This window comes from Panthera onca, chromosome F1 (genome assembly GCF_046562875.1).
Source record: "Panthera onca isolate mPanOnc1 chromosome F1, mPanOnc1 haplotype 2, whole genome shotgun sequence".
NCBI lineage: Eukaryota > Metazoa > Chordata > Mammalia > Carnivora > Felidae > Panthera > Panthera onca.
The window spans coordinates 65,683,178-65,751,231 of NC_138355.1; the positions used below are offsets into that span (position 1 = coordinate 65,683,178).

At 53.3% G+C, this 68,054-nt stretch overlaps 1 protein-coding gene across 3 annotated transcripts; it reads left to right on the forward strand.

Annotated features, from left to right (window-relative positions):
- The first annotated feature begins 22,934 nt into the window (after positions 1-22,934).
- OLFML2B (olfactomedin like 2B) lies at positions 22,935-60,607 on the forward strand. 3 transcript variants are annotated; one of them, XM_078441059.2, is made up of 8 exons: positions 22,935-23,379; positions 25,757-26,020; positions 28,258-28,365; positions 41,044-41,220; positions 46,380-46,605; positions 48,543-49,052; positions 58,646-58,822; positions 59,554-60,607. In XM_078441059.2, the coding sequence occupies exons 1-8, from the start codon at positions 23,203-23,205 to the stop codon at positions 60,153-60,155; spliced, it is 2,241 nt and encodes a 746-aa protein (XP_078297185.1). In that variant the 5' UTR covers positions 22,935-23,202; the 3' UTR covers positions 60,156-60,607. The 3 variants fall into 3 exon arrangements, with proteins under 3 accessions (XP_078297185.1, XP_078297186.1, XP_078297184.1); XM_078441058.2 differs by having other exon boundaries at positions 22,937-23,379; positions 48,540-49,052; XM_078441060.2 differs by lacking the exon at positions 28,258-28,365 and having other exon boundaries at positions 48,540-49,052.
- Positions 60,608-68,054: the final 7,447 nt, after the last annotated feature.

The window sequence follows — 68,054 nt, forward strand, 5'->3', positions numbered from 1 at the left end:
GGCAACAAGTCCACTCCCATGTCTATTCAATACCATACTGGAGGCCCTAGCAATAAGACATGAAAAAGAAATAAAAGGTATATGGATTGGGAAGGAAGAAATAAAAATTCCTTATTTCTCAGACAATATGATCATCTATGTATAAAGTCCTGAAGAATCTATAAAAACTAAACTAGAGGTAGAAAATGGGTGTAGCAAGCCACAGGACACAAAGTGAATGTACAGGGAGAACATAGGAGGAAACGATGTTATTGGGCAGCTCAGAAATCAAAGCAATAGCAGATAGTGTAGATAAAAAGGACCTAAGACCAGACAGTCATGGCACGTATCCCATACTCTAGTTTCACGAGAATGTGTGCACCTGATTTTGCACGTGGTATACTTTCATAGGCTTGTCTTGAAAGGAACAATTTAAGTTGGGTTTTTTGTTGTTGTTTTTTTTAAATTTTTTTTAATGTTTATTTATTTTTGAGACAGAGAGAGACAGCATGAACGGGGGAGGGTCAGAGAGAGGGGGACACAGAATCGGAAACAGGCTCCAGGCTCCATGCTGTCAGCACAGAGCCCGACGCGGGGCTCAAACTCACGGACCGTGAGATCATGACCTGAGCCAAAGTCGGCCGCTTAACCGACTGAGTCACCCAGGCGCCCCAAGTTGTTTTTTTTTTTAATGTTTATTTATTTTGAGAGAGAAAGAGAGTGTGAGCAGGGGAGGGGCAGAGAAAGAGAGAAAGAGAGATAGAGTGGGGGGAGGGAAGGATGCCCCAGCAGGCTCTGCGCTGTCCGCACAGACCCCAACGTGGGGCTTGACCTCATGAACCACAAGATCATGACCTGAACGGAAATCAAGAGTTGGTCTCCTAACCAAATGAGCTACCCAGGCACCCCCAAATTTACATTTTTTAAATGATCAAATATATCTGTGAGATAAGTTAGTCCTAATCATGCCTACTGTCTTACAGGGTGATGGGTTCCTTCTAGAAGTCCTGAAGCTCTTCTTGCAACTTGAAAAGACAAAAGAGGGCTTTTTCTTGTGACAGTTACTAACCTTCAGTATGAAATGAATATTGCTTATGATCACCACCTCTCCGAGAAAAGAAATCAAGAATTTGTTATAATGCAGATGAACATAGGAGAAGAGGAGGAAAAATAAGATAAAAATGGAGAGGAAGGCAAACCATAAGAGACCCTTTTTTCTTTTTAATGTTTTTATTTATTTTTGAGACAGAGAGAGACAGAGCATGATCAGGGGAGGGGCAGAGAGAGAGGGAGACACAGAATCTGAAGCAGGTTCCATGCTCTGAGCTGTCAGCACAGAGCCCGACGGGGGGCTTGAACTCAGGAACTGTGAGATCATGACCCGAGCCAAAGTCAGACACTCAATCAACTGAGCCACCCAGGCCCTCCCATAAGAGACTCTTAAATACAGAGAACAAACTGTGGGTTGCTGGAGGTGGGTGTGATGGGGGTTAAATGGGTGGTGGGCATTAAGGAGGGCACTTTTCGGGATGAGCCCTGGGTGTCATATGATAAGAGATGAGTCACCTGGGTTCTACTCCTGAAGCCAAGACTACACTGTATGGTTTTTTTTTAATTTTTTATTTATTTTTGAGAGAGAGACAGAGTACTAATGGGATAGGGACAGAGAGAGAGGGAGACACAGAATCTGGAGCAGGCTCCGGGCTCTGAGCCATCAGCACAGAGCCTGATGCGGGGCTTGAACCGTGAGATCGTGACCGAAGCTGAAGTTGGACGCTTAACCGACTGAGCCACCCAGGCGCCCCTACGCTGGACGTTGACTAACTTGAAGAAAAAAAAAGAATTTATTATAATGGGATTGACGTGACACTTTTAACGGATTTGTTAAATCTTCATGCAGTTCTCTAGTGGAAAAGACTTCCCTGTGGTTACAGCAGGAAGTAAATTTTTCTATTGCTATAATAGATTCTATATGAGAAATAAACCTTCTTATTACTCTTGCAAATAACTGGGAGTTTCTGGAACAGTCTTCGATATTTTGCCGAAAAGGATGCAAACACTCATTATATGAGAAGCCATATAAGTGATCTACGCCGTCTCTAACATCAGTAATTTTCTACAACAGAAGATCCAGTTACTGGAATTTGGCAACACCCACATACGTGCCAGAGCACGTCCTGTGTTTTAGGAGTTCTGACCAAGATTTTCATGGCACTCGCTACTTTAACCCCTGTCCCATGCAAAAGCCTGAGTCATCAAAGATTTGAAATATAATTCATTATACTTTCTAATAGGTGGTTAACTAAGACAACTGTTAAAATAAGAATGTCTTCCCACTTGTCACGTAAGGTTATCAGACATCTCACCAGCGGTGTGTACGCCAACTTGGGAAATACTCTTACAAGGGGGAGGAGCAATTAGAATTGGAGCCAACATACCTAACTTCAAATCATGGTTCTGATGCTTTGACCTTGAAACGCTATTTGACCTTGAAACGTTACTTAACATTTCTGAGCCTCTGTTTCACTTTCAGAAAGAAGATATGCAACAAAAAGTGTATTTGGGGGGCGCCTTGGTGGCTCGGTCGGTTAAGCGTCCGACTTTGGCTCAGGTCATGATCTCACGGTCCGTGGGTTCGAGCCCCGTGTCGGGCTCTGTGCTGACAGCTCAGAGCCTGGAGCCTGTTTCAGATTCTGTGTCTCCCTCTCTCTGTGACCCTCCCCCATTCATGCTCTGTCTCTCTCTGTCTCAAAAATAAATAAACGTTAAAAAAAAATTTTTTAAAAAGTGTATTTGGGGATCATCCAGAATGCCGTCGTAGATGACCAAATACCGCTACTTACTAGTAGTTCAAATAGAAATGCGGGAAGAATTGAGTCACAGGGCACAGGCATGCTGAACTCAAAATCGCTGCGTTTTAGGCATCAACACTATAATTCAGGAGGTTTATTTCTCTAAAAATATGAATAATGCTTCATGCCAATGGAAGACTATATGATGTTGCAGCGTGAATTATCCTTGCAGAAGAAAAGGTTTGTCCTTAAACCATTAGAACTCAGGGGTGCCTGGCTGACTCAGTCAGTAGAGCGTGCGTCTGTTGACCTTGGGGTCGTGAGTTTGAGCCCCATGTTGGGCATTGAGTACTTCAAAAAAAAAAAAAACTATTAGAAGAATTTGCCGTGGTAACAGTCATGGGTCACGTGGGACAAATAACAGTCATGGGCCAATTATCATTTGGACATTAGAACATATCAGACTTTATCTTAACACATTAAAAATCAAGCACTGTCACTTAGGGGATCACTGGGTGGCAAAGCAACCGTCAACAGAAATGTAACTATGAGCCCTGTTCTAGCATACTCTGACATCTGACTTCTAAAATACTTTCAAAATGAAAATATAAGATGAAAAAATTATGTTGGAAAGATAGACGTATCATCAGATTTTTCCTTATTGTGACATAGACAATCATAATGTCAGATTTACCCTCAACTGTTCTTAGGTCTACACAACATGTAGGATATTTTGACATTTATATATAGTGTATGTGGTTGATGAGATCACGAGTAGAGGGAAGAGGTAGGCTAACAATGTGACCAAGAAAAAGAAAACGTCCGTAGGAAATTACAATTAGATATCAGATTTCCAAGACAGTATCACTCACAAGTAGACAATCTTTGTCTTTATTTTCGTAGGAGTTGCTGATTCACTCCTGGCCCTGAAAAGATAGTACATGATTGTATCCCACGAATGGGAACCCTCTTCCATCCATCCGTCTCTGACTAATACAAATCTAGGCTTATTCGCCTAAGCCTTGTGCAGACCCATTCTGTGAGTTTGCAGCGGGCACAGAAAATCCACGTTCATTTTGGCTTCAACAAAAATGACTCGTATTTTTTCTCTGTCATAAGGTATTCAGATGTTGGGAAGTTCCACATAGGATTCACCAACCTCCAACTCCTCGTCTCTGTAATCCTGGTAGCAAGATGGCCGCAACAGTTCTAAATGTGGTACTCAAACACGATATTCGGAGAGAGGAAAAGCATTGTCTCTCCTGGTGTGTCCTCCTTGGGAATGAGAATAACTTCTCCCAGAAAGAGCTTAGTCATTGGCCAGAACCGTGTCACCTGCTCACCCCTAAATAAGCAACCATCGATAGAAATGAGACTAACCTGTGTGGCTTAAACCAGTTAAGACCTAACCCTGAGCAGGGCATAGCGTTACCTTCTGATGAGTCACGTGGGTAAGAGAGAGAACACTGTGAAGAAAAGGGAAGAAATGGGTACTAGGTGGGCATAAATACATAAACAAATAAACCACGTCTTCCATTCACCAAAATGCCTGAACCGGACATAAAAAGAAGAGTTGGCCAGGTTAGCTCTATAAAGACTTAGCTGGATTGTTTTTTACACCTGATGAGGCTGTCTACTTTCTAATAATCAAGTAATATTATTGACTATTTTCATAATTCCATTTAATCTCCACTTTGGGTTTATCAGCTGTACTGGATGTTTATCCAGTGTACTGTACGTTCACTGGAACACCACTGGAACAAGGAATGTGGCCTTATTTGGAAATAGGGTCTTTGCAGATACAGTTAAGATGCGGTCATACTGGACTAGAATGGACTGTAATCCCATGACTGGTATCCTGATAAGAAGAGAAAGCAGAGACATACAGACACAGAACACCACATGAGGGAGACAGGGATTGAGTGTGGCATCTATAAACCAAGAATGCCAACAATTGCCAGTAACCACCAGAAGCTAGAGAGGGGCAAGAAAGGATTTTCCCCTAAAGCTTTCAGTCACCTTGGCCCTGCTGACACCTTGATTTCAGACTTCTAGTCTTTACAACTGTGAGAGAATAAATTTTGGCTGTTTTAAGCTATTCAGTTGGTAATAGTTTGTTATAGTTGCCCCAGGAAACTAATACATTAGCTATATGCCTCTTAAACTTATTTTTTATGGGGTTGCTTTAGAGTTTATAATATTTAAAAAAATTTCAAGTTTGTTTATTTATTTATTTATTTATTTTGAAAGAGAGAAAGGGAGAAAGAGAGAAAGAGAGAGAGCATTAGCTGGGGAGGGGCAGAGAGAGGGAGAGAGAGAGAATTCCAAGCAGGCTCAGCACTGTCAGTGAAAAAGCCGGTGAGGGGCTCAGACTCACAAATTGTGAGATCATGACCTGAGCCGAAGTCAACATTCGGATACTCAACCGACTGAGCCACCCAGCTGCCTCGTCTTTTCTCAGCTTCTGATTCTCTAAAGAGGTCTTGATTTTCCCTTCATCTCTGAAGAATATGTTTGCTAGATATAGAATTCTAGGTTGATGGGTTTTTTAAAAAAAATAATTTCAGCACTTGAAGAAGTTCATTCCATCGTCTCCTGCCTTGCACTGTTTCTGATAAGGAGTCAAGAAATTCTTGTGTTTTGCATTGCTATATACTGTGTGTCTTTATTTTTTTTCTTTCTGGTTGCTTCTAAGATTTTTGTCCCTACAATTGGTTTCCAGAAATGTAATTATTACATTCCTTTGTGTGGTTTTTGTGGGGGGCAGTGTGTGTGTGTGTTTATTTCACTTGAGATTCATTTAGCTCCGGTTTGTAGGTTTTATCAAAATGGAAGTTTTTCAGTTCTTGCATTTTGAAATATTTTTCTTCCCCACCCTATGACTCCAATCTCACATATAGTAGACCCCCTGAAATTGTCCCACAGGTCACTTGGCTTCTAGTGTTTTTTTCCAGCTTTCCCCACTCTGAGGTTCAATTTAGATTGTTTCTATTGCTGTCTTCAAGTTTACAAATCTCTTTTCTATAGCCTCTAATATTCTAAGTCCACTCGGTGAATATATTTTCCAGCTCTAGAGAGACCATTTGATTCTTTTATGTCTTTCATTTTTCTTCTTATACTTATATTTTATATTAAGCCTTTTTTTAAGGTTTTATTTTTAAGTAATCTCTACATTCAACATGGGGCTCAAACTCACAATGCCAAGACCAAGAGTCTCATGCTTTACTGACTGAACCAGGCAGGCACCCCCTACATTAAACTTTTTTAAGGGTTGCTTTGTTTATTTTTTGTTGTATGGGATAATCTATATATTTTTCCCATTAAATCTTAAACATATTTTATTTATTTTCATTATTAAAAAAAAAATTTTAATGTTTATTTTTGAGAGAGTGAAAGTGCGAGTGGGGCAGGGGCAGAGAGAGGGAGACACAGAATCAGAAGCAGGCTCTAGGCTCTGAGCTGTCAGCACAGAGCCTGATGCGGGGTCAAACGCACAAACCACAAGATCATGACCTGAGCTGAAGTTGGACACTTAACTGACTGAGCCACCAAGGCGTCCCAATTTTCATTATTTTTTAAGTAATCTCTACACCCAATGTGGGGCTTGAACTTACAGCCCTGAGATCAAGAGTTGCATGCTCTACTGACTGAGCCAGCCAGGTGCCCCTTGAACATACTTCAAATATATGTTTTAAAATTTTGTGTACTAATTCCATCTGGGTCCGTTTTTTTAATATAATTTTTTATGTTTATTTATTTGTGAGAGACAGGGAGACCATGAGTGTTGGGCGGGTGGAGCAGTCAGAGAGAAGGAGACACAGAATCCGAAGCAGGCTCCAGGCTCTGAGCTGTCAGCACAGAGCCTGATGCAGGGCTCAAACTCATGGACTGGCCCGTGAGGTCGTGAGCTGAGCTGAAGGTGGACGCTTAACTGACTGAGCCCCCCAGGAGCCCCACTCTGGGTCTGTTTCTATTGACTTATTTTTCTCTTGGGGATGGATCACATTTACTTCTTTGTGTGTTCAGTAGTATTTTTTTTTTCATTAGATGCTGGACATTGTTGATTATATTTTATGCTTTTTTAAAGATTAAAAAAAAATTTTAAGTCATCTCTACACCCAACGTAGGGCTCAAACTCAGAACCCCAGGACTCATGGGCTCCACTAACTGAGCCAGCTGGGTACCTTTTTGCCTTTTTTTTTAAAAAGAAAGTTTAGAGTTTATCTATTTATTTTGAGAGAGCGTGGGGAAGGGCAGAGAGAGAGGAAGACAGAGGATCCAAAGCAGGTTCTGTGCTGACAGCAGATGGGGCTCAAACCCATGAACTGTGAGATCATAACCCGAGCCAAGTCAGACTCTCAACCTATGGAGTCACCCAGGCATCCCCAAAAATGAAAGCTTAATTTTGTGTTCAGATGTGGTTATTTTTAGACTACCTTGAATCTTTTAAGAATTTTTTTAAAGGCTTTCTTAGGGTAGACTGTGTACAGTCTTTACTCGGTGGTATTGAGAAGTTTTTTTCCTCTGACGCCAACCAATTCTGACACCAACTGGGTGTCTTATAGTGCTATTCAGTTCTGTCACTAACAACCTGGAGACAATGTCAGACTCCACAGGTTTCAGGGCTCAGTCCCACCAGAATGTCAGCAACAAGTATTGGGTCCCGAGGTTATCCACTCTTCTGTTCAACGTGGCTCCAAAGTTAGAGGTTCCCGCAACCCCTCCCCACCTTCAGGTTCCATAATTTGCTAGAATGACACAAAACTCAGGAAAGCACCTCACTCACTATTACTGGTTTATTACGAAGATACAACAACTCAGGAACACCCAAATGGTAGAGATAGAGAGGGAAAGGTATGGGGGAGCAGTGTGGGGCCAATCACACCACCCTCCCAGCACATCGATATGTTCACCAACCCAGAAGCTCTTCAAACCCCATCGTTTGGGGGTCTTTATGGAAGCTTCATTATGTAGGTACAAATGATTAAATCAGTGGCCATTGATGATTCACTCAATCTCCAGTCTATTTCCCATCCCCAGGGGTTGGGCAGGGGGGCTAAGAATTCTAAGCTTCTTTTTTTTTTTTTTTTAAGTTTACTTATTTACTTTGAGAAAGAGGGAGAGAGAGAATCCCCAGAAGGCTCTGCACCATCAGTGCAGATGCCTGACATGGGGCTGGAACCCACCAACCATGAGACCGTGACCTGAGCTGAGATCAAGAGTCGGATGCTTAACCGACTGAGCCACCCAGGTGCCCAAGAGTTCTAAGCTTCTAATCAAGCCTTGGTCTTCCTGGCAACCATCCCTCATACTGAGGCTATCTAGGGGCCTGTCAATAGTCACCTCATCAGAACAAAAGACGCTCCTATTACCCTTGTAACTCAGGAAATTCCAAGGGTTTTAGGAGCTCTGGGCTAGGAACCCGGGGCAAAGACTAAGTATCTTTCTATGATACCAAAGGCATGCTGGTAATCCTATGTGAATTCTGAGATTTGCTCATCAAATATCTCTCCAGCCATTGCTCCTTCTCTCGGATTTTTACTCGCCTGGCCTTCACGGGGTTTTATTCACACGTACGGCTCAGCATCCAGGCAAGGCTTCACCTTATGCAGGTTGCTGAATCCGTTCTCTTTTTACCTCCCTTCTTCCTGGCACTCTGCTTCGTGCACCCGCACCACCTTCACCTGCCTGAACGCTCTCTCCTCACCTCAGTGAAATTGCCGTGGGCTTCTTGGGTTTCCCACCTCTGTACCACATTCTAGAAAGGGCTTCCAGGCCGGAAACTGTTCGTCGTAGCACTTACTGTGTTTTCTCCCTTTCTCTCCGGGACCACGGTTCTATGTGGTCTTACCGGCCACCGTCTACCACAGGTGTTTCTCACATTTCGTCCAGTTTTCTAGTTGTTGCCAACAGGAGTGCAAATCTGCTGTCCATTACTCCAGTGCAGCCAGAAGAGGGAGTCATCTTCCTGTTCCCACTTAAGCAAAGAGGATTCCTTTCCTATAGGGAGATACCACATTTCGGGTTTCATATTTTCCTGTTACAGAAAAGGAGCTTACTTTAGTTCTGTCTCCCCAGAAACCATCAGCTTGCTATTCTTGCTTTAGTGGATGGATTGCCCTCACACTCTGGAATAAGTCTTGCCAAGCCAGCATTCTGGAAGGGGCACATTTCATCCGGGTTATCCAACCAGAGCACTGCAATCTGGGGAACAGACAGAGATGGCTATACTCAGGTACCACTGAGACCAGCATCATCCGTCACGATACCGGGAGGACGTCTTTACCTCAGGAGATTGTGAAAATAGCACGAGGACTGATTGAAAGTAACTGAATTCACATCGCAAACAAGAATAAAGGACTACGTGTTACAATTAGTCAAGCATAAAATAACAATCGCTCAACATTTGAGTTTTGTTTATATTAACTTCAAAATTTTCCTTATGAGGCAGGTGGAAAAATCTTTAGCCAAGTGTGCCTAAAAGGCTTGTGCCTGTTCTGGAACAATGTCGACTTCCCTTTTTCAGCAGCATTGTCTGGCTTGGCCGATCCCCTTCTGAGCGTCCCATGCTGTTTCTGCCTCATGGAAGGGTGGGCTGGACGTCTATCCATCAGTGCCTTTCCTGCCAGAGGCACAACTGATGTTTAGCCTCGGTCTAAAATTGCTCATTTCTACTTTGAATGTCAGGGTCTTTCACAACCAAATCAGGAGTGATATTTTTCTTTCTTCCAATAATAATGTTCTTCGTGCTCCACTTCTGCAAAAATGCCCCCCGCACCCCCACCACCAGTGGTTACTTATCGTCAAGGGAATGGCTTGTCTTTTTTCACCGGTGTCTCGTATTAGTCTCCTATGGCTGCTGTAACAAATCGCGACACATTTGGCGGCTTAGCACGACAGAAAAGCAGGCTCTCACAGTTCTGGAGACCAGATGGCCGAAATCGGCTCCCCTGGACCCACATCAAGGTGTGCAGAAGGCTGCATTCCCTCCAGAGGCTCTAACAAAGAATCTGTTCCTTGTCTCTTTCAACTTTCAGTGGATGCTGGCCTTCCTTGCCTTGGGGCTGCCTTGCTCCAATTTCCAAAGCCAGCTAAAACTTTAAATCTCTCTCTACTCCTTCGTTACCTCTCTTTCTCCTCCGTGTGTAGCAACTCTTCCTCTGCCTCTCACCTATAAGGACATTTGAGATGGCGTTTAGGGCCCACCTGGAGATTCCAGGTAACCTCCTCATCTCAAGATCCTTGAAAACATCTCAAAGCCTCTCTTTCCAAATAAGGTAACATGTACAGGTTCCCCGGATTGAGACGTAAAGGGGGAGGGGCATTTTCAGTCTCCCGGGTAGGGAGTTGGTGTCTGTGTGTATTTCCTTCAGTTACTGCTGAATTCTGTGAGCATCGTCTTCTGGTTGTGGCACTTTGAGGACAACATCTAAAGAAAGAAAACCCTAGAAGAATTGAACTGAGTAGGAATACGATGCCATGGGCCCCTGTGGACCGTCGTTGAATGAAATACCCTTTCTGTCTGCAGCAACTAAAGATTTTTCTTTGGTCCATTTTGGACTCACTCTAGCCAAGGTTACCCTGTCTCTGTAAGAAGCCTGGTGACCTATCTCAGAGAGTGTTCAGGGGACATTACTATCTCTATTACACCACCTTCATTTATTCTAGAACTGCACAGTCTCCTAGCCTCAAGAGAACCTAGATCAGCAAGGCAATGCTCCCGGCCACCCTCAGTCACCTGAGAGTTTACATGGGGAGGAAAAACTAGAAAATGCAAAAAGAGGGGTGCCCAGGCGGCTCAGTTGGTTGAGCATCCAACTTCGGCTCAGGTCATGATCTCACGGTTCATTAGTTTGAGCCCCACGTCGGGCTCTGTGCTGACAGCTCAGAGCCTGGAACCTGCTTCAGATTCTGGGTCTCCCTCTCTCTCTGCCCTTCTCCCACTCGCCTTCTGTCTCTCTCCCTCTCAAAAATAAATAAACATTAAAAAAATTTAAAAAAAAGAAAATGCAAAAAGAAACATCCTGGGTCAAGACAGATTGAAGGAGAAGAAAGAATAATAAAGAAGTGAAAATAAAGGAAAAAGTAGCCTCATCACAAGGAAAAGAGTCAACCAACAATTTAAGAAGCGTTTAACGAGCAATCATAATGCAGCGGAATGTGCTAGGCTCTGTTAAGGGAAAGAAAACAAGTATGACATCATCCTTGTCATCAGAGGACCTCCAATCTAGGAAGACAGAGATGAACTTATGAGTCCCAAAGAGGCAGTGACAAGAAGGGGCAAGGCACACAAACTCAACGTAAGTCCAACTGACAGACCGTGGCAACAGAGGGGTCTCGGGAGAGGAGGGAGGACAAAGCATCGTCAATGGCCCTGACGTGTTCAGCCCAGTACCGGGCTGCAGGCAGCGGAACAGGGGAGTGGGGGGAGGAAGAGCAGCCGGTGCGGGGATGGAGACGGGGAACCGCTGGGTTGGAAGCCCGACACCAGACAGCAGGTGTCACTCTGCTCCCAGTCTGAAAAATCACGAAGCAGCCACTGAGCTCCCAAAGGATCATAAAAAGCTGTGACCTTTTATAGCCACCTCCTGGTCCTGACTGCTGTCCTGACTTTGTCTCCAGCAGGACTGGTACAGAAGCTTTAGAGACTCACACCGTGTTAGTGACATCCACGCTGCTGGTGGCTCCTGGGAGCTCTGGGCTCTGAAGTCGCCCTACTGAGGATTTTGATCTCGGGGAAGATAAGGCCTTAAACCAGGGGTCACAGGCTCATATGCCTTCAGGGGCCCGGGGTTACCTACCTCACGTGGAGGTGAGGTCTGTGCAAACCAGATTGGGTGCCGTCCCTGAAGACATTCAAACTCAGAAATCGACAACAATCACTGCGTTGGCCTAACTAAATACATCTTCGGCCAACCACCTTGCAACCTATGACTTCAGCCCTTCTCTAAGGGATATGTTGACAGATACCTGACAGCAAAGTCTTGGATGCATAGGAGACGTGGCGGGGGGGGGGGGGGGGCTGGGGGAGTAGATATGAGAGTATCCAGACCAAGTAAGTCTTCCGGATACACAGTTTGTTTCTTTTCCCCCCTTCATTTTTCTTTTTCTTTTTTTTTTTTTTTAATGTTTTTTAAGTTTATTTATTTTTGAGAGAGACAGAGACAGAATCCGAGTGGGTTGGGACAGAGAGAGAGGGAGACGAATCCGAAACAGGCTCCAGGCTCCGAGCTGTCAGCACAGAGCCCAACGCGGGGCTCAAACTCACGGACCGCGAGACCATGACCTGAGCTGAAGTCGGACGCTTAACAGACTGAGCCACCCAGGCGCCCCTCTTTTCCCCCCTTCAAAGGGCTCCAAATGCCCAAGAGCTGGAGACACAGTACCAGGTGCTCAGGAAGAGGCCGTGGTCCTGCTCTGTCTTCATGGAACCAATGAACATCGGAATATATTTATCTGATTCAGCGGTCCCCAAACCTCAGGCATTTGTAAAAGTCCCCACCTTTGCGATTTTTGTCCTATCACTTAGACGGACTTAACCCTTTTCTTTAAATAGATATTAAATTAATTCACGCTTTGCATTTAGACTCTTCCTTTAGACGTTTCTTAAGAAAGCCTGGATGTAGTTGGGTGTTTCAGAGTACTGGCTTTGAATAAATAAGACCGAGTTCCAATCCAGACGCTGTGACCTTGCTCTAATCACTTCTACTTTCTGAGTGTCGGTTTGTCTCCTCTATACGATGGAGAAAACTGCACCTGCTTTGAGAATCAGTAGCGACGTTCAAGCCAACTGTGTTTCAGAACGGTACACAACGGAAGGATCAATAAATCAAGTCGCTTGGACTGAGGAATCCAGAATGTTTGGGCTGAAAGGCACCGCCCTGGGAATCACTCAGTCCAACCGATTCTCTTGGCAAAGAGGCAAAACTGAGGCCCGTGACTTCCCAGAGAGGCCAAGGACTTCCCGAGTTCGCATCCACAGCTGGAGTGGCAGCGTTGTGACGGGGAGCGGGGTCTCCCGACGGGACATCTCCCGGCCCGCTTGTGGCTGCAGCCAGTTGTGTTCCCAGAGGTGTGCCACTTTGCACGCCAGTGGCCAGAGAACCTGAAATACGGGCTTCTAGAAGAAGAGGTTGCGTGTAGGTGAGACGCCGAAGTTGAGTTTTAAAAGTTAAATGTGGGAGGACATGTGCTGGGTGTGATTCACAGCATGAGCTTGGAGGCAGACAGACCTGAGGTCAATGCTGGTGGACCCCTCACTAGTTGTGCAGTCTTGTCCCTGGGCAGGTCAACCTCCCTGCTTCTGTTTCGTCCACCCAAGCGCAGGACGGTGGTGAGGATGACGTAAGATTTCTGCACCCGGCTTTACTTAGGGGCGCAGACCATCCTGAACCCCAGAGGACAGACGTTACACTGCCGGGCGCGCCCTGGAGTTTCGCAAAGGCAACAGGTCACTGGACGTGCGAGTCTAGGTCAAGAAGAATCGACCCTCAGACGCTGAAAATCTCCAGTGAAGGAAGGAAACCACACCCGTCACTGAGATAATGGTTCTGAGTGGCTTTTTCCTTGCAAGCAGAACGGGAGGGAAGCAGGGTGTCATCGATGGGGTGAAGGACGGTCGGGAACGATGGGTGGAAGAGGGGGACGGGGGAGCCCCAAGGTTAATCGGAACAAGCTTGAGTTGCGTTTTCAAATGGGAGAAAGTAATTTCTTAGAGGAAGGGGGAGAAAGTCGGGGGAGATGGAAACCCGTGGCGCTGCCTCTCCGTCCAAGCGTGTTGCTGCTATTTTAGGTGTCTTCTCCTTGGACGGGAGGGTTGGCTCTCAGAGCACGGAGCTGGCTTTCCTCCTGTCTGGAGTGAGGGGTCCCTTGGGTTTTCACTCGGGACTCCGTGTCAGGCCAGGGATGCCTCGCTCTGCTCACTGCCTAGCTCCAGGCTATGCTGCTGGTTCCCCCTGAGGACCCCCCGCCCCCGACCTGGGCCACCGCAGCCTCCAGATGTGCCTGGGCTGTCCGGCCAACAAAAGCAAGGGGCGGGCAGCTGCCTCCAGAGGCCGGTTGCTGAAGACACTTCAGGAATCGTTCAACTTTCAGAAAGTGACCTGGTTGAACTTTAGTCCCTGGAACAAACCAAACCCCCAAAAGGGAAAAACTTCAGTTTGTCTAAACCATTATCCCCAGGTGGAAGGAACAGAGAATCAAAAATGATGGTTTCCTGGGGCGCCTGCGTGGCGCAGTCGGTTGAGCGTCCTACTTTGGCTCAGGTCATGATCTCGTTGTTCAAGAGTTCGAGCCCCGCGCGGGGCTCTGTGCTGACAGCTCGGAGCCCGGAGCCTGCTTCGGATTCTGCGTCTCCGTCTCCCCTGCTCCCTCTCTCGCTCTCTCTCAAAAATAAATATTTGAAAAAAAATGACGGTTTCCTTTTTCAGATAAAGAAATCGAGGCACAGAGTTCCTGCTAAGGTCACATAGTAAATCAGAAACAGGCATAATAATATCGTAGCATTTAATCAATGATTCCTATGTTAGCAGCCACTCACCATTCAGCAAATATCTGTGCACGTGGCAAGCCACGGGCTAGGCCTTTTTATGTATCTCTAATCGCAGCAACAACCTAGTAATATTAGAAAAGTGAGGTTTAGGAGAGAAAACTCGCCCAGGATCACCCACTGGATAGGTGGCAGGATTAATATCAACCCAGGTCTGTGCTTCTGAAGCCCCTCCAAAGCTCAGGCTACAATCACTTCTCTTGCTCCCAAGTAAACCTTCACCTTCGTATCAGTGTCTGGGTTTCCTCTCGATGCTCAACACGAGAACTTTATTAATCCACCTGCGATTTTTTTTTCTTTTTAAAAAAAATTTTTTTTTAACGTTTATTTATTTTTGAGACAGAGAGACACAGAGCATGAACAGGGGAGGAGCAGAGAGAGAGGGAGACACAGCATCGGAAACAGGCTCCAGGCCCTGAGCTGTCAGCACAGAGCCCGACGCGGGGCTCGAACTCACGGACCGCGAGATCGTGACCTGAGCCGAAGTCGGCCGCTTAACCGACCGAGCCACCCAGGCGCCCCGATCCACCTGCGATTTTTATATTTCTCATTATTTTTAGCATTGGAATTGGGGGGTGGGGTTCATTCCTCAAGGGGCAGAGAAAGCAACGTTGCTGAGCACATAGTAAGCACTGGATGGTAGCTGCATGATTCCCATGTTGGAATGAAGAGACCAAGGCTCACGGAGGGGAAGTGACTCGTCCACTTACTTACTTACTTACTTGCTAGGTCACTAGTAAGTTTGGAAAGGCCAGATTCCATAGCCCATCTGTCTGAGCCCGGAGCCCGGGCTCCCCACGGCCCCTGGCTGCCTGATGAGGCTAGGACTGGAAGCTGTTCAAGTGCCCCAGTGAAGGAAAGGGAGCATCCTGAAGAGAACGTGTGTGGATTAAATATTTTCGGGGGCTCTTCTGCCAAGTGAAGTGTCTATAACGAGCTGAGAGCTATTGGCTATGGTTGAACCTAGTGAGAAGTCACATCTGGACAAGTTTCACGCCAAGCTGGAAAAGATATCTCCTGGAGATGTGGACACACAGAAGAGTTGCCTTTGACATTCCTAGATACTAATTTGGATTCTCTCTCTTTTTTTATGCAGGATGATTTGGATTGTCTCTTATAGAGAGATATTTCTGCTTTCCTATAAGATGATTACTTTATGTTAAGTAAGTGCGTCTTTGGAGGTCGAGGGGACACACGGAGAGAGCCAGCCAGCCACGGGCAAGAGTGCAATGGATCCCCTTTGACTTGTCTGGTCCTTCCTGGGGCCTGCGCCTCTCCCCACTTTCTTTCTACAAAGTTACCTGACCCCCTCGGCACCTACCTTATGTGATTCATTCAGGATTAGGTACCTGACCATGTGAGATAGGACTCCCTTCTTTGGGCATTTGGAATTGGCCCCGAGAAGGAGAAAGCCTTACTCTTCTCTTCACGTAACTGTGGCCTGGACATTTCGGTCTCTTGTATGGACCCTACTGACCTTAGAGACCTCGGGTTCTGTGAGACACTCCTGTATCTTTATAATAAGTCTCCTTCTTTGCTTTGTTACTGACCACTAAGGATTCTTACCAATATCCCCAGCCTTCTGTCAACCCTCCCCTGCCGTGCACATGCACATGCTCTCTTCTAGAGACAGTTTTTCTGTCTCCCTCTCTCCCCATAGCCTTTGACTTCAATTCCAAACTGCCGGCATAGTGTAAAGGCCTCGTGTGATCTGGCCCCTGTTCTCACCTCTCTCTGTTTCCCCTTCTCTTCCTTCCCTGTAACCCCCGTGCCTGCATTTCCCAATCTGGCACGTTCCTCTCCCATCTCTGTTGAACAAGCTTCTATTCATTCCTAATGCTAAGCAACAAACGTGAGTCCTTTAGACCTCATGTCAAAGTCCAAGACCTCTGGGATTGTCCCATAATGAGTCTTTTTTTTTTTTTTCCGAAGATTTTTAAAAAATTTTATTTATTTATTTTGAGAGAGAGAGAAAGAGCACGTGCAAACAGTGGGGGAGGAGGGAGGGCAGAGAGAGAGGATCCCAAGCAGGCTCCGCATTGTCGGTGCACAGCCTGATGTGGGGCTTGAACTCAGGAACCGAGAGATCAAGACCTGAGCTGAAATTAAGTGTGGGAGGCTTCACCGACTGAGCCGCCCAGGCCTCCCCCTGTAATGAGTCTTTTTAACTTCCCAGTGTCTTCCCTCTGTTACTTCCCTAGCAAAACCTGTTACCAATTATTTATTTCCTGGTATAGGTTTAAGGCAATGAGTTACCTCTACCGGGAGTATTTGCCTGTAAAGGCTCCCCACTGAGGCAGAATTATTAAAGCCACATTAGGCATGTGTGAGAAGGCAGGGGAGCCACACAGCCTGACGCACATTATCATTATCGGCATCAGAACTGCTCTGTTTGTGATCACGGAAGACGGGGCACCGGGAGAAGAGGGAGGGAGAGGGCTGGGGTGGGGGTGAGAGAGGGCAGGGATACGATGGTGGGCAGGAAGGAGCGGGCTGTCTGCAGTGTTCCTGACCTGGCCTGGTTGGGGGCTGTGCCTGCCTGATTCTTGGGGGGCGGGGGGTCCATTCACATGGACTGTGGTGTGACTGCTCTCTCCCGGAGCTGTGCCACAGAGCAGAGCTGGGAAATCCCACGGGACGGCAGAGGGCCTCTGTCCACCCGGCCGTGCCTAGGTCACCACAAGGCAAGGGCGCTCCTCTCTGAGCCAGAGCAATGACCCATCCAGCATAGGACTCGGGCTCAGGCAGGGCCACCCTGGGAGGCCAGGTGGTCTGCAAACAGAAAACTGTGTTTGCCGTCTTGCCTCTCCCTCTGCGCTCTGCTCTCCGCCGCCCTGATCAACCCATCTGGTCTGCCCAGCTGACCACGGCACCCTCTTCCCGGGCCCAAACCCTTTCACGGCTCCTCCCTGCCTACCAGACACGCTCCCATCCCTCCCGCAGGGAAGAAAAACGTTTTGCTTTGCTAAAATACCTCGAGGGGAGTGAAAGCTCTTTTGTGTGCTTCCCCAGAGTTACGTATCTATAAGCTTTAGCATAGGAGCTCCTGAAAGCAGGGGTCTGGCCGTCTTTATCTTTGTGTGTTCAGCAGGCCACAGAGCACCTGGCTCCTAACGTATGTTCAAAAAGTGAGCTAAACTGAATTAAAGAAGAGAGAAAACGTGGAAGATCAAAGACGAACTAAGAAGCCGAGAAAGCAGGAAAGCGAGGTGAACGGGGGTCGGGGTGGGGGGGGGGGGCGGTGGTGGAGAACTCTTTTTCAGCCAAGCATTCCATCACCCCTTTCCAACTTTTTATGGCAGTTCCCTGGCAGGGCTCCCACGCTGCAGCAAGCCAGGAGAGGGGGGGGCGGCAGAATGATGTTGCTCGTGGGATTTTGTCCCGTTCTTTGATTCTGCTGCTGTGGGGCAGGTGCATATGCTAAATTACCCACTTAGGTGGCAGGTCATTTATAGCCACCCCAGCCCCACCTGGCAAATGGAGCCTTGGTTTTCTGCAGGCAGACATTTCAGAGCGAGGCCAAGAGGCTCCCAGATAAACTGGAAAACAGATACTCTTGCCAGCAGCAGACTTGGCTGGGGAGGCCTGGTGGATGCAGCCGCTGACCAGGGATTCCTGGGACCCGGCAACCTGCGGGATAAGGGTCCTGGGTCCCAGGTGGCTGAAGTGGCACGTTCGGGCCTTTCTAAGACCCTCTGAACATTTCCATCTTTGAGCCTGCTTTCTCATTTGTAAAAGGGGATGACACTACCTACCTCAGGAGTACTCTGAATACCAAATAATGTCCGCACATGGGAAGCACTCTGGGCAGAGTAGCTACAATACATCTCATTGTCTTTTTTAAAAAAGTTTATTTAAAATTTTTTTGATGTTTATTTATTTTTGAGAGAGAGAGAGACAAAGTGCAAGCAGGGGAGGGGCCGAGAGAGGGAGGCAGAGAATCTGAAGCAGGCTCCGGGCTCTGAGCTGTCAGCACAGAGCCCGAGGCGGGGCTCGAACTCATGAACTGTGAGATCATGATCTGAGCCAAAGTCGGACACTTAAGTGACTGAGTCACCCAGGTGCCCCTAAAGTTTTTTTTAAGTTTATTTATTTATTTTTGAGAGGGACAGAGACAGCACAACTGGGGGAGGGACAGAGAGAGAGAATCCCAAGCAGGCTCCTCACTGCTAGCACAGAGCCCAATGGGGGGCTTAAACCTACGAAGGAGCCATGAGATCATGACCAGAGCCGAAACCAAGAGTCGGACGCTTAACCAACTGAGCCACCCAGGCGCCCCTAAAGCTTATTTATTTATTTTTGAGGGGGGAGGGGGGCATAGAGAGAGGGAGAGAATCCCAAGCAGGTTCCGTGCTTACCAGCACAGAGCCCGATGTGGGGCTCGATCCCACAAACCACAAGGTCATGACCTGAGCCGAAATCAAGAGCCAGACACTTAACCAACCGCACCACGCAGGTGTCCCCACCTCATTATCTTAATGCCTCAATGTTTCCACCTGTCAAACAGGGAGCGTAATACCTATTTGATGCTCATCTGCTAAGGATCGAGTGAGGTCGAATCTGTAGGTGTTTAGCAAAGGATCCTAAGGAATTTCCAGTACACCGGCTTGGATGTTCAAAAGCCAAAGCGAGCTCACTTCAGGATCTTCAAATCAGGCTATCAGACCGGCAGGTGGAAGGAACACCATGGGCAGTGTCTTGATTTCTGAAAGGCAGGTGCTTAAAGTCTCTCAAGAAACGCTTATAGATGTGAGGAAGCCCTGAGGTCTAGGCACCAACACCTCTGACTACCCAAGCAATCACACACCAAAGGACGTAATATCAATAAGGAAATACTTTTTCTATGGGTGTAGGGCTCTAGAATCTAGCTGTATTCGAATGACTATGACTTAATAAATTAATGATTTGAATTAAGACAGAAATCATGCTTATTTAATCTGGAAAACTTAGACAGGATTTCAACAGGGTGAAAAGATGGGCCAAAAGCATGATAATCAGTGGGAAAAAATGTAAATGTCTGTACTTGGATTAAAAAAAAAAAAAAAAGAACATAGCTGGAAAGTACAGGATGGAGGAAACCAGTATAAACTTCATGTTAAAAACAAAAAGAAAAGGAAAAAAAACTATATTAAAAAAATAAATTAATGTGAATCATTGGTGCAATGTAATGCCAAAAAGGCAAAGTCAATCTTGGGTTACAGTAATAAAATAACAGTGCTTGGAAAAAGAAAAAATGGTTTCAATATGCTGTAACATCTACTCAAACCTCTCTAGAGAAAAAAAAACTGGAATAATAGGGGGTCCAAAAGACCATGTGGTCTGAGAAACAGGTGAATAAAATGGGTATATAAGGTGAGTTAGTTATCTGGTTAGTTAGCTTGAGAAAGAAGGAGATCCAGAAGGTACTTAGCTTCTATATTTAAGTGAAAGAAAAACTCTCTCGTGGGAAAGGTCTGTGTATGACCACGGGACTGAACTTCATTTTAATTAAAAATTAAAAATAATTTTTTTTTAGAGCTGGTGGGGTGGGGAAGAGAAGGAGAGAGGGAGAGGAGGAGAAGGGGAGAGGGGCAGAGGGAGAGAGAGAATCTCAAGCAGGCTCCTCACTCAGCACACAGCCTGACCTGGGACTTAACCCCTTGACCTTGGGATCATGACCTGGGCAGAAATCAAGAGTCAGATGTTCAACCGACCAAGCCACCCAGACAGCTTGAGCTTTATTTTATTTTTGAGTAGGCTCCATACCCAGCATGGGGCCCCACATGGGGCCCAATGCGTGGCTTGAACTCATGACCCCAAGCTCAAGACCTGAGCTGAGATCAAGAGGTGGACACTTAACCGACTGAGCCACCCGGGTGCCCCAGGACTGAACTGAAAAAGAAACTTTCAAAGGAGATCTATTTCAGCTCAATAGGAGAAAGGCCTCATGGTCGTGAAATGGCTGCCACAGCTCCAGGCATCATGACTACAATCTAACACAAGAAACGGGGGCACCAGAAAGCTCCTCTCTCTAATTTGTTTCTTTTATCAGGAGGCCACATATCTTTTCTAGTCTCTGTAGGTTTATTTTATTCTATTGACCAGAAGTGAATCACGTGGCTGCCCCTAGCTGCAAGAAAGATTGGGGAATTGAGTATCTGGCCAAAGAGAATGGCAGAGGGGTATCGAGGACTGGCCTCCACCACGCGTGATTAAGTACAAAAGCCAATACCCTAAGAATAATAGTTGGGAAAACAGAAAGAGCGTGGGTCCTTGATGACCTCATCGAGCTGCTGAACTAAATTTAAAATGGCCAACTTCCAGTCTTCTTAGAATGACAGAAAAATAAATGCATATGTGATTAAGCCACCGTTGATTTTCTGTGACTCTCGGTCAAATGCACACTAATCGATACAAAGGCCGTCTTTGTGAAAGTACCTGGGATGTGTCCACCCGGACTGTTTGTAGACCCCATTCATCCAACCAGTTTTGCGAAGTGTCTACTTTGTTCCGGGCACTTGGCTAACCTCTGGGGCTGTAATGCTGAACAAACCCGGACAGAAGCCCTGCCCTCATGGAGGTTACATTCCAGTGGAGAAGAGAGGCGTCACTGAAGCAATCCACGAAGGAGTAGAAAAATGTAATTCCCATAATGCTGCGGGGCAAAGGTACAGGTGCTATGGGAGAATACAATGTAGGAATGGCCCCGGTGGTGGAGTCAGGAAGGTCTCCCTGAGAAGCGAGCAGTCTGAGATCTGAATATCCGCTTCAGGCTTGTGTCTCTGCCCACAATGCCCTCTCTTTCTTGCCTATATCTCGTTGGCTTATCTTCTCCCTTGAAGCCTTTTCACACACCCAGACACCTCCAGCGTCACTCTTCCACGAAGGCCTGACCTTTCAACGACACGTGGCCTATACCTCCTTGAACGCCCTCGGCCAATGCTCTCACCCTGCCTTACAACTCGAGCCCTTATTCTGCTTACCCCCTCACTTCCACCCCACTCCTTCTGGAAAACACGGACATTCTTATCTTCCCATTAAAGATCTAGCAACCTAGTTTGTTGTCTTGCGCTTAGCCAACATTCAACACTTATTCGAACTGAATTTGAAAACTATGTTTTATGGATGTTTACTACCGTCTAGTTTCAGAAAACATTTGCTAGCTCACACAGAGTACTTTGCATGTGTATGTGTGTGTGTGTGTGTGTGAGAGAGAGGTTTCCACAGGCCCAGACACCCAGAACCTTGGACTTTTGTCCACAAACTGAGATTACAAAAAACAAAAACAAAAACAAAACCCTATTTAAACATTAATAAAGACAATCATATGTCTGTCAACTATCATCACTTACATGAGCTGAAGCTCCTTAGTTCATGACTTTGACTATTGCAACTTATTCCTTAGTGTGAAAGGCAAGGTGTTTGTACTTCCCAAGATGCGTACTGACACCTTTCACATCTTTGAAGGGGTCTGGCTCTGTTCAATATTTTCAGGATGACAGTTGTCCCGGAAGGCACTGTGCCTTTCCTTGAATTCACGCAGTATTAATCTTTACAGTAGGTTCACAAAAGGGACACTAAATTTTTTAAATGTTTATTTTTGAGAGGGGGGATGAGCGGGGGGGGGGGTGGGGAGCAGAGAGAGAGGACAGAGGATCCAAAGTGTTGGTGGAGGGGGGGAACAGAGGATCCAAAACCCGCTCTGCTCTGCCAGCAGCGAGCCCTGAGGGGCGCCAAGCGGGGCTCGAACTCACGGTGAGATCATGGCCTGAGCTGAAGTCCCCCGCTCAACCGACTGGGCCACCCAGGCGCCCCCCAAAGGGACACTAATTAAGGGACACTGTAACATAATCGCACGCTGTTGAAAGTGGACGCCCTCTTGGGGATCACGTAGCGACAGACTCTGACACCTGTCCCAAAGCAGGAAGCTAGCTAAGAGCTGTTCCCTTGGACAATCATCGGCTTCTCGGGCAGCCGCTTCCCCCACCCCCACCCCCCCCCCCCCCCCGGGGACCCGGAGAGCGTCCGCGATTGACAGTCGCGGTCTTCGTATTCGACATTCGCAAAACCAGGACCCACTCCGGCAGGGAGTTCAACGGCCATCCTCCGGGTGGAGGTATTGCCAGGGTGTGACGCGGCGGCGGGCAGGCAGGCTCCCAGTGGCGCTAAGTTCAAAGCTGCCGGAGCTCGCGCTGCGAGCCGAGTCCGGGAAGAGAGACGCCGAGAGCAAGGCTCCTTCTCCCCGGGGGGCGATAAAAGGAGCGCGCGGAGGACAGGGGCTCGGGCTCGCAGCGAGCGCCCGCTGCCTGTCTGCCTCCCCCTGGGGGGGGGGGCGGGGGGGCGCGCGGCCGCGGGCCGGAACCGCACGGGGGACCCCAGACTTCACCGGGGCGGGGGTGCGGGGAGCGTGATGGGGGGGGGCGCGCGCGGCGGCCACGGGGGCGCCGAGCGGGGCCGGGAGGGGCGGGCCGCGCGCACAATGGAGGCCCCGCCCCCGCCCTCTCCCCCTCCCTCCCTCCCTCCGCGCCGCCCCGCCCCCCGGCGCCCCGCGCGCCCGGCGCCCCGCCTGCCACCTGAGCCCCCGGGCGGACGCCGCGCTCGCTCCCGGCGCCGCCGCCCCCCCGCCCCCTCTCCCCCCCCCCCCACCGCCCCGCGCCGCCCCGCGCCCCCGCCCCGCGCCCCGCTCTCGGCCGGGGCCGCACAGTCGCGGCCGCTCGCGCCGGGGAGGACATGCGCCGGGGCTCGGGGGCGCACCCTCCCGCCGCGCTCAGCCGCGCCCAGCGTCAGCAGGCGCTCTGAGCGGCCACTCCCGGGCCGCGGCCGCGCCGCCCTCCGCCTCAGTGCCAGCCCGCAGCCCGAGCCCGCCGCTCTCCCACGGGCGCAGCCCCTCTGCCCGCGTCCCTCATGGCCAAGCCCCTGCTGCTGGTCGTCTGCGGCGCTCTGGTGGTGGCCCGGGCCCAGTGGGGGGCCAGCGTGACCCCCGCCGGCACGAGCGAGCCGCCGGACGCGCCGACGGTGGCGCCCACGGAGGACGAGACCCTGCAGAACGAGGCGGACAACCAGGAGAACGTTTTGTCGCAGGTAGGCGGCGGGCCCTGGCCACCCCCGGGCCGGGGCGCTGGGTGGGGGGGACCGGAGGTGGCCGTCGTCGCTGGCGTGCGGCCGGCCGCTGCGCCCCGTTCCCGGAGGGAGGGGCGTGCGCGGTGCCCTCCTCGCTGCGTTTCTCGGGGGACGGGACGGGTACTTCAAGGTCACCGGATCGGGAGAAAGGAGAGAAGGAAGGGAAGACTCCGTGGAGCTCCCTGGAAAGAGGGACGTAACGGATAATAATAATCCAGACCTAGTTTCTAGCTCAAGGGTTGCGAAAGTGTGGTCGTGTCTTGCCTGTGTGGCTGTTCGTGGGAATTGGAATGTGACAACAGGCGGGCACGCTGGACTGGGGCGGGCGGACGGCTGCCCCAGAGGGAAGGCACTTGACGGGCCCGGAGTGAGACACCCACCAGGGAGAAGCGGGTCGAGACCCAGCAGCAGCTGCAGGTGTGTTGCGTGGCAGGTGGCCCCGCGCAGAGGGGCTGGCGGACGAGACCCCGTGTGTTGGTGAAGGCAGGGTGGAAATGCAGACCCACTCACCTCTGGGCCGTGGTCAGTGGGGGGTGAGTGACAGCTGATAGGGACCGGCTTCGTCAAGTGCCCCTTTACAAAGTACTTGGCTCGCTTTATCTGACTCGATGGTCACACACGCCCTGGTTCCCCGGCTGTAGCTCCAGGTGGGTAGAGCCAGGTCTTCTGACAATCTGCAGCCCAGGTGACTGGAAGGGACAGTTCTCTAGAGTGTTCCGTTCAGCATGATGACGTGTGGTGGGAGTTGCCGTCATCCTAAAGAAGAGGGATGGCTGCATCTGGTGCCTTCAGTGCTGCCTGCATCTGGAGAAGCCTTTGCTCTGGGTCCTGTCTCCTTCCCGGGGGAAGAACAATCAGTTCCCCTTCCTCGGGAAGTTAGGCTACTATCTATCCCTAGAGCCACCCATAACCTCTCATTGTCCCCTAAACCGAAAGGACATGAAAACCCTTCATGCTGGGGCTCTGGAGGACCATCCACAAGTGTCCTTGAAACCGGAGTCTGAAAAGAAGGTATCCACCCGGGGCCTCAGCGCGGGCTCCGGCAGGAATCTAGGCAGAGTCTCAGAGAGCAGACAGCCACAATTTACTGTCAGCCCCTGAGGACCGGCCGCTTCAGTCACCCTGCACTGCTACCCCTTAGCCCGCTGCACCATTCTGTATTTGACAACAGCTCTAAAGCAAATATTAGTGTTAGAAGAAACCCAGCCTTTGCAAGAAAAACATTACAAGCCTTCTACCCCCCCTCCCCCCACCCCCGACAGCATCCCAGGAACATTTCCACTCCAGCTAGGTCTGTGCCTGCCTGCCGAGGTCATTAGGCAAGTGAAGGGAACCCTTCCCGGTGCTTAGAAAGGCTTTGGGGATGCGGGATCTGTGCAGAGGAGGAAGGAGGCTCCCCCCCCCCCCCCCCCCGAGCAAGTGCCCAGAGTGGTGGCTCCAGAAAGCCTGCTGCTGCTGCTGTGTGATTTCCAGCCTGGGGAGGCTGGCAGGGGCCAGGGCTCAGAAGGAAATGTTTAGCATCGTAGAAGCAGCAACTGCTGCCAGTTTGCTCTCCTGGCTTTGGCCTAGGGTTTGGGTTCAGAAGCTGTTCAAGGAGCCAAGTGAATCCCTAGGCTGCGTAAACCTTACTCAGCCTGTCTTTTTCCAAACTGAAGCCGTCTTTCGAGGGCCAGATGAAATACCACTTCCTCCAGGAAGTCTCCTCTGATGCTTGGCCGGAGCCCCTCTCTCCAGGTTGAGCGCCCCCTTCCCCCGACTGCCCTGCATCATCACGTCAGGGCACTTACCACCCTTTACCTGGCATGGCTGTGATCTGTGTGCCTCCTGCACGGAGAGCTCCCACGCGGGTGGGCTCTCTGGCCCGTCTGTTTACCTGGCACAGCCCCGAATGGGCATTCAGTATGTGGTCACTGAGTGAACAAGGATCAAAGCAAGTAGCCTTCAGACTGGAATATCAGCTTTCCAATCCTCCCTTTAGCCCCTTCTCCTTTTTCTTTTTTAATCTAAATCTGGATGTCCGCTAAGGCAAGGGCCGTTGGAAGAATGATGGGGCTCATTTGTTTTTTTCCTTGAAATGATGAAAGGCTAAGGCCCCCTGAGAAGCACACAGCTTTCCAAGACAAATGAAGAGAGCTGAACTCCTCGTGCCTTCAAGGAAATTTCAGAGTCAGCAAATTGTGTTCTGATGACCTCTTCTCTCCGCAGTTCAGAGTTGTCTGAGGTCTTGGGCTAGTGCAGGACATTCAACAGGGTGAATGGAGAGCCTTCCTAGGTGCTGGGCTGAGAGGCACCTGTATTTGCACACCCAGCCCTTTCTTGCTTTATCTCTGTTGTCTAGTTGCTGGGAGACTATGACAAGGTCAAGGCTGTGTCTGAGGGCTCAGACTGTCAGTGCAAGTGCGTGGTGAGACCCCTGGGCCGAGACGCCTGCCAGAGGGTCAACGAGGGGACCTCCAGGAAGGAAGACTTCTACACCGTGGAAACCATCACCTCGGGCTCGTCCTGCAAATGTGCCTGTGTCGCACCCCCGTCGGCCCTCAATCCCTGTGAGGGAGACTTTCGGCTCCAGAAGCTGCGGGCGGCAGACAGCCGGGACCTGAAGGTAGGACCTGGTGTGGGGGTGAGGCCCGGGGTGGGAGGACGCCTTCGGGACCCAGGCCTCTGGCAGAAGCTGTTGCAGGGATTGTAAGGCCTTTGAGTAAATGGGACGTGTCTTAGCCTGTAAAGGTCAGGCCCTGGCATCTGGAGTACTGTGTGTGTCCAAGGCTGGTCATGTGACAAAGCGGTCGTTCGCAATCCGGACGTCTAAAGGGGATGCTGACAGCTAAGTGTGCCTGCCTCTCCCTGTGGAGCCAGGAAGGCTGGGCCTGGGAGCCACTGCCAGGCCCGGGGGCCAGAAGAACTCAGTGTTCTTCTCCCGGAGAGCTGTTGCCACGATTTACTGTCAGCCCAGCACGCACCCTAAAGAGGCGAGAGACATGGAGGGGCGAGCCCGTCAGTCCTCAGCCCACGGGCCGGGGTGACCCAGGGTAGGAGGGGCCTGGGGCCAGCTGTGGGTCGGCATCAGACCGTGATCCTGGTCCAGGGCGGCGGGTGGGGGGAAGCTCAGGCCTGCCTGAGGCTGCTGCAGGGGTGGGCTGAGGACTTTGTCCGATCTCTGCCCTCCCCGCTTCATTGCAGTGGGGGGCGGCAGGGGGGAGTGGTGGCCTGGGCCTGGTTTTGCAGTCACACAGACTTGGGTTCAGATTGTTGCTCCGCTATTCTTTGCCGTGTAATCCTACTCAAGGTGCCTAACTGCCTTGCCCGACCTTGGTCTCCTTGAGTAGCAAGTGGGGATAACAACGCCTGCTTTGGGGGGTTGCTTTGGGAACCGATGGGTGACCCTACGGAGTACTTGGCACGGTGCCTGATACGCAGTCAGGGTCAGTAGACACGCGTCCTGTTCGTGAATGACCAACGTGAAGAGCTGCCTCTGTGCCCGTGCCTGGTACGCGCTCGGTAGCTGGCGGTCACGGATGCCCTTCTCGCAGAGCGGGGGTTAGCAGGTCGGTGCTTTAACATCCTGCCCCGGGATCCAGTGTGCCTCAGAGCCCCACCATCAAGCCGCTTTCTGAACCACCCAGTTACAGGATTGGACTCCTGGGGGCTTCTGGAACAGCAGCAGGCAAAATTTTCTATTGGGAGCCACTCAGAAAATCATCCCAGTGCATGCCAACAAGATGCCTTTTGCGGCTCTCGCCCACGGTTCAGCTACTTTCCTCTGGTGGGGAGGAAGGAGGGCTTCTGAACACAAGTGTCTCATGACATGGAATTCTTCATCTACCAGCAAGGCTGGGAGAAGGGTGGGGAACAGAAATCGCAGAAGGGTGTCCAGCAGATTCTTCCAGGGACTGGTCCTCCGCAGGGAGGCCCAGTTCAAGCAGCTCTCACCTGCCCCTTTGCCTGCACTCTGGGTGACCTGGATACCACCAGATATTCGGCCACCGTCCTCCCAGAGTACTGGCGGGAGAGACAGCATTAAAAGCACTGAGAAGGCTCGCGCCCTACGATGGCATGCTATCGCAGAGATGGGTCATGGGGCCTCTTTTACCCCGTGGTTAGTTTAGTTGTAGTGCTGAGGGAAAACTGTTGGTATCTTCCAGGGTAGACAACGAGGTTGGGTATTTCAGGAGCACATCCTCAAGGCATCGAAGTTTATGAGCCACTTTGTTGAGTATTTACAGATCACCTCTTGTGGGCCAGGTGCTGTGCTAGAGATCTTGGGGAAACAAAGATGGGGCACCACTTTCAAGGAGCTCAGCGTCTAAGAGGAAAGACAAGCAGGCATACACCTAACAGAAGAAGAGGGGTCTAAGCGATTGGGTGAAGATGTGTAGACTTCAGTTTCACTTGTTCTTCTAGAATTCTTTTTTTTTTTTTTTTAATTTTTTTAAATGTTTTTATTTATTTTTGAGACAGAGTGAAACAGAGCATGAGCAGGGGAGGGGCAGAGAGAGAGGGAGGCACAGAATCCGAAGCAGGCCCCAGGGTCTGAGCTGTCAGCGCAGAGCCCAACGCGGGGCTCGAACTCCCAAACCCCAAGATCATGACCTGATCTGCAGTCGGACGCTTAACCGACTGAGCCACCCAGGCGCCCCTGGATTCTTCCATTTTCTTATCTGAGTATTCCAGGGGGCACAATACTTCCCACCTACAAAACGCCAGTTTCCAAGAGCCCCCCTCTCCGTTCCTGGCCAGTGGCCTCTCTGTTGAGCCTCCAGCTTGGGGCTCTGACAGGAGAAGTCTCATCTTGGGTGTCACACCCCAGCCCTCGACTAACCTGCTACTCATGTTCCATAGCTTTCCACCATCATAGACATGCTGGAAGGAGCCTTCTATGGTCTGGATCTCCTGAAGCTGCATTCTGTCACTACCAAACTGGTTGGACGGATGGATAAACTGGAGGAGGTAAGGAAGATTCTGGGTTTCCGTATCTTTCTCTCCATCAGGCCCGAAAGCATATCCAACTTCCCACAATATTTTTTCAGAAAGCGTGTATCCTGACTAGACTTCACCTATCCTGTGCTTTGGGAAGAAAACATATACATAAAACACCCATTCAAACTCATGCCAAATCGTGGGCGACAAAGAATTGATGAAATATAAATGTAAATACCTTCTTTTTTCACACACAAGAACCATATAATCAATGTATTTCTTTTTTTTTTTTTTTAAGTTTGTTTATTTTGAGAGAGTGTGTGTGTGTGTATGTGTGCTCAAGAGGGGGAGGGGCAGAGAGAGAAAGAATCCCAAGCAGGCCCCATGCTGTGAGTGCAGAGTCCCACACAGGGCTCGAACTCATGAACCGTGAGATCATGACCTGAGCGCACATCAAGAGCCAGATGCTTAACCCATGGAGCCATCCAGGTGTCTCCAACGTATTTCTGTTTTTACCTTGACTTGCAGGGAACTCAGAGCTAAATGAAACGTAAAAGTACAGTAAGCCTCTCCCTTCCGGTTTTAAGATGGCGGCATCTCCCTTCTGGGTGCATGCTTGTTCATTTCTTCTTCCGGTTTTGCTTTGTCATTTTAGCCGTTCTGCTTTCTGTCTCTGTACGTGTGCGTGCATTTGTGTGGTAACGCATCTCCGGTTCACGTGAGAGGAAAAAGACGTGAAAACGGTTGCTGATGCATAATATTCCCCGCTGGAAAACATTCAGGCTCTTCACCCCCTGGGAGAACGGACTGATAGTGTCATTTCCACAGACAGGCATCACATGGTTATGACCGGGCTCCAGGGAGATGTGTGGCTGGCACCGTGGTTTCCAGGGGGTGGTGTGTGGGTCGGGGTGCGAGAGAGAAATCGTCACACGCCACAGTAACCTGGACACCATTCCATTGCTGTAATGCTCTAACACGTAGATAAGTCATTTAATCACCAGAAAAGGGACATTCCCCACTCACCCTTCTTGGTCGGGAGCTTACATAGGTGTCATTGACTGGCATCCACGTCTTGAACCGATACCCGAAACGGTGACTCAAAAAATTAGGTCTGTTCAATCTTTAGAATGTTACCGTAAATGGCAAGTTTAATAACGGAATGATTAATAGACCAATATTCCTCATGAAAAAGTGGGCTTTGGGGGTGGGCTCTCATGGAGGAGCTGGGGTTCCATGATGGCTGAAGAGCAGCCGCAGCACGTGAGAAAGGTAAGACTCTGCAGTTTGGCAGAAAGAGCGCTCGCTGGGCTGGGAGTCAGGACGGAGCGGACGCCTGTCTGTTGGCTGCTCCCAAGCGGCCGTGTCTCACCTTCCCCATCTGTAAAGCGGGAGAGGTGCCCTACATACCTTGCATGATTGCTCAGGGGATAAAAAAGTGAGCTGATCATCTTGGAAACACTTTGAAACGGTTAAACAAAACAAGGCGCTCGGGGGATGGCCAGGGAGTGAGTGGGGGCAGCATCTCTCTGCTGCTGTGTCCGAGTCGCTGGGATGCGGGTGATGAAACGTTGCCCTTGCGAAGGTTGGTTTCAGCCCCTTCCTTACACCCCAGTGTTCCCGGAAAGCGAACGCCGCTTCCTTGTCCGCCCGTCTTTAGGCTTGACTCCCCCTGTGCTGTGAGGAGCGTTTTCTGACCATGGCCACCGGCCCTGGGAGGCTTGGTGGGTCCCCAGCCTTTCAGTTACCAGGTCTGATGAGAAGCGTCGGGGCCCTGGAGCCTGAGCTTCACAGACAGTTCGAGGCGGCCAACGGGACCACATCAACCCACTCTTGCTGAGGGCACTTCCCAAGAGAAGCTGGCCTCACCTTCACTCTCTCTGTCCCCAGCATTGGCGGCTGGCATGGAGAGACTGGGAATGGTCAACGCCACCCTTCTATCGAAGGGCTTCGTGCGGGCTTGGGATTCTTTCTCCTGATTCTTTCAAATGGGCTCAAAAGAAGTTAAACCAGGACCCAAGTCGTCCTTGGAAATTGGAAAGTTCTTTAACCCTTGGCATCTAGCACCATCCAAATGTGCAATGCCCTTTCTAAAAGAGGGTTGCCTTTTTTTTTTTTTTTTTTTTTTTTTTTTTAATAGAACAGGGCCGGCAGCCGCTTCCGCTTTCACCCGGTTTTCATTCTGTCTGCAGAACAGCCTGGAGCCTGGGAAAGACAGCTCCGGGGGGAGAGCACAGTGCTCGTGAGGCCAGAGTCAGGCGCTGGGCCTCCGAGAGCTTGGTTCAAGGGCTGTGGTCTGTTTGCAGCCTGTTAGCAGCTGAGCCCTTACTGCCGGCACAGGAGAGGAGTGGATTTAGTGGGTGAATTTGGTGCAGTCCACAATAACTGGAGTTTTGCCAAAATTGATCCTAGTTCTTTCAGCGAGACTGATCTCTTTTCCTTTTTCTTTTCTTTCTTTCTTTTTTTTTTTTGAGAGTGATCTCTTTTCCTTTTTCTTTTCTTTTTTTTTTTTGAGAGTGATCTCTTTTCCTTTTTCTTTTCTTTCCTTTTTTTTTGAGAGTGATCTCTTTTCCTTTTCCTTTTTCTTTTCTTTCTTTCTTTTTTTTTTTGAGAGTGATCTCTTTTCCTTTTTTTTTTCTTTCTTTCTTTTTTTTTGAGAGTGATCTCTTTTCCTTTTTCTTTTCTTTCTTTTTTTTTTTGAGAGTGATCTCTTTTCCTTTTTCTTTTCTTTCTTTCTTTTTTTTTTTGAGAGTGATCTCTTTTCCTTTTTCTTTTCTTTCTTTTTTTTTGAGAGTGATCTCTTTTCCTTTTTCTTTTCTTTCTTTCTTTTTTTTTGAGAGTGATCTCTTTTCCTTTTTCTTTTCTTTCTTTCTTTTTTTTTTTGAGAGTGATCTCTTTTTTAAAACCATGGTATGTTTAGTAGCAAAAACTGGCCCTTCGTATTAATAATAATAATCCCCTATATTTGTATAGCAATTATGGTTTTTAAACCACCCCGTATACATTCCGTACATTTGTCCCTGTGAGCTGGGCAGAATGTGAGGCCTGTGGAAAGTGCTAGGGAAATGTAGGCAGGAGCTCAGGCCTTCTGGCTCCTGGGCTGGGGCTCTTTCTAATCAGCCCTGTAAGTTGCTTTGAATCATTGCTATCTGCCCTGGAAGCATCAGTTTTTCCTAACCGGAGCTGAAAACAATAGCTCTTCCAAGGGAACTTCTAGGCAGAACTGTGGCTGTGTCCCAGAATTCCTGTTAAATAGGATTAGCAGGAGTGAGGGGTTCCGCACAGCAGGCAGTCCAAGGCCGCAGGGTGCTGTGGCGTGGCAGTCGTCACAGATGGGTCCGGGCCCTGGGCCCACGGAGCAGAGCACCGTCTCCCGGCATGACATCCAGCCTCTCATCTCCCGGCCGGCGCTGGCTGACTGTCTGTCTGCAGTCGGTGGAGAGGCACGGTGTTGGGTAAATGGGGAAAACACTCCTTCTGCAGCCGGGCTCTGCGGGAGGAATGGAAGTACAATCCTGCCCTGGTCTTTGGATATCCTGGAAGCCCAAGGGGAGTGCTTCGGAGGTCAGACCGGACAAAGGGGGCAGATTGAAGGGGCGTCTTGCCCAGAGTAGGATCAGGGCCTGGCAGTGGCAGTGGGAGCGGGCACACGTGTGCATCCCCGCCCCTGGGATGTAGGAGGACGCAGGAATGGAAACTCCATTTGCAGATGAAAGAGGAAGGAGAGAGAAGTCGAATCTAAACCGTTCGAGTCTCACCTTTTGGTAAAATCAACTCCGAGAGCTCTGCTTCCTGGAGCGATTTTGGTGAAGCTGTTGTTCTGAATTGTGAAAATAACACACGCATAGAAAAGTACATACATGGTGAGGGTACGGCTTAAATTATTACAAAGCCGGGCATCTGGGGGCTCAGTCGGTTAAGCGTCTGACTCTTGATTTCGGCTCAGGTCATGATCTCATGGTTTGTGAGTTAGAGCCCTGCACTGTCTGTGCGGAACCTGCTTGGGATCCTCTCTCTCTCTCTCTCTTTCTCTCTCTGCTCCTCCCCTGCTTGCATTCCTCTCTGTCTCTCTGTCTCTCTCTGTCAAAATAAATAAACTTAAGAAATAAACTTAAAAAAAGATTATAAAGCAAATGCCCATGTAACTACCACCCAGCTCAGGAAGGCTCAGCGCCCCCCACATGGCCTCTCCTCACACCCCCTCCCTGAAGTGAACCTCTGTCCTGACTTTTATGTTAATCATCTTCCTTGCTTGTTTTTTTTTAAACATTTTCATTACCTAAGGATGCATCCCTAAATATACTAGTTTTGTCTGTTTTTGAACTCTAAATAAAGAGCCCTACAGAATTGTGTGTGTCGGTGTGTGCACACACGTGTGTGTTAGGCTTCTTTCACTCATTTGTGTGTTTTTTTAAGATTTTATTTTACTGTTTTTTTTAAACATTTATTTTTTAAATATATTTGTTTATTTTCGAGAGAGAGGGAGAATGTGAGTGGGGGAGGGGCAAGGAGAGAGGGGGACAGAGGATCTGAAGCAGGTTCTATCTACGCCGACAGCAGAGAGCCCTGGACGTGGGGCTCGAAGTCACAAACCATGAGATCATGACCTGAACCGAAGTCGGACGCCTAGCCGACTAAGCCAGCCAGGCGCCCCTCAATTTTGTTTTCAGTAGTTTTTAAGTAAATTCCACGCCACGCGTGGGGCTCGAACTCATGACCCAGATAGCAAGAGTTACATGCTCTACCCACTGAGCGAGCCAGGCACCCCTTGTTTTTAATAGTTACCTACGTGGTTTTGTGTCCTGTAGTTCATTTACTTTTATCGTCGTGTAGTAGTCTATTGTGTGAATGCACCACGGTTGATCACTCCGTTGTGCTGATGATGGATACGGGGTGTGTTTTCAGTTTTATAATTCACAGTAGCCCAGGAGTCTCCCTGTACATGCACGTCCCTGTCTGTGTCCCTGGCCCACACGCGTGTGCATTTCTCTGTGGTGTGTAAGTAGGAAGGGAGCTTCTGGGACGTTAGTTACGCTCATCTTCATCTGTAGGGCAGGGGGTTGCCAAGCTGTGTTCCCAAGTGGTAGTTCAAGTTTACGTTCCCTCCAGCGGGGACTGAAAGTGCCACACACGTCCCCGCCAGCACCTGCTGTGGTCAGACTTTCTAGCTTTCGTCAGTTTGGAGAGTGTAGCAGAGCAGGGCCATTTCACTGTATTCCGGAAACCTAACCCCCCACACATCTTTTCTGTTCGCCTGGTGGAGGCCCGAAACCCCGCGGGCGTTCCTCGAGAACTGGTCCAGGGAGAAGTAACATCCAAGGTGGTCAGCGGTCCAGGACCTTGGATGTGGCAGAGTAAGGCTGACCCTCTCCTGGCAGTGGCTGGGAAGGGGAAGGAGATTCAGGAGTATGAGTTACATTAGAGTCAGGGGTGGGTGGGCACAGAGAATAGGTGCCAGCAGAGGTGGGAATCGGAAGTCTAGAAGGACAATCTGTGGCTTCCAAAGGCAAACCCTGTTCATTGCGTATAGGCCCGGCAGTGACAGTGATTCCGCTGAGAAGACTTTTACCCTGAGCTCTGAGTGCACCCGGAGACCCGAAACCTCGTAGGCTGCCCAGGCCCGGGGATGGATTCTGAAGGCAGCAGGACAGAGTCATGGGGTCCTATGCCCAGTGCCAAATACTGCTTCCAGGAGCAGATTGATTATCAAAGTGGAGAAAAGGACAGAGGGACAGGTCATTAAAATAATCTCTTCTAGCATCAGGGTTTTAGTATGATTAAGTCATTCCTACACAACTTGCAGGTCTTTGTGAAGAAGTGCCCCACCCCCGCGTGGCAGCAGGACACCTGTCAGTGCTCCCAAGTACTTGGATATGCGTGTGACTGTGGATACGTATGTCCACGTGTATGTGTGGGTACACAGCCCCTGCTCTTAACACAGCTGCGTGCCTGCAAGCTGCCCGGAGTGTGCTTTCTGTTGCGGAAGCCCTGCACCTTCTGGGAGGGTGACTCGACTCTTCTTCTCCTCACACGCGTCTGCCGGGGTTTGTAAAACTTGTCCGTGAGCACAGATGGTCACCGTGGAACCTTGTGTGTTCTCCGAAGCCTTTTCCCCTGACAGCTTTGTGTCCGAGTAAGATTTAAAATCTGTGATGCAAAAAATAAATAATAAAAATGGGGCGCCTGGGTGGCTCAGTCGGTTGAGCATCTGGCTTTGGCTCAGGTCATGATCTCGCGGTCTGTGGGTTCGAGCCCCTCGTCGGGCTCTGTGCTGACAGCTCAGAGCCTGGACCCTGCTTCGGATTCTGTGTCTCCCTCTCTCTCTGTTCCTCCCCTGCTCATGCTCTATCTCTCAAAAGTAAACATTAAAAAAATTTAAAACTCTGTGATGTAGTTACCAGACTCAGAACTGGCCTGCTCCCCAGAATGTGCCAGCACAGGCTTTGCTGAGGCTTCTTCTTCAAACCAAAGGATTCGGTGGCCTTTGTGTTTCTGGTCTGAAAGGCAAGATCACAGGAGCATTCCTGACTCGAGGGGATGTATCTTTTCATCAACTAATAGGAAAATGTAATTTTCGTCTGTGCAGGCCTGGCCGTGAGTTAGGGGAACTGTCTCTTTCCAGGCCTTCCCTCTGTGCCTGCCTTCCATGCCCTTCTAGACACCCCCAGGATTCACTGTTTTTCCTGAGCAAATCTGCTTTTGCAGTTGGTCACGTCCTGCCTCTCCTACTCTTGGAGAGAAGTGTCCCCCACCCTGTCCGACCACTGTGTTGTCATCTGTGAAAGGGGAAAGGGTTGGAGATAATATTTCTAAGATAAATTTCGGCTTTAATGTTATTTAATTCAATTACATCTGAATATGGGTTCGAGTGAATATACTCTGTCTCCTGGGCTTGTATGTACTTCAAATCGAATTTGTCTCTGTGGAAAGAAAGGTTTTCTTTCGGCTAACCAGACTAAAGGTGTGAGAGCCCGCCCTCCGTCTGCTGGCCTGGGAGCAGCTCGTAGGTGCCAGGACGTGAAGGAGCCCGTGGCTGTTTTAAAGGGGTGAGGTTGCCCCTAAAGCAAATTCACCAGCAGAGGCCTGGGACTTCTTGTTCTTTGCTTGGTTGGCTGTCCTTCCAGGCTCTGGACTTTTGAGGGCAACCTGGGCCTGAGCCATCTCTGTTTCCGGGTCTTGGCCCCACAGCTGATGCGGGCTAGACGCGCAGCAGCTGTCTGGGGCTGGGCGGGGGGAGTGATTGGAGGCGACAGCAGGTGGCCCCTGCACCCAGGCGGCCTGCCCAGCTCCGTCATCCGTGCTCCAGGATCGCTCCGGGTCCTGTCAGCTGGAGCACCGGCTGTTTCTAGCTGCTCTCCCCCACCAGCTCTTTCACCAGGGGCTGGAGACAGCTGTCGGCTGGGGCGGCTGTCCCAGGCCACCTGGTCCTCGCTGTGTCCTGGACGGCTCAGAGGGGGAAGGGCAGGCGAGTGACCAGGAGCCGTGAGTGGGCCCCCCCACCCAGGATCCGGCCACCCCCACACCTTCACCCCCTCAAGGAAGGCCAGTGTCTGGGCCCTCAGGCTTGCCATCTGTATCGGGCCCTGTGTACTCCCAGCCATCGAGCGATGGGGTCAGGTGGCCTCTTGGGATGTGGGGACACGTGCCTGCTGCATGACCTGGGGCCCAGGCTTGGCCCAGCCGCAGTCCAGCTCTGTCTCCTCCTGCAGGTGTCTGGTGCGTCTCTTTAAGACCCAGCAGCCTCGGGGCCGTCCCCTTCCCTCCTGCCCAGCCCACCGAACCTTAGCTCACTTGCCCTTTCCCACCTGCCTGTCTGCTGCTGGGGTCGCAGGGGTCCCACTCCAGCTTCGCTGGGCGCACCAAGTCCTACTCCGTGCCTGGCACCGTGCAGGCAGCCCCTGGTTCATTCTCCACACCAGGCCTGCTTGGGTGGGGGTGGGGGGGGTGGGCAGCGTCATTATTCCCAGAGCGGTCCCATCACCTGCCTTCTGGTGGCAATGGCGGTGTGGGCTGGTCCTCGGAGCGAGCACCTCCCCTCACGGCAGCGCCGTCCAGGGCTCCAGGCAGGGGGAGTGGGGCCACAGCGAGCGGCCAGAGCCCTGCGCCGTGGTGTCTCTTCCTCAGGTCCCAGCAGGTCCCAGCACCGCCGGCTCACGCTCTTGCTCAGTCTCCCCCTCGGCCCTGGCCCCTGCCCCCATCCCACCCACCTGCACCAGACCCTCCATGGCTCTGGCCAACCGCGTGCCAGCTGTGCCCCCGACTTCGCCTACACCCAGCCCCTCTCCTGGTTCCTTCCTCTGGTATCTGCGCATCTGGCTGTAGTCAGCACGGGACGCTGGTCCCCTTCGCGCCCTGGGCTCGCACCCTCCCGTGCCCGGTGCCCGACCGCGTGTCCCTCCAGCACGAGCCGCCTGCTCTGTGAGCGCCTCTCAGGTCCTTGGCTCTGCTCGGGTCTTTAAGTGCTGCGCCTGGCTGTGCCCGGCCTCTGGTGCCAGCCTTCTGTCCACTGGCTGTTCCGCCCTCCTCCCCGCCCTCCTCCTCATAGCACCGGGATCCTTGGCGGCCACCGTGCGGTGTGCCGGCCCCTGCCAGGTAGACCCCCTGCCTGCCTCCTCAGCCACATTGCCAGCGCTGCCCGTGAGCCAAGCAGCACTCGCCACGGACGTCATGGTTGCAGCTGTCCCGGGGGAAGAGCCCAAGCATGAGGTCATGGGGTTCACTCTTCTGCCAGGGCTGAGTCTAGAGGGCCCTGTGTGGGCAGCCTCCCCCGTACTTCCTGAGAAGTGCCCCACGGGGAAGCCAGACTCTCAGGGGGCCGTGGGGAGCCCTGCAGGGCCAGCACCCCCGGGGAGGGGGGAGGTGGCCGGGTCAGCGGGCGGTTGAGGAGGAAGAGCCGCTGTGCCATCCTGGGGGACACCGCCTGGCTCGGCCTGGCTGGCCGGTGGGGTGATGTCACCGCCAGCCGGGTGTTGATTCAGGAGAGTAAACTCTGTTGTTCCCGTGGGCGCTCAAGGCCGTGCCATGTCAACCCTCCCGTGCTGAAACCCAAAATAATGCTTCCTCACTGAAATCAGAAAGGGCACTGGGGACTCATACATCAGTGAGAAGAAAGCCCCTCCAGGGTCCTAGAACCCCCGGGGTCCAGGGAGCAGGTGAATCTGGGGGGCCGCCCCTTTTTCTCCCAGTGAGCGCACAGGCCGATGCGGACTCTTGCAGGGTGTTCGGGAATCAGGCGGAATCTTGTTTTGGCCGTAAGGCTATGCGGGCCCTGCCACGGGATCCACCCAGAGTGGAGTCCGAGGGCCTCAGCCCCCACCTTAGAGACAGAGTCATTGACCTCGATGAGGAGTCAGAAGCTACCTCTGTCGCCTCGCCCTGCCTTCCACTTGTCACTAGTTGGTGCTTTCCTGTTTATTGCTTTCTTCCCCTCGGTGGAGGGTGTGGTCTTTATCAGAGCAGGATCCTGGGCTTTGTGGCTTCTGCTGGACCCCTTGGTGCCCAGCACTGAGCACATTAATGCATTAATGAAGAAGTAACACTGAACCGCTGAGCCTGCTGGGCCGTGTTGCCTCAGGATGTGGAGAATTCATGGGGGAGATGCCTGGACGCTGCTCTTAGCAGGTGCTCGTGGAGGTACAGAAAGGCGTGAATCCCGGGGTGCCTGGCTGGCTCCGCGGTAGAACAGGAGACTCTTAATCTCGGGGTTGTGAGTTGAAGCCCCACATTGGGTGTAGAGATTACTTACAGGTAAAATGTTTCGGGGTGCTTGGGTGTCTCAGTCGGTTAAGTGTCCAACTTAGGCTCAGGTCATGATCTCACAATTCGTGGGTTTGAGCCCTGAGTCACGTTCTGTGCCGACAGCTCAGAGCCTGGAGCCTGCTTCAGATTCTGTGTCTCCCTCTGTCTCTGCCCCTTCCCCGCCCATGCTCTCTGTCTCTGGCTCTGAAAAATAAATAAACATGTAAAAGAAATTTTTAAAAAATGAAATCTTTAAAAACAAAAAAGAAATGTGTGAATCCTAATATTTGGCTCCGGTAAAACAGCCCCTTTCATACGTTTTGGCCCTGTTTCCAGCAGATGTACCCCAAGCTTCCAACATTTAAGACAACCCTTCTCAAACTTTGATGTGTATGCACATCGCCTGGGGGTCTTGTTAAAACGTAGATTCTGATTCCGCGGGTGCCCGGGAGGGGCCCCAGACTGCGCTGCTAACAGGTTCCTGAGACGTGCTTTGTGTAGCAAGGACTTAGGGGAATCCGCCATTTCTGCATTTCTCTGCATATGCGTATCCTGTCATATACCCTGAGACCACACTGCGACATTCACAGGCCCCTCCGATGGGCTCCCCACTGCTCAGAGAACTGGCTGAGCTCCAGGACCCTCCCCCCAGCCGTCTTAGTGGTTCCACAAGTGAACTGCGGAAGCAAGGGCCAGGAGGCTGGGTGCTGGGCCCAGCTCTGCCACGTTTGTGTCTGTCATCTGAGGAAAACGACATCGTTCCTCTGGGCCTCAGTTTCCCCATCTGAGAAGGGCTTGAATTCTGGGATCCCGCAGGGGCCTAGAGCACCCAGCTGTAACATCCTGTCAAGAATAATCACCACGTCCCATGCGCTTCCATATATATGCACTTATTTACTCCTAATAATCCGTAGGGAAAATCCTAGTATTACTCCATTTTACCCCTGGGGACACTGCAGCTCAGGGACTTTGATTTGTCTAGGATCAAAGAAGTAGGACTAACATTGACATGTAAGCCAGACTGTTCCCTCCAGAACCCCTGCTCTTAACCATCGCACTTGACCGCCCCTGACAACACCTATCGGGAATGACTGCCCACCCGGTAAGACTGCTCATTCCGGGTATTCCTTAAAGAAGACTTCTTTCTCAGGGGCTTTCCCTCTCACAGTTAACTGCCATTTAGAGACACGAGCTTAGCCTGCGCCCCACAGAACACATCAAGCCCTTCCAGTGCTCGAAATCTGCCGTGAAATGAAATGCCAGGAGAATGGCGTGGCCGGTGGTTCTGGGGCCTAGTAGACTGGTCAGGGGAGCCCCCGTGGGAGCCATGGGAGCCACAATGCCGGGGGGTTACTGCCGGCCTGGATACTTCTACACCCCACTCGGAGCTACCGCGGCTTTCCTCTAGGACTTAGTACCCTGCCAGGCTGCAGGGCTGTGCCTGTCAACGTCTGTGCTTTTACGGTCCCCAAGACAGAAAGCAAATGCATCTTCTGTTTTACATGGTGGCTTCCTCTACCCACGTCATAAACACGGCCCAAGGAGAACATCACATCTGAAAACTCACGGGGCACCTGTCTGTGCCGACAGCTCAGAGCCTGGAGCCTGCTTCGGATTCTGTGTCTTCCTCTCTCTCTGCCCCTCCCCGGCTCGCACCCTGTCTCTCTCTGTCTCTCAAAGATGAATAAACGTTAAAAAGAATTAAAAAATAAAAACTCAGATGCTCATGCAAACTAGAATGCAGGCCAGAGCAGGACAGTGTTGGGTCTCCATGCAGGAAACCAACCTCCCTCAGAATAACCAGAGGAGAAGGGCCCCTCTGAGCCTGTGGGTACCCAGGCTGGTTCAAATCCCGTGCTGCGTCACCGCCTCTGGGGCCCTGCTTTGTGCCCGTTCCCTCTCTGCTCTGACCCCCACGAACCCCACACTTGCCACCTGCGGAACCCATCGGTGCCCGGTCACCTTCCTCTTGCCACGCTCACCTTCTTCCCACTTATAGTTGGCACCTCCCCCGCACCCCCAGACCAAGAACCCCAGGGTATCGTGAGGCTTTGCTCCTCAGACACACAGGAGGTACTCACCAGTGCTGGTTGGCTTAGATGCGCCTTCGGTCCCTTCCAGTATGAACCAGGACTGGAACACCATTCCTTTGCCAGGTGGAAGTCATCTAGGGAATCTGTTTTTATGGGTAAATAGGAAAGTTTAAAACCAGCCTGTGGGTTTTCTATGTAAATGATGCTTTCAAAGTGCTGGGGGTTAGTTTGTGTTCACTAGAAATGCAGGTTAAGTAGATGTCTTCAGCCACCTCTTCTAAAATTGCTTTAAAAACCCTTCTTCTGTTCATTGAGCTGCTGGTACACATGTATGGGGTATGAGTGGAAGTTTTTGTAGTGTTAGTTCTCGCCGGATAAGGACGACCGTGTGCAAATGACAGAAAAGGAGCCAGGTGTCCTGGTGACCTAGAGACAAGGCAGTGTCATGACTAGGAAAGCTATGGGAGTTTGGGGTAGCATGTCCAGCAGTGGGACGCCCCAGAGCCGTATTGGCCCAGAAATACTGCCTGGGATCTGGCCCTCAGCACAGGGCCGGACCTCTCCAGAGCCCCAGTCACTTCTTGGCCGATTTCTCAGCCTGCTTTTGCATTTCTAGCTCTGACCCGAAGATGGCTGCCAGCTGCCTTCTGCTCATCTTTAGAGCACATTAATGGATCTTCTTTTTTCTTTTTTTATTGTTTTTAACATTTATTTATTTTTGAAGGAGAGAGAGACTGAGCAGGAGAGGGGCAGAGAGAGAGGGAGACACAGAATCCGAAGCAGGTTCCGGGCTCCGAGCTGTCAGCATAGAACCCCATGCAGGGCTCGATCTCACAAACCGTGAGATCGTGACCTGAGCCCAAGTCAGATGCTTACCCGACTGAGCCACCCAGCGCCTCATCATGGATTTTCTTTTTTACATTTTTTCTCTTCTCAGGAAGTTTCCAAAAACCTCACCAAGGAAAATGAGCAAATCAAAGAAGACATGGAAGAAATCCGAACGGAGATGAACAAGCGGGGGAAAGAGAACTGCTCTAAGAGCCTCCTGGACAGCATGCCGGACGTCCGCTCGGCCTTGCAGAGGGACGCGGCGGCCGCCTACACCCACCCCGAGGTACGGCCCCGGCTCCCTGGCCTCCGAGCACAGCCTGCTTTGTGCCCGTTCCCTCTCTGCTCTGACCCCCACGAGCCCCACACTTGCCACCTGCGGAACCCATTGGTGCCCGGTCACCTTCCTCTTGCCATGCGGACCTGGCATGGCTCTCACGCGTGCACAGAGCTTTGCCGGATTTGGTTCTTTCACGGTCACGGTGTCATTTTATCTAGATAGCAGTTCTGTGGGTGTGATGGGGCAGGGTTGACTCTGCGGCCCAGAGGGGCTCCGTGAGTGAGTGTTGAAGTGTTTCACCGGGCCAAGAGTCGGTGGTGGGTGGCAGAGCCTGGATTCCAGGTGTACCGCCGAGGTGTCCCCTGGCAGGGTGTTGGGGAGCAGGCAGGGCGCAGGGCCTTGGACACTCAGAGCGTCTGAGCCGTTGCTGTGCACTGCCACGTAGAGAAGGGCTAGGCATTGCTGTGTAGGAGCCTGTTGCCTGGGCCACTAGGAACTGGGGTAAGAGAGGAAGTCAGCCGATGCTCGGAACGCTTGGAGACTCGTAAAAGAGATGCCAAGCAGGCGGCAGCTGTGGGTTAGGGGAAATCCTGGGCACATGTATTCTGAAGGCAGGACAGTGGGCAGATCAGGACTGTGGAGGCCAGAAACCCTGAAGACCATACGGTGCTTGCACCCTGCCCAAGAAGGAATTGAAAATAAAACCAGTTCCAGACCAGAAAATAAGTATAAGGAAGGCCAATAATTTTCTGGCTTTGCCCATGATGACTGCTTTGATGATTTTTTGGAAATACCATGTTTCTTAAGCAATTATTTTTATTCTCATTTTTAGTTGTCCCCAAGGCACTAGCTGCTGAGCATGTGTTTAGTCAGCTTAGTGGGTCATCCTTGAACAAGTCTGAACTTACAAATTTTCTTTTAACGTTTATTTTTGAGAGGGAAAGAGACCGAGCATGAGTGGGGGAGGGGCAGAGAGAGGGGGAGACACAGAATCCGAAGGAGCCTCCAGGCTCTGAGCTGTCAGCACAGAGCCTGACATGGGGCTCGAACTCACAAACCGTGAAATCATGATCTGAGCCGAAGTTGGACGCTCAACCAACTGAGCCACCCAGGTGCCCCAAATCTGAGCTTCTAAATAAACCAAAAAGCTGAGGACATTTGGGCTGGAAGGGAACTTGGAGGTACCCTTTTACCGCACCTGGGACCCAGCCACTCCTGTCTCAGCCCATCTGGCAACTTGAGCTGGCCTAGGGCCTGGCGGAGTCCGGCATTCCCTGCCTTCTCTGGCTTCCAGTTTCCCAGTCGGCTGAGCCTGAGAACCCGTCTGTTGTCTTGATGATACATTATGTGGTATGTTCAGCAACCCGGCTCATATTTCCTGAGGGCAAACAGTAAACCAAATCAAATGCACCAAACCCGTTTTGTCCTTGCTCAGCAAAGCCCTTTCCCCTCCTGAAATCCCTGTTCAGCACGCTGCTGAGGTGAGCACAATCCTCCCGTGCCAGGGGGTAGAGCCTGGGCCAGGGAGGGGTGGGAACGGGGGAAGGCCAAGGCTAGGATCTTCCTGCCCCCCCCCCCACCGCTTCATCTTTCTGTCTCTGTAGCGAACCCCATGACTCAAAAGGGGACAAATGGGGTGCTGGGTTCGGTGGTTATTTTCAGGGTTCTCGTCGATGATGTTGGGGTTTCTCGGCGTGGTGAATGGCCATTTGTTGGAGGCCTCTCTCTGACAAGGTCGTTGCCTGGAGGGTTGGCAAGGGGCTCTGGGGGCCGGGTTGGGAGTGGGGACACAGGGACGCCAGGAGTTGAAGTCATACAACAGACTCTTGGATTAACAGAGAGAGGAAATCAAAGCTTGGTGGGGGCAGCGGCCGCCCAGCACAGCCTGTCGCCAGTGGATCCAGGGAAATTATATGTTCTCTGGCAGAGGCCGCCATGGTCTTACTCCATCTGCTTGGCTGGGAGAAGGAACTGCAGTTCCCGCCTGTCCCGGAGAGCCTGGAATTAAAGACAGTTCCTGGGGTTTACCATGAAGAAATGACAACCTGCTTTTGCAATGCGGAGGGAGGCCAGGGTCCGGCAATTAGCCGGCCCACAGCGTCTGAGTCAGGCGCTTGGGGGCCTCTTCTCAGCTTCCCAGCCTCCTTTCCCAGTGGGAAATGAGGGATCCCCAAGTCTGCTGGGCAGTAGCCAGACCATGGCCTTGTGGGCTTGGGGGTGTAGACGAGTTTTTGGATGGCAGACAAGTCAGTCCCATGGTCACTGGTGTGGGCAGTGTGGCTTAATGTAAGGAAGCGTGCAGGCTCTAAAGACAGCAGCCCTGGGTCTAATTCGGAAGTGCCCCTCTCAGCCACTTCACTGATTGACCTTCAGCCGAATTTCTAAATGACCCCGAGCCCCTCTTTGCTTATTTGTAAAGTGCTCTCTACCTTGCCTCATTGTCGTAAGGGTTAAAAAATGCCATAAAGGGACGTGTCTGGTCAGAATGGGAGCCCACTGAAATTCTTCCCCACAGGCCACGTATCCCTGCATCTCTAGTCCAGCTCACCTCACCAGCCGAAATGGGAATTGAGGAGGGGGCAGGTGGCAGGAGTGGGGGCTCCCCTGGGCACACGCCTGCCCCTTTCTGGAGAGCTCTCTGGCCCCAGCCAGGGGAGGCTGGCAGAGAGGGGCCCCTGCTTTGGAGAAGTCGGTCCCCACGGGATGCCAGGGAGCATGGGGCTGCCATGTCTGCTCTGTCACCTGGTTCAGCTCTTTTGTCACGGGAAAACCCAGTACAGCCTTGGGGGTGTGGTCGGGAAGGGCTCCAGGTTTCCTCCAGGCCAGATTTTTAAGGTCAAAACAAGAGCCTTATTTGCTTCTTTCTGTGCAAAGTGAGAAAGTTGGCCATTCGGGCTGGCTTTCCTCCAGCTCATATTCTGTGACCCTGAAGGCCCTGCCCTGCCTCTCAGGACCCTGGGCCTCCGGGGACAGAGGTGTTGTTTCTCAGTGGGCTCTGCTTCTCTGGGGGGATGTCACTGGGGTCTCAGGTAACGGGATTTAGGGGCGCTTGCCCACCTCGTCGTGGTGAGGAGGGGGCTTCCATGGCTCGGGGGCGACAGGAAGCCTCCTCTTCATTATGGAGCCCCCGGAGCCCTCCTCCTGAGAGCAGGTCAGGGCCACACCCCTCAGGAACTGGACCCACCTGTGGGCGGCCCTGGCTTTGAACTCAGCTCCCAGGAACCTGTGCCCAAAGTCTGTTGTTTTCAGTGGTGGGTGATCGGGATCCTGGGTTGGGGGCGGCTACGTGACCAGATGGACCGAGGCAGGACCCAGAGAGCGTGCCACGCCATGGACACAAGAGGCCACTGCCTGGGCAGCAGCTCCACGGAGGACAGGGCGCTTCTTCCGCTGGACCAGAACCAGCACGGCAGCGTCCTCGGTGCTGTCGGGACGCCTAGGTCGGGGCGCCCGGCTGGCTCCGTCGGAGGGGCGTGCGACTCTTGATCTCGGGGCCATGAGGTCAAGCCCGATGTTGGGTGAGGAGATTACTTAAATAAATGAAACTTAAAAAAAAAAAAAAAAAAAAAAAGAGGCCTGGGTCATGGGCTGCCTACTTTAAAGCATCATTTGACAGAATCCCAATGCCAGTCACAAATGTAGACTGTTCCTCGGGATTTGTTCTGATTAAAAAATTCAGCGCAACGGGGGGTGCCTGGGTGGTTCAGTCAGTAGAGTAAGCGACTCTTGATCTTGGGGTCATGAGTTTGAGCCCCATGTTGGGCACAGAGATGACTTAAGGGAAATTCAATGTAAATATTAAGGAGCGCCCAGCCGGGGGCATCAGAACTGAGCAAGAGGTGATTGCTGTCCTTCTATTCCACAGGGTCTGCAGAGGCAAATTCTTAAATAATGCCCCCGGAAGGCAGGCTGGGAGAGGTGCTGTGGTAGAAGGGATAGACTTGTGTCCCTTAGGAGCTGTGTCAGCATCTTGAGGAGAAGGCCCGAGTCTGCTGTTCTTTCGTGTAGAAGGGCTCCAGGGGCAGGCAGACCGTGGTGGGTGGTTAACTTCATGGTGCCGTCAGTGGCATCCATCCTCCAGATCCCCTCCTGGTCACAGGAGGGCTGCCCTACTCTAGCCGCCCTGTCCGCATTTCAGGCCAGACCAGTCAGGAAGAGTGCGAAAGATGCCTTCCAGCTGACTCAGCCTCCCTTTTAAGGAGCTCTTCCAAAAGCTCTTTCCACCAACTTCTCCTTATACCCCACTGGCCAGGACTTTGTCCCGTGGCCCCTCCCACAAAGCCAGCTTCCCATTAGAAAGGAACGAGGAGACGGGATTTACGTGGTTGGTTAGAAGTTTCTGCCACAAAGTGCAGAGTGAGAACTGGGAAACAAAGATTAACTATGAACGAGAAGGGCTGGGACTATTTTCTTAAGGACGTGAGAGGTTAGCGGGGCCTTGAGAAATGGGTACATTATGATAAGTAGCTAGAGGGGGGAAGAGAGGAGGCCTTCCAGATGGAGAAAACAGTCCGAGCAAAGGCCCGGCAGCTCAGGAGAGCCGAGAGTTTGAGGAGTCAGCCAGGTGACTGAAGCACCAAGGAAGGGTTGGGGCTGGGGGCACAGAACAAGACAGGGGAATGCTGAGCTGGGTCCAGGTCCGTGCTTAAGAGGGTGGAAAATGCCAGGCCAGGCACTTTGGACTTTATCCTGGATGCATCAGGGAGGCTGTGGAGCAGTTCCTTCTGATCATGGAAGGAAAAGCTTCATCCCGAGGGGTGCATCTTGGTTCTCCGGCCTCATGTCCCAGCCTGGACACCATTGCCCACACACAGACCTCCCCGGAAACAACTGAGACAAGATCTAAGTCACGCAGCAGCCCTAGGCTGGAAAGCACAGTGTGGACGTTACAGAGACACGTGCTGGAGCCAGAGGGCCTGGGTTCAAATCCTGCTGCTACCACTTACCTGCTGTGGGACCTTGGGCAATTTACATGACGTCTCTGTGCCTCAGGTTCCTGATGTGTACGTGGGAGTGATAAATAGCTCCTACCTCGTGGGACTCAGGGGAAGATTGGTTGGCGTCCGTAAAGCACGTAGGACAGTGTCCCGGCTCCAGCACTGCCTCCTCCTACCACTGCCTGTCTGGCCAGTGACCTGACCTTAACTTGTGTCCCCTCTGAACAGTATGAGGAGCGGTTTCTGCAGGAAGAAACCGTGTCCCAGCAGATCAACTCCATCGAGCTCCTGCAGACGCGGCCCCTGGCCCCGCCCGAGGTGGTGAGGCCACAGCGGCCCCTACAGAGGCAGGTCCCCCTGCGGGGCCGACCGGCCTCCAAGCCCACTGTCATCCGGGGCATCACCTACTACAAGGCCAAGGTCCCGGAGGAGGAGAACAACATCGAAGAGCAGCGTGAGTTGGGGGTCGGCGGGGTGGGGAAGGAGTCACCGTTTGCACCCTGTGTATCTGCACATCCTCTGAGCCACACGCCCCTTCTGGGGTCCGATTGCTGCCGTGGCCTCTCCGGGCCAGCCAGGTCATGGGAAAATTGCCTGCGGTTACGAATTATCCAGAGTTCCTGCTGTATCGTCTCACAGTTTGCTGAGCAGCTTTGGGCAAGTCACTTGACCTCTCTGGGCTTGCAGAAGATCACACAGCAGAGCTTTAAGGGACTTCTGTGCACCCCCCACTCCCACCCCCCAGCCTGGTTTCCTAGTTTGCAGATGAGGACACTGAGGCTTGGAGGTGGGATGATGTGCTCAGACCCCTGCCCCCGCCCCCCGCCGCACCTGTTCCTGCCTCCAGGTACCTGGGCTTCTCCCCTGTCCCTCCTCACAGTTGATGCTCACCTAGCTGTTGGCATAGTCATTTTGCCCATGTAAAAAAAATTTTTTTAATGTTTATTTATTTTTGAGAGAGAGAGCGTGCGAGCGTGCAACCAGGGGAGGGGCAGAAAGGGAGACAGAGAACCCGCAGCAGGTTCCAGGCTCTGAGCTGTCAGCACAGAGCTTGATGCAGGGCTCGAACCCACGAACCATGAAATCATGACCTGAGCTGAAGTCGGATGCTCAACCGACTGAGCCACCCAGGTGCCCTTTGCCCATTTTTAACCATGTTTGTTGCCTTTTTTTTTTTTTAATGTTTATTTATTTTTGAGACAGAGACAGAGCATGAGTGTGGGAGGGGTAGAGAGAGAGAGGGAGACACAGAATCTGAAGGAGCCTCCAGGCTCTGAGCCGTCAGCACAGAGCCCGACATGGGGCTCGAACCCACGGACTGTGAGATCATGACCTGAACTGAAGTCGGACACTTAACCACCTGAGCCACCCAGGTGCCCCTGTCTTTTTAAATTACTGACTTATGGGATTTTTTTTTCTTTTACATATTCTGGAACAAGTCCTTTGTTAATTGTATGTACTGCAAACGTTTTTGCCCTGCCCATGGCTTCAGTTCCTTAATGGTGGTTTTAACAAACAGATGAAATGCAATTCTCTGTTTATTTCATCTGTGGTTAGACTTTGTGTCCTAAGAGATCTTTGCCGCCTCATATTCCTTCTCTGCTCAAAACCGTGTACAGTCCCCCATTTCATGCACAAGAAGAACTCAAGTCCAAACAGCAGCCAAACCCAATGTGATGTGGCTCCTGTGTCCTCCCTGATGTCACCTGTTACTCTCCCCTCACACCCTCTGCTTCTCACACTGGCTGCTCCTCAGCCTTCACAGGCAGGTTCTGGCCTCAGGGCCTTTGCACTGCTGCTGTTCTCCCCAGAATACTCTTCCTCTGATGGCTGCTTGGCCAACTCTTTCACCTCCTTAGGGCCTCTGCTCATCTCCCTCCTGACCACTTTATCCATTACTGGAAGTCTCCTTTCGCCTCCCTGCTCCGGGGCATGCCTCACCCCCCTCGACTTTCTCCCCCAAGCACTGTAAGTGTGCTGTCTATTGTTTAGTGTCTGCACCATTGGACAGAAGCTCCATGAAGGGGAAGGATGTTTGTTCTGCTCACCCTTGTTGGATGTGCTCCATATGCGTCTGCCAGGGGAGTGGACAGGGGTGGGGTGACTTCTTCCAGCTCAGGTCGTGGCTGTGCGTCCTCCCGGTGCCCCGGAGACCGGGTGGAGCTCAGAGGCGGTCTGTTCAGAGACCCTCCAGGAGATGCAGAGCCCTCCCATCTCTGCTGCTTCCCACCTGCCTCTTCTGCAATCCCAGCCGGGCTGCCTCTCTGAATCAGGCCGTCATGTCGAGGAAAGAAACCTTGTTGTTAATCTGCCGAATATCGCATACTCTTGCCTGCCTGACAGTGCTCCTCCGCCCGAATCACAGATGACCTTCTGTTTGTTTCCCAGAAGACGAGTTTTTCAGTGGTGACAACGGAGTGGATCTGCTGATTGAAGATCAGCTTCTGAGACACAACGACCTGCTGACCAGCGCCCCCCGGAGGCCGGTGGCCACCCACCAGGGCACCTCCGGCATGACCCACATGCAGACCTCGGCCGCGGCCTCGCCCTCAGATCCCAGCTCCCCCGACCCCACCCTGTCCCCCTCAGCGACGCGGTTCCCAGACCCGCTCCAGACCTCCTCCGTGATTCCAGGTCCCACGACGGGGGCAGGCCTGGAACCTTCCACTCAGGTACCAGCCACCACCGTGGCCCACACAGCCACCCAGCAGCCTCCGGCCTCGGCTTCCGTGCCAGGGGCCTCTGGGGACGCATTTACCGAGGCTCCACCCACGGCCCTGGTGCCTCCCACCACAGTCCAGACAGACCCGATGGGGAGAGACGCTGCCATGGGGCAGGGCGGGGCCTCCGCCAGCCCCACCCTGAGCCCGGAGGAGGAGGATGACATCCGGAATGTCATAGGTGAGTTCCTTCTGCCTGGCCCCCGTCTCCCGCTCGCACGGTAACAGGCTGAGCCTGGGGAGAGGTTGAATGGAGAGACAGGAGCCAGATGGTCAGACTTCTTCAGAAAGGAGAGTGAGTGGAGTTGCGTCTTCGGCCAATGCCGCAGGTTGACCCTGGGTTTATGCGTTCATAGTGTGGCCGGCGAGCCCGGTGGGAAGCTCCTTTCCGGAGTAAATCGAAATCAGCGGAGCCAGGGCCCCGCCTGCATTGGTCAGTTTTGTAAACACTTGTGTGCTTTCCTGTAGTGGGGACCGGGTATTTGGCAATGACTGAGTTAGGTTTTCTGCAGGAGGTTTACCAGGCCGTGAGATAACAAGGGGTTCCTATTTGTGGGGTCAGGGAGGGGGCGGGGAGTAACTAGCACAACGGGCCCCAGGGCCAAATCTCACGAGCAGCGGCCTTGGAGAGCGTGGGGACATCGCAGCACCATGTGGCAAATGCTCTCACAGAGGAGGAACAGAGGAGTGGAAAGGGGAGAGCACCAGCTTGGCCCGGATGCCAAGAAGGCTGGGGAAGCTTTCCTGAGGAGGGCAGCATTTGAGCTGGGTTTTGAAGGATGAACAGGAGTTTTCTAAACAGAGAAGGGAAACGTTCTGACTGTTGGGCCTTAAGGAGCAGAACGTGTCCCAGAAGCATGGAGGAGTGCAGCCCTGTTCTGTGCCCCATTCTGGGGGCTCCGCGGCCACAGGAGGACTCTGGGAACCGTGGGACACGGGGTGGGGGAAAGTCGACAACAGAAGAGGTGGGAGCCACAGGTGCCTCTCCCAAAGAGAACTACACCCAACTTTAGTTAAGTCACCACGGGTAGTGAATGAAAACACTGTTGAATCATAGTTTCATCAAAATGCGTGTTGAAAAGTGCACGAGCTTTGCAGGAGACATGGTTTGCCTTCTGCCTAGGTCTTCCTTCTTCCCGTTCCCTCCTCCCAACAAGGTGCTGGTAGCTGCTGTCGGACCAGGTGGTGGACAGAGCACCTGCCGGGAGCAAACACCTGGGTTGTAGTCTGGTCCCGGCCGCTGACAGCTGTGTGACCTTGGCCAAATCCCTGCCTTTCTATGGGTCTCACATGAAATCAGAAATTTGCTAAAGACTGTTGTCTGTGTGAAATCCTATGGCTTTTTGTTGTTGTTTGCAGTAGGTTTATCAGGCCATGATACGGCAAGAGATTCTTCTTGGGGGAAAATCCCAGAATAACAGCAGAGTGGGAGCAGGGAAATATCCAGGAAAAATAGACCCCAGGGCAAAATCTCATGAACCTTGAGAAGAAGGCAGTTCTTGGGCCGCAGAGGTTGGGGTGGGAACAGGAGAGAACATTTTTTTTCCTTTCCTTTCCTTTCCCTTCCGTGGTGGAAGCAAGCTGACCACAGTGTAGACGGCAGCTCCTTACTGCATAGAAAGTCCATCCTGAAGCCACAGGTCCTACCCAATTTCTGCAGAATGTCCTGGGGTCTGAGCCCGAGTTTTCCATTTCCGCACTGGCTCTGGGTGGCCTTGACCATGCTCATGGGACCACAGGCCCCGAGATCAGCACTGCACCCCGCCCCCACCATGGAGTGAGCTCCCCGGTGCCCCCGTACCCCCACTGCTTCCCCCTTGAGTGGGAGGGACAGTTCGTCCAGAAGACTTGTCCCTCCACGGGTGGCTCAGATAACTGACGGTGAAGACAGGCTACAGGTGAACCTGCACACCTGTGTGCCCTCAGCGATGCTATTTATCAGCCTGAGAGCTCTTCCCTGGGTGACTTCCTAGCCAGGAGTGGGGTTCTCTGCTGTGCTTGCCTTCGCGGGTGGTTGCCCCCAGTGTAGCTGCCAACATGTGCCTTTCTGGGGCTCTTAGGACTCTGTCCACCTCCAGTAGCCTGTCTGAGATGCTGAGGCCCAGGCGGGAGAAACCTGGCATCCTTGTGGCCATTTACCTGGTGGGAGCCGGAGGTGGGAAATCATTTTCTCTTGTTGTTCAGTATTCTGTTTAACCAGAATGACATCGGCACGTAGAGGATATAAGGGTTTGCCTAAAGACTGGCCCAGAGGGTTTTCCAGAAGAAAATCCTTGCCTCTGGAGTCCACTGCAGAGAAAACACAGGGATGTGAACATACATGTTGTGTTTTCTTCGAACACTGAGGGGTGAAAAGAGAGGGGGGCACAGAGAGAGGAAAGTTCTGTGTCTCCGGCGGCGTGGTCTTGGCTGGCTCGTTTTGGGGGATCATTTTTAATCGTTTATCGCTGTCAAGTGGCTCCCTCGAGCTGTTGTTAGTGTGGATGGGATTTCCTTTCCGGAACCTTCTCTGCAGACCCCTGCTTGTCTGTGCCCGGCTGAGTTCGACCAGGTTGCACCCACGTGTCCTAGTTGCAGGTAAATAAAAACCATTTGGCTGAAACCGACACAGGCTACTAGTATGCTGCCCGTGGAGGCCGTTTGCTGTTTAATGAGTCTGGCAATTTTGATGTTAAGCTATTTGAGATGCAGTTTTAAATGGGGCTGCTTTTTTTTTTTTCAGCTTTTTTTTTTTTTTTTTTTTTTTTAAATTTATTTTTGGGACAGAGAGAGACAGAGCATGAACGGGGGAGGGGCAGAGAGAGAGGGAGACACACAATCGGAAACAGGCTCCAGGCTCCGAGCCATCAGCCCAGAGCCTGACGCGGGGCTCGAACTCACGGACCGCGAGATCGTGACCTGGCTGAAGTCGGACGCTTAACCGACTGCGCCACCCAGGCGCCTAAATGGGGCTGCTTTTAAAAGGAACGTCCTATGCCATGTTTTCCAAATCTGATTTTGTGATGTCCTAAAATGTCTACCATGATCCTCAGGAGAACTGTAAACCTTTCAGAAAAACTCCAAAAACAAGTAAATCAGAATTAACTTTTGGTTATGAAAACAAGCATTGGCTAAAGTCTACTCACTGTAGGACCGGGAGAGGAAAGATGCTGCCAGCTCTCCAGGGAGGGGTCAGCCACTGTCCCTGCAGCCCGGGGAGGGGTCAGCCACCAACCTGGGGCCCGGGGAGGGGTCAGCCACCAACCTGGGGCCTGGGGATGGCTGTTGAGGCTCCTGCAGAGGAAGAAAAGCCTATGCCACTTGGGCCAGGCTCTGCAGAGCCCCAGACTTCAACAGCTGCAGCTCCTGATTCAAGATTTTCCATGGGGCTGGTTTGGGGTGGGGAAGGAGAGGGGAGGAGCGGACAAGGCGACCGTCAGGATGACGACAGTACCCGTGAGAGCCCGTCTCCTCGTTGAACCCAGGAAACCCGATCTGTGAAGACCGGTCTCCCCCACAAGCCCGAGACACTAACAGTCCCCGAGGTCTGGCGGCCCTCTGGTTATGGGTGGGGTGGCCAGCCCTGCCTGCCACGTATCAGGGGGTGCCGGTCCGGGCTGCGTGAGGAAGGTGGTGCTGACGGGCCAGGAGCAGTGCTGGCCGGACCCCCCCCCCCCCCCCCCCCCCGCAGCGCCCGGACAGGAACTGCCCCAGTCCCACCTGCCACCTAACAGGCTCGTTCCCCAACCCCACGGGCACTCTGCTGTCAGTTGCTTTGTCCCCAGTCACCCAAGCAGCCCCCTGAAGCCACAGGGAACTTCAGTCACAAGCAGGAGCCCTGGGCCTAGAAGCAGGAGTATGCAGTGGAGGCTTCCTTGTAAGGGGCTGAGGAATCCAGTCCTCACCTCTCTGCCAGGAAAAGGCTCATTTGGTGCCTGAAAGGGCGGGAGCTGTTTTCACGTCCCAGGGGGACTAGGCGGGGACAAGTGGCTAGTGTGGCCTGAGGGAGCTGTGCACATGGGGATGTTCTTGGTCCGGCCAAGGCCGACAGCAGCTCTGACTGTGGACCCCCATCTCCAGGCGTGGCCCCCCAGCGTACGGCCCCCCGGGGTGGGGGGAGAGCAGCCCCTGCAGGCAGAGCCACCTGCCTGGGGGGTGTGAAGGAAGCCCCCCAGGCAAGGGCACATGCTGGAGGGGAACAGGGACAGGGGCCTGATGATGAAAGGGATCACAGCGTCAACTCTGAAAGTGGTAGGGAGTTGTTGAGGCGGGACCTGAGATGCCCAGCGGAAGGCAGGTGTTCAGCAGGTTGGCGGCAGGTGCAGGAGGCGTTCACAACTCAGGCGAGGTAGTGTCCCCGCTCGTATTTGGGACCCGTGAACATCGTTTCAGTTCTAGCGGAGGGATGCATGGGGTGCTTTGGGTCCGAGGGGCTCTCTCCTGGAAAGAGAGCTGACCTGGCCGTCCCGAAGGATGAGGAAGAACTGGCCGGGCCGAGCAGGAAGGTGGAAGGTGGGACTGCGGGAGCGGCATGGTCGGGGCGGCCAGTGACTTGTGGATCCTCGTCCCGAATGAGAGCGCGGGGGGTGGGGCGTCACGAGAGGTAGTGAATAGGAGCTTTTCCCTTTCTTCTGCGGTGACTCTGTCTCTCTCTCTCTCTCTCTCTCATGCTGTTTTTCTTTGCTACTTCGTGCCAGTGTAAGTGAAGAAATACTAAAAATTCAAATTACTCCCATGAGTTTTACCACATTTACGTTGTGAAACGTCAGTTTTATTTTATTTATTTATTTTTTTAATTTTTTTTTTTAACGTTTTATTTATTTTTGAGACAGGGAGAGACAGAGCGTGAACGGGGGAGGGGCAGAGAGAGAGGGAGACACAGAATCGGAAGCAGGCTCCAGGCTCTGAGCCATCAGCCCAGAGCCCGACGCGGGGCTCGAACTCACGGACCGTGAGATCGTGACCTGAGCTGAAGGCGGACGCTTAACCGACTGAGCCACCCAGGTGCCCCTGAAACGTCAGTTTTAAATGCGAATATAAGATCTTTTAACTCCTCTGTGGAAGTCACCAGAATGATGTAATTCCTACGTCACAGTCCCTTCATGCAGGCGGATTCTGTTCTTAGCAGGACGGTGCAAGGCCGCACGAGCCCGCTCCGCTCTTTTGTTTTCCTTCTTGGTAGGTGCATGTGATGGCAGGACGTGCCATTCCAGCCCGCTGGGTGGGGAAGGCTAACAAGACCGGCTGTCGGTCGTTGGCTAATCCCAGGAAGTAACACAAGAAATAACACGGGGCCCTTTACTCGGTTTTTCACGTTTCTGAATGCGCCACTGTCTTCTACGTTCCGCTAAGTCCTGGCTCCCGGGGAAAGCACGGCCTCTGGGGCCGCGGGTCCCCCTGGCTCCGCCGTGGGGGCAACGCACTCACCCGAGTCTGGCTGGACCCCCGCGCATGGTGGGTCCCCCCGGAGTCCTGTGTCCATCAGGCCCAGCAAATGCCGCGTGCAAACGGGTGACGAGGAAGGCAGACACACACGTGTTGCGTGCTCCTGTACACGTGCACGCGCTCCACGGTCCTGTTAGACTTTGCTTCTAGAAACAAGGTCACAGGTAAAATTATCAAGAGCGTCAGGATGGCGACAGCAGAGCGTTAAAGCCAGGGCGGCCCCTTCCTAGCGGGGGCCCGCTGTGATGGCACAGAGATCACAGGCCACAAAGGCCTGTGCACCCCGAGAGGGCAGCCCGCGAACACAAGCAGTTAGTGTGGCGGCCAGAGGGCTGAATTCATCCCAGGATGTTCTTACAGCCTTGAGTTTGGATGCCTTCGGGTCAGCTGCTCTCCCAACCCGCCACGGCCTCTATATTGCTGCCTGTCGTCCCTCCCCCCCCCCCTTCACCTGTTTCTGTCCCCTCCTGGCCCCTGGAGCCACCAGAGTTTGGTGGGGATCGGCGGGGGCAGGGATAGACTGCGGGAGGACAGGCGTGCCGGGATAGGGGCTGAGTCAGCTTCCCACGGTGGCCGGTGATGGCGATGGCGGGTTAAGGGTTTAAGCAGAAAACAGCGTGTGACCACGGGGCAGGGGAGGTGGAAAGGGGCAGAGAGGAGCCAGAGGGGCCAGCGGGGTAACTGGGTGACCCCAGAAAAGGCAGTGAGGTCTGAACTAAGCCACAGTGGTGGGGAGGGGAAAGGTGGGGAGAGGGAGAGGTGGGAGACAGCCACCTGCGGGTGGGGGAGGAGGAGACAGCAGGAGGGACCAGGACCCTGGTGTGGCCACTGGGTGGTATGCGGTGCCTTTCTGGGGGGCGGGAGGTGCGAGTGCAGCAAGCTGTTCATGGAAGCAACTGGATTCCAGCTTTTACCCTGTGAAGTCTGAGGAACCAGGAAGGCACACGGGAGGCCAATGTCTAGCGGGCAGTTGGATGTGCCTTGAAGCGGGGCCTGGGCTGAGTCCTCAGGAGGAGCCGAGTTTGCCCAGCGGCCGCAGGAAGAGCAGGGAGAGGCTCAAGAGTGTAGCTCTCAGGACAAAAGTGAAGGTCGGGCGGGGGGAGGCCAGCCCGGGAGCTGGGGAAGCAGGACCAGGGAGTGGGGACAGGGGAGAGCACGGTGAGAGCTGGCAGGGAAGGACCTGGCCACTGGCGATCGGAGGTGTCGGGGGTGACGGGGAGGACGGCACGGTGCCCCCATGTGTCTGCGGGGACCCTGCCCCGTGAGCGCCACAGCTGAGAGCCCACGATGGCAGGGGGGCCTCTGCAGATTCAGGATGGCCAGGGACGGGCAGGTGCATGTGCTCAGGGGAGGAGCCCCTTGTTTTCAGCCCCTGGGACCCTGCGCAGGAGAGCCACTGAACTGTCTGCTTAAAGGGGCTGATACCTAGAGAGGGTTTCGTACACGTTTGCCGTCACTGAGCGTGGGGGACACTTGTAACATGAGTCACAGATAGCCCGTCTCCTCTGTGGCTCCTTTGAACTTCCTCCCGCCTTTCTCTCCCTGTCCTTGAAGAGAGTTGTTAACACGAAGCGTCTTCCCTCCAAGGCTGACAGTTTGTTGCCAAGGGCAGGAGCGTCTGAATGGCCCCAGTTCTCAGGCCGTGGTGATGGGTCTGGGCCTCATGGTTTTACTGACCTTGAACATGTTTTCAAGTGCTCTGAAACCGTGCATGTGTGCCCACTGTTTCTGCCCTCCTGCCGGCCCGTGTCCCTCTATCTGAGGTCCTGGGTGCCTGCCAGCTGGGACTCCGTCTAACTACAGAGGTAGGGACGCCTGACTCCAGAAGCCGACTCCATCCGCCTCAGTGTCTATGTCTCCTGTGACAAATTACCACGAACTTAGTGGCTTAAACAATGGAAATTTGTTCTCTGACCATTCTAGAGGTGAGAAGTCTGGAATGTGTCTCAAGGGGCTAAAATCAAGATGTCGGAGGGCTGATTCCTTCCCGAGGCTCCAAGGGAGAATCCATATCTTGCCTTTCCTGGCTTGGCTGCTGCGTCCCTCATGCTTCCTCCTGTCAAATCTCCTGCCTCCCTGTTATAAGGGAATTGCTGAGCCATTGGGGACTCCCTCGGATAATCCGGGATATCCCCATCTCAAGATCTTTGACTTAATCATATCTGCACAGTCCCTTTTGCCATGTTAGGTCACATTCACAGGTTCCGGGGGTTAGGACCTGGGTGTCTTTGGGGCCATGACTCAGCCTACCGTGCCGTCATCAGAGTGGATTCTCCGAGCACCTTTGTGAAGTAGGTAGGACGTATATTACGCTCGCTTTACTGCAGAAGAAATTAAGGCTGTATGACATTTTGGAGGTAACACAGACTCTGGGGTCAGTAGCAGGGCCAAGACCAAGGCCAGGCCTCTGGCTCCAAACCTGGGACAGATTCTAAAGCCTCCCCCACCCCCACCCCCGCCTCGGGAGCCGCAGCAGAGCCTCGGGGCTCAGACGGGACCTGTAGGGATTTAGCGGGCTGCCCAGGGCACCCTAGTGTTTCAAAAAACTCAGAGGAGTCCTGGCTCCCGGGAGCTCATCGGCAGTTCCTGAGTCTGGTCAGAGAGGGGACACGAGAAGTGCTCCTCCCTGGGGGTGCACACGAGGGCTCACCTCCGCGCAGAGGAAGCACGGCTTCCCCACCTATCAGCCGGCACCCCCGGTCGGCGCCAGGGAACGAGATATTTTCCATCAGACGCCGCTGCCTGGGCTCAGCTCTAGCCTTCTGGTTTATTGTTTTGAACAGATGAGCTCAGATGTGGGGGAATGAGGCTTTGGCTGGTCGGCTGTTGTTTGTCTAACGGAGACCGAATCCCTCCCCGCTCTGTCAGATCGGGACCTAATGAACCCCACACAGAGCTGCCCGAAGCCTGCCAGTTGCACCCCACCGCGGGCCCCGCCTGGGAAACAATGTTCATCCCACCTCCGGCCGCCTGCTGCCCCGGGCCCGGGGCCAAGGGCACTGTGCCTGCCTGTCCTGCCAGCTCGAGCTCCTTCCTCAGACCACTAATGGGGAAGCAGGGTGGATGGAACGGATCGGAGCAGTTTGGAAATGAGGGTGGCCTGGAATCGAGAGCACCCTGAATCTGAACTGTAGGCCTTTGTTTTTTGTCCCAGGTGAACGTCAGGGACCAGTTACTCTTACACTCTCGCCCATGCGCACACCAGTCTTGATGGCAGGTGGGGGTGTTCGGCCGGGAGGAGCAGGACGGGGGGCGGTGTGAGGGCCGGATTCACCTTCCCACCTCCTCCCCAACCCACCAGTGCGGGGACAGAAAGAGCACACGTTCTCAGTGGTCGCACATCATTTCAGTGTCTGGGAGGGCTGTGCTCACTACATAACAACACTACGTATTAAGCACGGCAGGCTTTCCACTTGGTCTAGAACTCAACGTGGCTCCCGTGGCCTTTTAGGGCCCCTCCTGGGCACAAGAGGTCACTCCAGAGAGCCCATTAGGGGTACGTCACCGAGCTCCTGTCCCACGAAGGCAGACTTGGCTTAGAAGGGGCGCCTACAGCCAAGCAGCTCCTGACGTGGAGCTGGGTCCCCTGTTCCCCCAGCTCCCCAGAAGGGGACCCTGGCATCTTGCCCACCATAGCGACAGGGGCATGGGCTTGAGGACAGCTCTCCAGGACCCAGGGGGTGGGCCTCAGGGGCACCGACAGCCACTGCTCAACCGGGACTGACCTGGCCCCAGACAGCCTGGCCAGACACCTCTGGGCAGCTCAGCGGCGGGTGGAGCCCCGCGTCCCTGTCACAGGCAGTAGGCAAGTTGCTCAGCTCTGGTCGGGCTTCCCCGGCTGCCATGTATCCACCCAGATGCTGTATCCTGAGGACCGTGGGGGAGGAGGAAGCCCCCTGCCTGCCTCCCGCGGTGCTTGCGTTCCAGGTGGGGGAGACCTGGAGGGCGGAGGGGGAGGCACCAGGGTCGCTCGGCAGAGAAATGACGTCCCGGAGAGGCTCGTTCATAGCACGGTGGGAACAGACGGAATCCAGTAGAAGCAGGATGGTCTTTCCCAGGAGGCTGTGGTGTCAGAAGAGAACTCTGGAGCTTAGATCCTTGAGGGAGGAGTCTGTAGGGCTGACGAGCCCGCAGGGGCACGGGGACACTAACGCAGTGGGGATGGTGGCAGCAGGTGGCTCGGAGTGAGTAGAGCGCAGGACCGGCGGGAGGAGGAGCGGACGATGCCGAGGTGTCTCGGCTCTGGGCACCTCGAAGGCCGCTGAAGCCGCACGGGGTCAGACCCGGGAGGGGGGCGCTCGCTTCAGGTCCCCCTTCACCCCTGCCCCTCGTCCCTGTCTCCGCCGTCAGGAAGGTGCAAGGACACCCTGTCCACCATCACGGGGCCGATCACCCAGAACACGTACGGGCGGAACGAAGGGGCCTGGATGAAGGACCCCCTGGCCAAGGATGAGCGGATTTACGTCACCAACTATTACTATGGCAACACGCTGGTGGAGTTCCGCAACTTGGAGAACTTCAAACAGGGTACAGGCGGCGGGCCCCGTGGGTGCCTCTGCCCCCCCCCCCCCCACCCCTGCTTCCATCGCAGGCCCTCGTGGGTGCCCTCCCCCCTCCTGCTTTCATCGCGGCCAGATCTCCGGAAGCAGGGGGCGGATGAGAAGGGCCTTCCGCCTTCCGGTGGCGAGAGGTCCTTCCTGGTCGCGGGAGGGCCCGCTTCTGCCCGCCCCGCATTCCCTGCGCACAGCTCCTGGGTCGTGGACTGGAGGGGGCCGGTGGTGACAGCACCTCCCCCCTCCCAGGGCGCGGGGTGGGGTGGGGTGCGGGCCGGGCTCTCGTGGGTTAGCGCCTTGGGACTGGAACCCGCCAGGCGAGGGGAGTGGGCTGCCTTCTCTCCGGGTGGTGGGCGGGCGTGCGGAGGCTCGCCGTGTGCTGGACGAAACCCGTAAGTGGCAGAGCGGAGACGTGGAGACGCGGGTCCGGACCGCTAGCCGCTGGCGGGTCCCATCACACTGCCCTTCCCCCTATTCCCCTTCCACCCCCCCCCCCCCCCCCCCCGAAAGTGGCAGAGCGGAGACGCAGCCCCAGGTCCCGGACCCCTGGCCGCTGGCGGGTCCCATCACACTGCCCTTCCCTTCCCCCTATTCCTCCCCCCCCGCCCCCCAGAAAGTGGCAGAGCGGAGACGCAGCCCCAGGGCCCGGACCCCTGGCCGCTGGCGGGTCCCATCACACTGCCCCCCCCCCCCCCCCCCCCCCAGGTCGCTGGAGCAACTCCTACAAGCTGCCCTACAGCTGGATCGGCACGGGTCACGTGGTATACGGCGGCGCCTTCTACTACAACCGCGCCTTCACCCGCAACATCATCAAGTACGACCTGAAGCAGCGCTTCGTGGCCGCCTGGGCCATGCTCCACGACGTGGCCTACGAGGAGGCCACGCCCTGGCGGTGGCAGGGCCACTCGGACGTGGACTTCGCCGTGGACGAGAACGGCCTGTGGCTCATCTACCCGGCCCTGGACGAGGAGGGCTTCAGCCAGGAGGTGATCGTGCTGAGCAAGCTCAACGCCGCGGACCTGAGCACGCAGAAGGAGACCACGTGGCGCACGGGGCTGCGGCGGCACTTGTACGGCAACTGCTTCGTCATCTGCGGGGTGCTGTACGCCGTGGACAGCCACAACCAGCGCAACGCCAACATCTCCTACGCCTTCGACACCCACACCAACACGCAGATCGTGCCCCGGCTGCTGTTTGAGAACGAGTATTCGTACACCACCCAGATAGACTACAACCCCAAGGACCGCCTGCTCTACGCCTGGGACAATGGGCACCAGGTCACCTACCACGTCATCTTTGCCTACTGACGCCCGTCCCCACGTGCGGAAGTGCAGAGGGGCCCCCGGCGCCTTGTGTGCGTGCGTGCGCGTGTGTGTGGGTGGGTGTGTGTGGTTTAAAAAATATATAATATTTTGTATAATATTGCAGTTGTAAAATGACAGTTTGGGTCTATTTTTTTTAAGTGGATTGTAGATCAATCCATACACGTATGTGCTGGTCTCATCCTCCACGGTTTATATTTTTGTGCAAATGAACTTCTCCTTCTGACCAGGAACCACCTTCCTTCAAACCCTCAGCCCCTCCAGCTCCCGGATCTCGGCCGTTGGAAAGGTTTCTCCATCCGGGTCTTGCAGGCCGAAGGCCCCAGGAGCAGGGGTGAAGGAGGCGAGAAAGAAGCGTTAAGGGGCGGGAAAATTTTTATTATTGGAGAAGTTTTAAAAACCCAGAAAAATGCTTTTTTTTTTTTTTTTTTTTTTTTTTTTTTTAAATAAAGAGGAAATGTAAAACCACCCCCCAAACGCGTTTTTGTTCCTCGTGGCTGTGTCCGGCAGGGTTGATCCTGTCCCTCGGAGCTGTACCCGCCCTGAGCCACCTCCCCTGCTGAGGGGGGTCTGGACGGAGCCGGATCAGTCTGCTCAGTCGGCCTCCCCCTCCTCATCCTCGTGGTGAATGTTCCCATTCCGCGGGGCTCCCCTGCCCACCTTCCCCTGAGGGGGGGACTCGGCCCCGCTCTGAAAGCAGCCCCCCACCCCCTGCCGGGAAGCGTGTACAGGAAGGGAAGTCTCGGGCCCCTCTCCAGACGCCGCTGAGCCCACCGGCCTGCGCTCGCCTCCTCATGACACAAAACAGACGGAGAAGCCTCGACAGGTGACTCCTGAGTTTGTGGGAAGAGGGCCGACCCTGAGGATGAGGTTGGAAGTCAGGCACATCATGTCACCACGCTGTCCCACCTCCCCTGCCCCCCACCGTTGGGGGAGCAGTTGCCCGGAGAGTCCTTCTGTACAGACCTCAGGTGCCCCCTACACAGGCGCACACACACACACACACACACACACACACACACACACGGCCCGCATGGCCACCCCCGGGCTACGGCCAGCCTCCCTGTGTGGCCAGGGGGTTCCACCCCCACCCCGCCCTCCACTTGCACCCAGTGACTTCTCTGTCCCGGGGCTTCGTGGGTAAAGTTTCCTCAGCAAATGCAGGTGCCCATCAGGTTTGGCAGCCGCAGGAGGGTTAGAGGGAGAGAGGTGGCGTGCCCAGGGTTCAAACAGATGGCGGCTGGTGCCCGTGTCCAGAGCGCCGCTCGGCGGGAGGGGGGCACAGGTGTTCTGGTCGGGCCCTGGCTTGGAAACCATAGCAGAGACTCGAGCCCCAGGCAGGGCTGCTCTGAGGGACCGGGGTGACGCATGAAAACGTCCGCTTCTCCGTCCGTCCCTGCAAAGTGACGTGCTGACGGTTGCCAGCCTGCTGGACCGGGGCCCGTCCCACCACCCACTCCTGGCGACCTCGCCGCTGGGCGGCCGGCCGAGTCCGGTGCGGGATATCTGCCCCCTGTGACCTATGCCTCGCCCTTGGCCTCGGCTCTTTGCTGCTGTCCTCACGATGCCAGGGCTCCCCGGTCTGCTTCCTGTCCAAGCCTCGGCCCTAACCTCAAAGCTGGCCTGCCCTGCGGTGTCCGGAAAGGCCTCAGACCCCAGGGTTCTGGGACGGGGTGGCCTTCGGGGCCGGGCGACAGGACCGGCAACCGGGGGCAGTCAGGAGGGGTGGAGGCTCGGTCAGGGCCCAGCTGTGGTGCCAAAGAATTAATTCCGAGGGGCCCAGCTCGTGAGGTGGGGGCGCGGGATCCCGGGACACAGGCCGCATCCCCCGGCCAGCCGGGCCCTGGCCTGAGAAGCCTCTAGGTGGGAGGGGACAGTGGTGCTGCCTGGGCCGGGGGAGCGGCTGCCCTGACTGGCCACGTCACGGTCCGGGGCCCCCGGGGGGAGGTGGTCAGCAGGTGTGAAGGGCACGTCCCCGCCCCCTCGCTGACTCTCCGGCCTGGAAACACCTGGCCACGGACCCGAGCGGCACTCTCCCGGCCCCTCTGTGGGGCGTCCTCACCCGCTGGCCCTCCAGCCAAGAGCCTCGAGGACCGGCCCCTGGGGTGCCAGCTGCAGCTCGTGTGTGTGAGCTCATTACCCTCGGGCCTCACGGCCCACTCGGGCCAGGTGGGCGGCGGCTCGGCTCCCACAGGCCGGAAGGAGGACGAAGAGGAAGGTGGTCGGGCCTGTGGGGAGCGTGACCCCGGCCTGAGGCCGGGTGGTCGGAAGCGGCTTCCCTGAGCTCAGGCAGGACTCCCCAGACCGCTTCCTCATCATGGGATCCACCTTTGGGAACACGAAGAATCAGAGAATCAGTTTCTCAGATGGTTGCAGAGAGAGCAACGGCCAGGTGAGTTCTGACCTTGGCCTTCCCCTCACCTGTAGAAGAGGGGGGGGCCTTCCGGCTTTCAAACCTGCTGAGTCTCCTCTGGGCTCTGCCACCTCTCGATAGTGACAGTGACGGGAAGACAGATTTACATTCGACCCTCCAACAGCACGGGGGGTGGGGGTGGTGGGGGTGGGGTGGGGGTGGGGAGTAGGACCGCCCCCCCCCCACCCCGTGCAGTTGAGAATCCACCTATAACTTTTGGCTCCCTCAAAACATGGCTATTAATAGCCTACCAATAACGCAAACAGTGGATTAACACATATTTGCTATGCTTTATGCGTTATATGCTGTACGTCACAGTAAAGGAAGCCAGAGAAGAGAAAATGTTAAGGAAATGGTAAGGAAAATACACGGGCAGTGCTGTATTGTATCGGAAAAAATACACCTCTGTTCAAACCCGTGTTGTTTAAGGGTCAAGTGTGCTTTTTCCCCCCTATTACGGTACTTCCCAGCAGCTTGATTTTCTAAAGTAGAGAAAGAAATGACTAACATCCCTCTTTTTACATTCATTTTATTCGTGTGTGCGCATGTATTCGTTCGATAAATATTCATGGAGCCTCCGGGGCTGGCCGAGTCCTGACTTCACGGTGCTTCTGTTCTAGAGCAGGAGGGAGAAGGAAATGCGTTTCTGTGTAAGGTGACGGGTGGCACTAATCCCAAGCAGGGAAAGGAGCTAGAGAAAACTGGGAGAAGGGGAGGGCGTGGCTGTTTGTAAAGGCAGCTCGGGGACCGTCTGTGCGATGAGGGGACATTTGGGCGGAGGCAGAAGACGCTGAGGGGCTCAGCGGGCAGACCTCCGGAGGCTGGCAGCGGGGGGCCGGGAAGGCCCAGGCCTCGGGGCGCTCGGTGAGGCCGCCGCACCTGAGGCCGACCCAGCACCGCCTTCCCCGACGGCTACCACGCGGTGAAGCCGGATGTCCGCTGGAGGGAACCGTCCCCAGTGCCTGGCGTGAGTCCTGGCTCCCCCACTTGGCCTTCACGTGACCTGGAGTCAGCCTCTCTGAGCCTGGCTGCCCTCTGTAAACAGGAGCACCCTCCACCTGCATGGGGAGAGCGTTCGTGGAAGGTTCAGACAAGGCAGTGCGAGGAACCTAAGTGAAAAATACCGGCCGCTATCACCTCCCAAAGCCAAAGTCCTTGATTCCTCAAGTCTGCTCTCCTTTTGGACTTCCCTAGATGGTCCCCTGGGATATAAGCTCGAGGACCCTTTTTAAAAAAAAAAAATCTGTTTATTTTTAGAGAGAGAGTGAGCCTGAGTGGGGGGAGGGGTGGAGAGAGAGAATCCCCAGCAGGCTCCATGCTGTCAGCCCAGAGTCCGACGCGGGGCTCGAACCCACGAACCGTGAGATCGTGACCTGAGCCGAAGTGGACGCTTACCCAGCTGAGCCCCCCAGGCGCCCCGCTATTAATTGTTGTCAAATCTCTTTTAGTCCAGATTTGTTCCCCGCTCTTCTGCCCCTTTCCGTTCCTGCCGTCGATTTGCTGAGGAAACGATGTTGGTTTTTCGGCAGAATATCCCTTGCTGACATGACCTGACTGCTTCCTTCAAACGTTTCTTTTGTTTCTCTCTCCCCTGTTTTTCCTTTAAACTGGAAGTTAGATCTAGAGGTTTGATGACATCCCGGTTCAGTATTTTTGGTACAAAGACTTCACGGTGATGCTGTGTGGTTGGCTCTTGGTATTTTCCACGTCCGCCCTACGACGGCCGTTGACCTTCTCCAGCCTCCCCACCCCGTGATGGCGTCTCGCAAACACCCTATACCAGTTCCACCTGCCTCCTGGGTCCCCTCCCACAAACCTGTCGAGCCCACTGCTGACAGATCTTGCTTTGATGATGTCCCTGTGACTGTCAGGCTGATAGGAGGGCCTCCAGGGCTGTAATCATTAAGCAACTTTTGTTTTGCTTTTCATGTGGATGAAAGCGTCCCCGTGCTGCCTGGTTGCCCATCCCTTCCCCTGCCCCTGGGAATTTCGTGAGACCCTCCAGCAGCATTCTGCTAAAATCACTGTCCCTCTACACCAGACCTGAGAGACCCCACGTGTGGCCATATCTGGTCCGCAGACAATGTCCAACCCATTTGCCCTGACCGAGCCTGGAAGCGGTTGCCCCCACTAAGTAATCTTTGCTGAAACGTAACAGCCAGCCCACCTTCCCTCCCTCCCAGCCTATCCCAAATGGAGTTAGTCACTCATCCGCTGTGACCCCCAAACTGTAAGGGACATGGATGAAGTGTCTCAGTGGGTCCACCTAACGCTCTGCCCGCTTAGCCTTGAGGAGACCGGCAGGCTCGCCCCACCCCAGGGAAAGAGTAGGGATCCAAGAAGCTCTCTCCCAAGGAATCCTCCCCAAACATCCCCTTTGAAAAAAGTCCAACTCCATTTTTATTTTGCACTTTTAATGCGGGTGAAGAGTTTCAAAGTCTCTACCCAGTCCCGGACGTCGCCTTGGAGAACACAGCACGCGGTCTGGCCCCGTCTCGGGAATGTGGGGTCTAGTGTCTCCTGGGGCCGGGCCGAAAGCTCCCACCCACTTCCTGTCACACCCCGAGGTTCTGCCCTTCTAGAATACCTTCCCCACCACCCCCTCCTCTCCTCCACACTCAGACCGTCTTCAAGGTCCCCCCACCGCCAAAGGGGGTCTCATCCAATTCCCCAGACAGGGCAGCAGTAGTCCCGAACGCTGTGCGTGCAAATGAAAGGTCTTGGATTGTGACTTCCTAAGAAGACAACTCAAGATGACTATTTGCTCTCCGAGAGCATTCTCCTATTCCGCGTGAATTCATTGGCACCCGTGTCTTTAGGAGCTGTGGGCTGTCGGCAACAGAAAGACTTTCGTGAGCTTAAACGAAAAAGATTTTATTGGAAAGGATCTGGGAAGTTCACAGACTCCAGGAAAACCTGGAAACTCAAGACATGGGAAAGAAAGAACGAGGTCAGGTCTGGGGCTCTGCTGGGGCTCCCGCTGGATGTGGGAGTCGTCCGGAGATGCTCTCGTGACAGACTCTGCTTTAACCACCTGTAGCCCCCAGGTGTCCTCATTTCAGGTCGCAGATGCCCCGGAGAGGGTCCAGGGTCCGATGTGATGGGTGAGCCGGGGTCCACAGCCTGCCTCCCTGAGGGGGCGGGGATTCTGGGACTGACACCACACCCTGATGACACCAAGTGAGGAAAGGCCTCTCCCCTAAATGCAGGGCTGCCCCGCAAAGACAAAAAACGAACCCACAAGTCCGCCCCAAACATCTTCCTGAAGAGCAGCTCCACTCACGGATTTGAAATAGGACTCCGTGTCCCAAAGCTCAGTGTATACGTGACGCTTTGGGAAACTAATCGAATTTCTCTGTTCATGCTAGCTGCTGGGGAGTTTACGGCCAACTTGTGTCTCACCGTAGCGAGCACATTGGAGTCTTAGGGCGTCCATGCTGTCTTGGCCTCTCTCCCGGTTCTGTTTTATAGATGTATTTTGTAATTTTTTTTTTCATTTATTTTTTGAGAGACCGAGCACAAGTTGGGGAGGGGCAGAGAGAGAAGGAGACACAGAATCCGAAGCAGGCTCCAGGCTCCGAGCTGTCAGCACGGAGCCCGACGCGGGGTTCGAACCCACGAACCGTGAGATCATAACCAGAGCCGAAGTCGGATGCCCAGCCGACTGAGCCACCCAGCCGCCCCTGTTTTACATATTTTAAATTACGTTTTTCATTTTAATTCCAGTATAGTGAACACACAGTGTTTTGTTAGTTTCAAGCGTACAATATAGCGACCCAACACTTCTATACGATACGTCACCCAGTGCTCACCGTCCTAAATGTGCTCTTAATCCCCTTCCCCTATTTCCCCAGTCGCCCCGCCATCCGCCTGTTCTCCTTGCCTGTTTGTTTTGTTTCTTAAATTCCACATGTGATTGAAATCACATGGGTGCTTCCCTTTCTCTGACTTATTTCATTTAGCTTAATACACTCTAGCCCCATCCATGTTGTTGCAAATGGCAAGACTGCATTCTTTTTGACGGAGTAATAGCCCCTTGCATGTATGTGCACGTCTGTGTGTGTGTAGGTATATATCACGCCTTCTCGATCCATTCATTAGTCGATGGACCCTCGGGCTGCTTCCATAGTGTGGCCGTCGTAGACAACGCTGCTATAAACATAAGGGTGCGTGTACCCCTTCGAATTGGTGTCCTTGCATCTTTGGATAAATACCTAGGAGTGCAATTGCCGGGTCATAGGGCAGTTCCAGTTTTAACTGTTTGGGGACCCTCCACACTGTTTTCCAGAGTGGCTGCACCAATTAGCAGCGCACGAGGGTTCCCTTTCTCCGCATCCTCGCCAACGCTTGTTTCTTGTGCGGTTGATTCTGGCCGTTCTGGCAGGTGAGAGATGGCCGCTCCTTGCAGCGTGGGTTTGCATTTCCCCGGTGCTGGGGGACGTTGAGCATCTTTTGCTATTTTCTGTTTCTAATGTTCCGTTTTCTAACTCGCCGTCTTCGTGTTTGCTGTGGTTTTGTGTTTTGTTTTCCTGGCATAAGGCAGAGCAGAAACGATGATCTGTGACTCTTCAGGAATGTGTTCTGGTGTAAAGCAAGGTTCATCTGCCCCGTGAGCTTTCCCACTGGAAGGGCTTGTCGTCTGGAAGCCAGCAGTTACACACGCCTCGTGGCATGGTGTCCCTGGAGTTCTGTCCTTGTCAAGCTCTCCCAGAGTCGCCAGAGGCAAACGAGTCGTATGAAACGTTTACCGCACGGCACCCCTATGCGTTGGGCATGTGATGTGACCTGTGGGGATGGTCCCTGTGTGTGGGGGAGGGGAGGGAGGGAGGGAGGGCAAAGGGCAATCAGCTACAGCAGCTCGGAGCAGGGCTCTCCTCGGGGTTATTTTCGATGTGACCTCAGCTGAGCTCTCTCTTCGGAGGAGGTGGCCTGGCCTGGGAGCACCAGGGAAAATTTGGTAGTGCCTGGGGGGGTTAAAGTGCAGCCAACAGCAGCAGGTGCCAGGAACGGGCCGGAAAACTGGTGAACTTCCCAGAGTCACAAAGCAGCCTCACTTCGGGGCTGGAGAGGAAGCCGGGAAGTCCAAGTCCTCCTGCTGCCCTCAGAAGAACCCCGCTCCTCCCTCCTCCCTCCTCCCTCCTCCCTCCTCCCTCCTCCCTCCTCCCTCCTCCCTCCATGACAAGCTGGCTTTTCCTGCCTGAGCCCGGAGACCCGGAGGGGAGGGCGTTCTCATCGGGGATCTCTGGCTCCTAGACGCTCAGACACAGGACAGTGGTTGTAAAGACACAGCAGGTGCCCCAGCGGATATTGGGTGGGGGGAGGTACCACAGTCGTTTCCGGACCGAGACAGAGGATTCAGGAACCGTCCGTCCTCTGCCCACGCATCTTGTGTGTGCCTCACCCCCCACCTCTGCCTAAGAGGCCTCAGTGAGACCCCTGAGCTTGAGTGCTCCTCGTTTGCTGTGTCTCGT

Excerpts from the sequence above, each read along its gene's own strand:
- OLFML2B (XM_078441058.2), top strand. The coding sequence starts at position 23,203 with ATGGCCAAGCCCCTGCTGCTGGTCGTCTGCGGCGCTCTGGTGGTGGCC. Across the intron at positions 28,366-41,043 it reads GGATGGATAAACTGGAGGAG|GAAGTTTCCAAAAACCTCAC; the intron begins GTAAGGAAGATT and ends TTCTCTTCTCAG. Across the intron at positions 46,606-48,539 it reads GAACAACATCGAAGAGCAGC|AAGACGAGTTTTTCAGTGGT; the intron begins GTGAGTTGGGGG and ends TTTGTTTCCCAG.